We start from the raw sequence: 72,089 nt of genomic DNA on the forward strand, positions 1-72,089 counted from the left end.
ACAATGGCAGTATGAAGAAAGGGTCCACTCAGAAAAGATTCTCCATGGAGGAGTATATGGGAGTTATTTCATGCCCTATGCCTTTGAATATGCTGTTGTCCATGTTTGAAATGCCTTCCTGCTCCCATGATTTTCCCTTGGTGCATCTGGTCTTCTAGAATTGGTCCACACTGTAACTTGTAGCCCTCGGTAACCAGCACCCTGAACCTTAGGAATCCCGAGTTAGTCTCCCGTGGGAACGATACTTACATCTTTATCTTTCTGTTACATGTTTCATGAGCCACCTGGGAGACTACTAGGCTTGTTTCTCTGAACACTTTTCTAGAACCTTCTCCTATAATCTTTCCCTAAGCAGAGTTGCTAGATCAAAACAGAATGACCAAGTTCGCATTTCCAGGAGACAACAGTCTTTTGGGGCGTCACCAATACGGTATGCTTTGTATTTCATTTATTTTATTTATTGTAGCAATCTTACTCCTGAGAGGTTCTGGCCCAGGCTTCCCTTACCCTGTAATTAGTCATTCAAATCTGCAGGTTCATCTCCTCTACACTGGGTCTCCTCAACCTAGCCAAAGAGAAGGGGGTGCCCTTCAACTCATTCCCAGCAGCCCGAAAGAGCAGACGAAGGTCAGTTTGAAACCCATTCTGTGTGGCTGCTGCCTCGCCTACCTTTAGGATGTTTATTCAATAGAAAAGAGGGATGGGTGCCCCAATTCTACATGATAGCGCCTGTTCGTTTATTTTTAAAATGAATAAGGTCATCATTTGCTTTGCATTTAAGCGTGGTTTAATGAGTTGTATGACTACGACACTTAGCAATCCTGCTAAATTCATGTTTAATTTCAAAGATTGCTAATGCTGGATGCAGTGGCATTTACCTTTTGGAGAACTGCTAGTTCTTCCTATCCATATTCTTCTAGAGGAAGCGGGGACATCCAGCTGGCAAAGAAGGACTCTGCAAGACATATCCGGTCCCATCAGAATGTGCCCGTTGTCACAAACATCTTTCCCTTTATTTTCCTATGTAGCAAGTGTAGACTTAATACATGCACTACAGCTGGATTTGCAAACACCAATGAACTGTGGGCAGCCCAGTTTTCGGAGCATGCATTGCTCTTCCATCTATGGCTCAGGGAACATCAAGGAAAGGGGGTGGCGGATGGAAAGATTGCAAAAACCAGACTACCAGGAAGTCTGCTACAAGATTGCATCTCTCAGAAGTGGCTACCTTAACAAGACCTGAACAATGACGATATCAATAGACGTGCAGCACAGAAGGGGGAAATCTCATGAGGGTCTCATACCCAGACAAAGAACGACAGGCAGCAAATGACAGCTGGGAGAAGAATGAGCCTCTCCCAGAAATGAGCCCCCAATTGGTTATCCAGCGCAAAATGGTCAACCCTGAAACTGTGTACACACAAACATATAGACTCAGGAGGTTGTACTTATATTTGTGCATATATATGTAACAATGGCAATCAAAGGAAAAGAGATTATCAATTTGAGAATGGGGGAGATGAGAAGGGTTGAAGGGAGAGGACATGGGAGGAACTGGAGGGAGGAAAGGGAAGGGGAAGTGATGTAACAATATTTTAATCAAAATGAAATCCTTTAAATGTAAGTGTATGTAAAAGTAATGTATGAGAAATAAACTTAATATTTTCAGGTAGCTAGAAAGTTCTCGGTGTTGGTATTTGGTTCAGATGCAGCTGGCTCTAGTGTAGAGATTAATGTGTGCTGCTTTGGATGAGAAATGTCCCCCCATAGGGTCCTGTGTTTGAACACTTGGTTCTTAGCGGGTTCTGCTCCTGGGGAAGGTTATGGAACCTTTAAAAGGTGGAGCCTGCCTGAAGGAATTATGCCACTTGAAGCTGGCTTTGAAATTGTATAGCCTGCCTCACTTCCTGTCCTCTTTCTCTCTGCTTCCTGTGTGGGGATAAGGTATGATCACCCGTCTTTCTGCTGCCGCCACCAGGCTCTCTGCCTTTCATCACGTCTTCCCCTCTCCTGAAGCTACCAGCCAAAACAAACCCCTTTCTTCTCCAAAAGTGTGAAACTAGGAATAGCTTGATTTCCTTTAAGCCATTTCCACCCAAATGAATACGTTTTCCATTTGTATCTATTACTTGAGGGGAAAGCTGCAGCAAGGATGACGGCAGCACTGTTTCTCACCATTCCAGGAGACGCAAGAGATTGTGATCATTTCATGGTTGGGACAAATTGAAAAGGACCAGAAAGACTTTTCATTAATTAATGTATTATGTGTGTGTTTGTATACATATGGATTTACATATATCACATGTACACAGTGCCCAAGGAGGTCAGAGGGCAGCAGAACCATGGAAACTGGAGTTTCAAGTGACTGCGAGCTGACTGGCGCGTGTGCTGGAAAATGAGCCCAGAGCCTCTGTAAGAGCAGTCAGCAGCTTTATCTATTAGACTGTCTCTCCAGATCCCAAGGATTGGAGGCATTTTATATGAGGCTCCCTGACAACATTAATTATAATTAGCACAGAATATTTTTGAGTGAAAATGTTCTAGAAGATAGTAAATGTGAAGTCCATATAAAGTCTCCCCGATAATCATTTTCTATTTAGCAATACCTACTACCTGGCTTTAAATAGTACAAGAAACGTATAAGATGTTAGTGGGTAGAAAATGAAAATTACAAGAATGAATAAAAAGTTTTAAAAATTAATGCTTTATACCATGAACAAAGAGTTGTGCTGCTGTTAAAGAAATCATGACAAAAAACAACTTAAGAAATTCAGAGATGTGACAGGAAACACGGTGTAGTTCAGCTGCCCTAGCACAGCCCCTTGGTGTCACGGACCCAAGCAGTCTTCACAGGCAGAGTCATACAATGAACGGAACATTTCTAAGTAGTCTCCAAACTTACATCATTCACCACTACAAGAAATTTGCAATCATCAGGATCTCAAGACCTGGAAGTTGCTCCCGATATCCCCCAAACCACCCAAAAGTCCTGCTTCTTCAATCTTACAGTAAGATGTCCCAGCGTGCTTATGTCCTGGTTTTGTACTATGAATACTTCCATGAGGAATGGATACCAAATAAGAGAAATCCTGGACCAAAGGAACATCTTCATCACAACGCTGGCTATTTGTCACCGACCACCTGGCTGTGTGGACAGAGCCAGGCAGTCATTGCATTGTAGCATCTGTACTGAGAGACCATGGAGTGCCAGGCACTGGGTAAACCCTGGAGGAGCAAGAGGTTCAAACCCTTGGTGATCACTAGGAGAAACTCACAGTTCACAGTGAGCGATGGGAAGTTTTGCGTGCATCGAGTCCATCACCAAGTTTCACAGTTCAGAGAGGGTCTCAATTTGTAGCCCAGGATGGTCAGAATGAACTATGTAGCCCAGGCTGGACGTGAACTCAGGCACTCTTCCTACTTGAGTCTCCCAAGTGCTGGGGCTACAGGCAGAAGCCACCATGTCCAGCAAGTCCAATGACTCTTAAGATCCAGTGATTCTTAGCCCATCCCCGGTTTATGCTCCAGCCAGGCACACATCATCTAATACAATATCTGGCTGCCTTTCTCCTCAGTAACTCTCTTTCCCAGAGAACCTCCTCTGCACCTGACTCCGAAAGGTGTTTTTCTCCAGGAGAAAGCTGGCTACTTTCTGTTCCTCCTCACTTTCGGTTAGCCCAGATGGCTTCTAAGTTGGAAGGGAAGTGGGACATCACCACCAGGCCCCATTCTCTGAGGACAGTTTATTCCTAGTGTACCTAGATCGCAGACTCAGGCAACGGAGAGAAGGCTTGAGAAGAAACCCAACAGTCCACATACTCTGCTTCTAGGTCTCTGATGGGTTTTGTGAGCAGGTATCCTTGAAACTGTCCCCCAGACCTCTGCCTCTCATAATCCTGTCAGAAAGGATCACAGTTACTGAGCCATGTGTTTCTTGGCTGTCGGGGATGGCACATCCGTCAGGGGGTCCCATCTGATTGCCCAGCAAACGAACCTAACTAATGCACATAAATTAACACATTTAATCTGGAGAGGTGCCCAAACTCTCGTTGTTTTTTTTTTCTATCAAATACTTGATCATCCCCCAGGTTTTCATCAGCCTGTTTCCAACATGGACCCCTGAGCTCATTTTGAGTAGATAGTTCCAGTTTACCAAATGACCTTTACACTTGACCTCTGACACTGGGGGATCAGACAAAGTAGAGACTTTATTGCCATTAGGTGAGGTGAGGAAAATAGAGTTCAGAGTTTAATTGGGGGCCCAAGCTGCACAGCTCAATCTTGAAGGGCCAAAGATGGAGCCAAGATCTTCTGATTCAGTTTTCTTTGTATTGACCCTCTTATATCTGTCCAGCGCTGAGAGAGCAGTTCGAGAAGACTAACACTGAGGGGTCTGCTATGTTCCTCTTTGCATTTTGAATCTCCAATTCACAGTTCACTAGAAATGTCTGACAAATGACCCCCAAGTATCCGAGTCCCCTTCAGTGTGTGACGAGTCTGAGAAAAGCTCTACCCCAGTCATGACAGCGGTGTGCGTGTGCGTGTGCGTGTGCGTGTGCGTGCCTTCGTTCATGTCCAAAGCCTGTCATCCCACTACCAAAAACTCCTTGCCACACTCCACGCTGCTCTCTTCAATGGCAAAGCAGATAACTATACTAATTTATCCATTCCTCAGCAGTTGTTGATCCCGGAATAAGGGAATTGTTCTCTTGCCTGTAGTTTCACTACACCCTGGAATTGCTCTTCTGTTTCGGTCAGTCCCACCTCATAGCTGCCCTGGGCAATCCTGCTGATTCACCAGCAATAATTGGACAACACATCCATCAGAAGAGAGAAACAAGTCAGCAGGCTCTCCTGCTCACTCTGACGAAACACAGCCGACAAAGTCCAACCCCAGAGTCACCTGGGACTGGTAGATATTTCCAGCCTTAGGGACGGCTATCTTTTGAAATAGAGATTCAAGGCCCACGTTGGAATTTATAAAGAGGCATGAAACGGCTGAGCCAGCATGGTGTAACAGGCAGGCAATGGCGACAGGGCTACCATTCATTTCTCACTGCTCCACTGGCTGCCCCACCGGGGTCTGGGCTGGTCACCACCTCCCTAGTGTTCCTTGAACCTGTGTAGAACATTCTAGAAGATCCTATTTCCTAAACTGTGCCTCAGGCATCTGCTAGATGGTGCTTTTCTTTCATTTACTGCTCAGAAGTCTTTTCCTCTGCACGCTGTCAGCATCCCACCCTCTCCTCACCCCCACAAGTCCAGAGGCCTCCTTTCTTACTTGATAACTTTTCCATGGGACACATAACTGTAACATCATATAAAATTCAATTATTTATTGTTGGCAGTTATTGCTCAGCTGCTCTGCTATGGCATAGCTTTGTCGTTTTATGCAGGTGTTCATAGAGTATTTGCTGAATTGAGGGAATGGCAGGAAATCAGGCAATACCTATGGGGGGAGGGGTCAAGACTTAAGCCATCCTCTGAATAGATCCCATTCGTTAAGTATCTTCTGTATACAAAACACACTGACATCTAAGAGATCTCATTCACTCAGCCTCTCAATGAGGCAGAGATGCATCCTGTTAGCATAGGCAAGGAAATTAAACTAAATCATCCTAGATTCAGAAGTCAAACTTGGTTCTCTTTTCACCCAAAGCAGAGTCAGCCTACCCTTTACCAGAACTTCTTAACCCAGGAAGATGCTGCCCCATCACAGAAATTTTGTCCAACGTGAAAAGTGAGTTCCGGGCCATCATAGCGAGCATTCCTTTCTCCTTCGACTCAGGTGAACTTGAGAGCTTCTTCTTCCTTGAGAAGACGTCCTTGCTGCCTCGTGATTCTGGCGCCTGCAACCAGGCCTGTTGCTGAGGCTTCATGACAATTTGCATTTGTAATCATTCAAGAGTTTAATTGGTATCGTGGCCTCCATCAGGTGTGCTGAAAATGAAGCTGATGTCAGAGCTTCCTTAATTAGTCTGAAGGAAAGGAAGGTTTTTTACATTCTGAATCTGCCTCCACTGGTATAAAGGTGAAGGCCCTTGGGGCTCCAAGAAGAAGCCAACTTAAATTCTGGAATCTGTGATTAAAGACCTTTCTTTTACATTACCTGGGAAGGATTCATAAAATTAAAATATCACTGAAATGAGACTATGAAATTACCAGGTGGCAATTTCAACCACACTCCACAGCTTGACTGATGCATGATTTTCCCAGCATCACATTTGCCTATCGTGAGGGCGCCACGCAACAACGAGCTGTAAGTTTGTAAATCTGAGTGAACCACAGCCTAGTTTCAGACATGATCTTTAACCCCAGAACTCCCCATGCCTATTTGCAGTCACTTCGAGCTTCTGTCTTATTTTCACCCCCTTCCAAGTCCAAGCAGCCACCGATTTGCTTTCTCTGTCTTGACATTTGTCCTTTGGGGAATTTTATATAAGTCCAATAGCACCGTGTGTACCCATCTGGGCCTAGCTTCTTTCATTTAGCATGCCTTGTTTTCTAAGAGATTCACATACATCCACATACATTAAAACACAACAAATCTCTTGTATATTTAAGTATGTGAATGTATGTGAGAGAGCGCATTGGTAGGAATGTGAACATGTGAGTGTCTGTGTGGATAGATTCCATTTCACCTCAGTAGATGAAGATTTGAGTGTTCCTACTTTGGGGGCCATGATGAATCTAGCCACTATGGGAATTGGCCAACACATCTTTGTGGACTCCTATTTTCATTTCTATTTAGCAGATTCCTGAGAATGAAAACAATAATGCGTATTCTATATTTCAGTTAGAAGAAACTGCCAATCTATTATCCCAACGTGGCTTTTCCATTTCTCATTTACACCAGCAATCTGTGAGCGCTACTGCTAATTCATAAACGGCTCTGGTTGGTAGTGGTTTTGTACATAGAAAGGAAGAGTAAGTGTGAAGTACCCACATTACACTCGGTGCTGTTAAGAGAAGAAACGGTGGGAAATTAATTTAAGCAAATGAGGTTTAGCTAAGAGAAGGGATTTGTAGCAGACGAGTGTTCTCGAGGATATATTCAGTGTCCATTTGCTAGGAAATTAAATCAACCAATTAAGTAAAAACACGTTCAGGAGGGATCCTTCAATTTGGCGTATGGTTTGTTCATTCTCTCTGAGGCTGAAACAACAAAGACACTAGTTTCATTGCTTCTGTCCTGCTTTTTGTTATCTCTACATCTTTGCATCAGGGAAGGGGCAGATTTTATGGGCTTCCTCTGCTTTTAAACATTGTTTAGTAAAGCTGGGGAGAGCCTGCTCACATATGGGAAGCTACAGCTAATTCAGTTTGTCTGTGGTCTTCATTTTATTTGTATTTTGTTCTCTCTCTCTCTCTCTTCCTTCCTTCCTCCTCCTCCTCCTTCTTCTCTCTCTGTCTCTCTCTCTGTCTCTCTGTCTCTCTCTGTCTGTCTCTGTCTCTGTCTCTGTCTCTGTGTGTGTGTGTGTGTGTGTGTGTGTGTGCGTGTGTGTGTGTCCACATGCACCTTTAGGGTCCAGAAGAGGGCATCAAAGCCACTAGAGTTGTAGATACAGGCAGTTGTGAATCACCTGATGTGGGTTCTAGGAATTCAACTGAGGTCCTCTGGAAGAGCAGTGAGCGTTCATAACCACCAAACCAGCTCACCAGCCCCTGTCTATGAGCATCAGACAAATCTCACGACATATCTGCACCATCCAAAGAGCAGTGTGTTGCCAGGTCCAAGGCTGAGAACTTACTTTACAAATACATTTGAACTCTCTGCTGCATAGCTCAAGGGTACATTCATTTACTCAGGAGCACGATTGTGTTCTTTGAGATGCTAAGAGCAGAAAAACATGGGCTATGCCTTCAAGGAAGAAGAAAGTACTGTGGTCAAATGCTCTAAGTTCTACTATCAAGGTAAATGCATATCAGGAGGGCTGGAGAGATAGCTCCGCGGGTCAGAGCACTAACTGCCCTTGTAGAAGACCTGGGTTCAGTTCTCAGCACCCACATGGCTGTTCATCTGTAATTCCAGTGCTAAGACATCTAAAGCCTTCTACTGACTTCCACGGGCTCCTGCACATGTGGTGAACTTACATACAACCAGACACACATAGACAATAAGTAAATACTTTTGAAAGTAAATGTACTTTTGAAAGTAAATACAGGTAAGTATGGGGAGAGTGGACCCAACAATGGAACTAGGTTAGTAGAGTCATTGCAGATGAGGGTGTTCTGGAATGGCTGTGTAAAAGCCTGGAAGATATTTGCCAAGGACTCAGAAGCACTGTAAAGATGAGGCAGCCACTAGCTGGAGCTTTAGCGTGAGCCAAGATCTGGGTCTAAAATAGGCAAGCCCTCCAAGGCTGTAAAGGGATTCTGTGTGGCCATGGCATCCAGAAGAGTCAGGTGGTTGGAGTAGGGCAGACAAGCTAGCCAGGCCGTATTAGTCTTAGTGAAGAATTTAAGTTATCCTAAGCTTTCAAAGCATGAGCCTGAGCAGACATTTCATATCCAAGCCATAGCCATAGGCCTGGAATTGGGCAGGACTTGGCATTCAACAGCTATCCCAGGAGACTCTGGAGCACCCTCACTGCCCATGTCCATCTGGAAAATGCAAAGACTCGCAACTCAGAGGAGTCCACTGATTTCAGAGTGCCCACAGCAACCAGCAAAGCAAGGAAGGTCTAGAGAGAAGTAGACTGCAAAACACTGAGAGAGCTCCACCAAGGGACAGTGCTAAACTGCTCCTTTAACTGCTGTCTGAGCTAACTCTGAGAAAGGCCATGGCATATCAAAGGAAAACAAAACTGATGAACACGGGCAATTAAGTCCATCTGAAGTCCCCACCCATGTATGAGCTTTCAAATGTATAACCTTAATCACATGAAGTGAATCAGCATATCAGGTCAGTAACTTCATAGTGCTATGAATTAACCTGATTCGAAAATGTTAAGGCAGGGACAGTAAAATGACTCAGCGGGTAAAGGAATTTGCTACCAAGACTGATGACCTGAGTTCCATCTCCAGGACACACATGGTGGAAGGGAGAACTTCCACAAACTGTCTTCGGCCTCCATGTGTAGTGCTCGAATGTTCTCTCTCTCTCTCTCTCTCTCTCTCTCTCTCTCTCTCTCTCTCTATCTATCTCCCACACAGAGATGTAAAAGAATAGAAAGTCTTTTCCCATATCTACCTGTAAGAGAGATTGCATATTGTCCTTTTATGCCATAAAGTCCAGAAAGATACGAACTGTGTTTAATCAAGAAGTATTTTCTTTTGGTTTGCCTGTGGATAGATAATAAGTGCAAAATAAATGATATATGATTGTGAATCTGCAAATATGTTGATTTTTATTTGCATATCACTCTCTATGCTGAATATATAATTTGCATTATGTCAATTTAAGAGAGTGGGGACTGTGTTGTTTTGTTTTGCATAATGTTTTTAAATGTAAAAATACCAGAGTAATAAATTATGCATTTTAATTAAGCGTCCTGGAACATATTAGCATATTTCACTATTTCACTGCGTCGTAGCTCAGATAACTGTGTGTCAAATAATGCCTTTATTGAATATCTACAGTCATCACAAGACTGATAGATTATAACTAGTTGTACCCAATGAATTTTTATAGCCTAAATTAGTCAGGGTTCTCTAGAGGAACAGAACTTACAGAATGAATAGATAGATATAGATAGATAGATAGGTAGATAGATAGATAGATAGATAGATAGATAGATAGATAGATAGATAGATAGAGATAGATAGATAGACAGATAGGGGATTTATTAGAGTGACTTATAGGTTATAGGTTGTGGTCTATCTAGTCTAACAACGACTGTCTATAAACAGAAGGTCCAAGAATCCAATCGTTGTTCAATCCACAAGGCTGGATATCTCTGTTGGTCTTCATCATATTCCGGAATTCTGAAGAAGCAGGCTACTGCCAGTGAAGGAACGGAATTGCTGGCGAGAGTGAGAGCAAGCAGGCAGAGAGAAAGCTAACTTCTTTCCTCCATGTCCTTCCTATAAACTGCCAGCAGGAGGTGTGGGCAGAAGAAAGGTGGATTTCCCACCATAGAGATGGGGATTAGCAGTGGGTCTTCCCACTTCAAATGGTTTAATTAAGAAAAAAATCCCTCACAGGTGTGCCCAGTCATTTGGATTTTAGTTAATTCCAGATATAATCAAGTTGACAACCAGGAATGGCCATCATGCACCCTCTAGCCAGAGTTATAAACACTGACTAATGAAATTGCCTGTGTTTGCTGCATAATTATTTCACATAATTATGTGAAATACAAAGTGCTTTACATGGAAGATTCATTGGATGTTCCTCTTCCCGGTGCTCTTAAGTCACTGATGTTGCTATTGTGTCCACACTACAGAGGAGAAAATCAAGATTTAGAGGAGCTAAGTAGAAGGCATGGCCAAAGTCATGTGAAGAGTTAAAGACAAAAATTTTAACTTAGGCCAAGCTAGGTGGGTTTTTTTTTTTACATGATCCCATGTCGTTTCTCATCGTCCAGTCTTTATAAGCAAAGTAGCAAAGGAAGAAGATGATCTGGAGTCTGGAAATTCAATTTTACATTGGTTATGTTTAGGGCTAGCCAGCTGGGAATTTATCCCACCCTCTTTCAATGGTGTTATTGTCAATGTCTAACATACTGATGCCAGAAAGAAAAAGAGGAGGAGGAGGAGAAGGAAAAGGAAGAGGAGGAAGAGGAGAAAGAGAGAAGAAGAAGAAGAAGAAGAAGAAGAAGAAGAAGAAGAAGAAGAAGAAGAAGAAGAAGAAGAAGAAGAAGAAGAAGACCTGATAGGCAACTATATACAGGTTCCCTGGTGACCATACCCCTATTAACTACCAGTCTTAAAGGTGGAAAAAGGTGCTGTACACAGGTTAGCTGCTCAGTGCTGGCCCCAGGCTACCAATGTGTACCTGTCCCTACCTCGCAGGTCGAGTTTCTCATGGTTTTTGGACAGGCCCCAGAGATCTTGGGCCAGGGAGAAGGTACCCTCTTCTGGGGCAGAAAACTGTGACTAGAGAAAGGACGGTGCTTACCCATCAGCAGCAGAGTGCTGGAATGCATGTGCGTCGCCAAGCTATTTTTAATTAAAAAGTGATGACAGCTGAATATATTCCCTGAGTCTGCAGCTAATAACTTCCTGACCTAGACCTCACTCGTGAGACCCACTCCTGAAACCAGAACGCGTTAGCCCCGTGGGGCTTCTATTATTGGCTAGCCGTCTCAACAGATGCAGGTCTAACCAAATCCATGTCTAATATAAGCATGCAAGTGGGAAGATGAAAGGGAAAATTTATGTCCTAAATCACCATCGCAGACGGAGAAGTCAACACAGGCAGCTGTCTGGGAGAGAGAACACCAAAGGTCACTGTCATCGGGGTCCTAAAGGCACCAGCACTAACTTCCCAGCCATCATTTACAGCTAGACCTTTTATCTATTTATTTTTTACACTAAAAATATTTGTCTGACTCTCCCATATTCTCTCTCTCTCTCTCTCTCTCTGTCTTTCTCTCTGGTGTGTATGTGTGCGTGCGTGCATGTGTGTGCATGTGTGCGTGCGTGTTGGCTAAAGCATGGCTTTGGTTTTTTTGTTGAATTTTCTGACGTGAAATCGTCTCACTGAAACATGGTTTTCAGTATTATACACTCTTTTCTCCTATTCCAATATCACTTAACAAAGTGAAACCCATTTTAGAGCTAAGGAAACTGAGTCAAAGAGCTATAAAGAGCAGTTCTGAATTGAAAGCAAGGCATGGCTGATTCTAGGGGCTGAGATTTTACAGTCTACTGTCAAGTAGCTCTCTTCCTAGATGGCAACTCTCCTCCCTATGCATTTCAATGGCCACACTCATTGCTTCTAATGAGTCTATTGGTGTTTATGCTTCAGCCTAGAAGGCTGCATCTTTCTTCCTGGTCCACCCCATCAAGCTATCCAAGCTCTACTGTTAGTTCTAACCAAGGTAGAAGTTCCACCCACCTATCAGTCCTTTCTCCCCCCCCCCCCACTCTCCTCTCAAGCTCTCATGTATCCCAGTCTTAAACTTCTGATCTTCCTGCCTCTATGTCCTCAGATTACTAGTGTGACCCACCATGTCTGGTTTGCGTGGGGCTATGTATGGAACCCAGGACTTCTTCATGCTAGACAAGCACCCTCCCAACCTAGCTATATCCCTAGCCTCACAACTGCCCTGAACTTTTGCCTTGCCTCAGCTGACTCCCATTTTATTATTTGTTTGCCTTCTCTCCTCAAGTACGAAGTAGAATGTCTAGCTTTTGTAGATGCTCAGAATGTTTTCAATTAAATAGCAAGACTCTGCCCATACGTCTAGTGACTGAATGAAGCTGGGAGAATTCTAGAATTGGAAGGTTTAACAAGATTGTCTGTTGTGTGATTGTCTCAACTTCTTTCTCTCTCTTTCTTTATTTCTTCTTTCTTTCCTTTCTTCTTTCGCATAGGGTTTCATGTGTATAGACCAGGCTGATGTGGAACTCCTGATCCTCTAGCCTAAGCCCCCGAAGTGCTAGGATTACAGGCTTGCACTACAACATCCAGCAAGATTCAACATTTCTGAAAATGTAAAGCATGCACGCTAAGCCCTCAGCTGAGCATTTTACACATATGATGTTACTTAAAACTACACGACGATGTGACTTTCAGGGTCCAGACAGTTTTCAGAGGCCTAGGGAAGCTAAGAGTTTGCTTACATCCCCTCATTGGATGGCTTCAAGGCTAGGACTTAAATCTAGACCAGTCTGACTCCAGAATCCATGATGCTGTCACAGCACGCCCAAGCTCATTGTCCATCTCTTTTCTGTAGTGTCGGGATTGAAATTCAGGACTTCATACAAGTTCTGCACCAGGCAAGTTAAGTCCCAGCCTCTCATCACATCCACCCTGCTAAACGGATGAGAACGCAGGTCATCAAAACCCTGGTGAGTGGGTATCACAGTTACCTCAAAGGAAACCCCAGATGACCGCTTGCAAAAGGAATCTAGGCTCTCTTAACCCTGATATAAAAACAGAACAAAACAAAACAAAACTGGTCTTCATGTCTAGCTTTCTTCCTTTCTGTTTCCATTTCACGCCGTTCCCCTCTGCTTTGTAGTCAGGAAGATGGAAAACAGCTGGTACCGTTTCCTAGCAGATAATCCTTCTTGGACTGGAAAAAATGCCTATGACATCGTCTCAACTTCCTTCCCTCTGGCATCAGACATGGCTGCATGCCTCCTAGAGTGAAGGCTATCCCCTCTGATAGGCTCTTCCACCCAGACAGAATTACAGCTGTCAGCAGGCAGCACCGGTAAGCGCGCCAACAGGACTGGATAATCCATGAGCAGATGCTCCTGGACCAAGGATGCTTACTGAAATCAGGCACCGGAGCAAAGAAACCAAGAGTGTGGAGGAACAAATGATGCTGGAAATAATGTGCCCTCCAGTCACCTGCTATTCCCACTGCCCTCCAAATAGCCCCTGAGTCCTGCATAGAGGTTGGGGGGAAAAATGAGGCAAGAGGTCATGGCAGCTGCTAGTTGTAGGGAACCAGGGATTGGCAAGCAGCCTCCTTGTCCTGGCATCTGGGGAACAAGGGGGCTGCTGGGGGAAACATAAAAACACAGAGGCAGGGAGCCTTTCAAAGGAGATTGTTAAAGGCTTGGAGCCTGGTAGCTGTGAAAGATCTTGCCAAATGTTACAGGGAAAACAGGAAAGCTTTTGAGGCTCTGCATTCGGAGGTCACGGAACAATGGAAAAGGAAGCTTAGGAGGAAAATAACAAGCACTCGGAGCCTGCTCCAGCCCCGCAAAATCCTTCTGCCGTTCTTACAGAAAGCGGGAAAAAGAAAAAGAAAACCTCCAGGCAGTGGGCTCCGTCCCACACCACAGCCCCTTCCTCACGGCATGCTGGGCAGGAAGGGCAAGGATGTGGCCTGCTCCCTGGAGACCAGAACAGTACATTTCCAGAACAAAGCCTGTGCAGTTACCTGCAGATCAAAGTTCATTCTTAATAAGGGGACTGTTGGAGGGGGCTGAGAGCTCAATCAATGTTGCCCTGCATTCCATTAAAAAGGGATTACGGGCTGTCTGACCAGGTAGGCAGTATGCTGTGTGAACTGAAATTTGTCCTTTGGAGGGGGGTGTGGCAAGACAAAAGCCTGAGGAGACACAAGCAGCCACTGTTCACCGCAGCAGGGAGGTGGCACGCTGTCTGTGTTTGTGCGGGTGTGCAGGGCGTGTGCAATATTTTCTGCTGTTGCTAAGATGGTTTCCCCCTCCACTGGCCTCTCGCCCAATCAGAAGGTAGCTGTTCCTTATTGGTTGCCTGGCTTTATCGAATGACCATGACGAGCTGGAGTCAAGCCCGCCTCATTGGTTTATTCCGATGGCCCATTGTCAGGGGACAGCAAATCAGACACCTAATCAATATTTTGTGAAGTGGCACTAGACTCCTGATGAAATTTGCATTAAATTTCTCCCTGTCTGTGCCTTTGCTCTCAGATAAGCATCATATTAACTTCAGGGACAGAGAGAGAGGCAAGCGATCAAACCCTGTCATTCTGCAGCCATTTTGGATTTATTCCTGAGTCTAGGCAGACACTGTAGAATGCTGAATATGTAACAGAGGAGTTACTTACAAACAAGATGCAAAATCTTCTGAGCAGAAACATATTTAATCAGTTTAGAGTGGTGGTGATCTTCCTAGATTAAAGAAAAGAGAATCCTTCCTTCTCTCCTTCCTTCTGTCCCTCCCCTTGTTCATTCCTTTTGTCTAAAAATCTGAGCCAGGTTATGTAGTCACCCTGGATAGACACCACTGTGCCGGGTGAGAAATGTTTCCTTCCTGAGTGTTTCATAGCAAAGTGGTGCCGTGAGGGCCAGGTTTCAGCACATTTTAAGCTATCTACCCCTGAGCAAGTCCCTGGAATGAGACAGAACTTCAGCTCCCAAAATGGGTGTCTTCTCGTGAGAGAAGCAGATTCTGAGCCAAAATTTGGTCTAGTGACCAGTGTTCTCCAGGGTCCTACATAAATCCCAGCTAATACTTGGAGTAGGTAGAGTGCGCAGGAGTCTTGAGGGATAGATGGGAATGTGCCAATGCCCTGTGTTGCATAAAGAACACAGACGCAAGCGTGAAAAGTTTCTATGTGCCCTCCACCTATGACTGAGAAACTAAAATGTTTGCATCTCTGGCCTCAGTCCTCTATGCCTCCTGCCTGTTGTAAGCAGCAGAGTTTATATGCCAATCAAATTTCCTCTTCCTTCACCTGTGTGATCCCTCCATTTCCCCCACGCAAAAACTTCTGGAAATCTATGCCTTACTCTATGACATCATCAAACGTCTAACTCTCTTCTGTTTTCTAATCACTTCCAACATTATTAAAATACATTGCAAATTTTTCACAACACACACACACACACACACACAAACATACGCACACACCACAAAGTTAAAAGAATCCCCCACACCAGTACCACTATGTTGATTATTAAAGCAGAAAGCATTCTGGATTTGTCACTCTGAGTTTCTTGCTTTCCCTTTCTCAATCCAGCTTCTCCCCTGGAATCACCGGGGTAGCCCACAATCAAGCACCACAAAGGCCACTGTAGGGTCACCACAACACTTAGACCGAAGAGCAGCAAGTCTCTTGTATCCCAGCGTTATTTTTGCTCTCCCTGTGTCAGGTCTACACCATCTTTGAGCTTCTCTGCTCTGCAGCGCTTCTCCTACACCATACATCAAAACTCTGGGAAGAGCTGTGTTCTAGATTTATTATTCCAAAGATATGATAAACGAATGCACTGGCCAAAGCAGCTTAAAGGAGGAAGGCGTTTTATTTCATCTTACAGTTCTAGGTTTCAATCCATCAATTTAGGGGAAGTCATGGTAGAAACTCAAGCAACGAGTTATGTTCATCGACAGTCAGGAGTGGAGAGCAAAGAATGTACCCAAGGCATCCAGATGTCTTCCTTCCTATTGTTCAGTGTAGCTTATCCATGGACTGGTGCTGCCCACAGTGATTGCCTACCTGCCAAGCTGATCTAGATAACTCTTCAATTGAGATCTGTCTCCTCCTAGGTGGTTCTAGCTTGTGGCAAGCTGATATTTAAAGCCGACGACAAAGGTTGTCTACTCTTACCATGTCCACTCCTCATCTGATGCTCTTCTGAGCCCAGTCCAGTCTGCTCAGCAGCACACCTTGTGCCAAGGTTATCATCAGTGGACCTCCGCTTTGGCCCAGGACAAGCCCCAAACCCTGTTTTGTTTGTTATATTAGTAGCACTTGACAAATTTGGTCATCTCTTACTTTCTCTCCTCTACTCAGTGGCACCATTCTCCCCCTCTCTGTCTGTGTGCCCCTAGGCCTCCCTTGCTGGCCCCAACCTGTCATTGTCACCCTGACTTCTTCTGCCCAAGTGTTCTGCGACTCCATCTCAGGACCTTGTCTTCTTCTCCTCCTCTGCATGATCTAAGTCTCTTGACTTTGAAATCTAACTGTATGGCAATGGCCAATTTTTTAAAAAATATTTATTTATTTATTATGTATACAATATTCTGTCTGTGTGTATGCCTGCAGGCCAGAAGAGGGCACTAGACCCCATTACAGATGGCTGTGAGCCACCATGTGGTTGCTGGGAATTGAACTCAGGACCTTTGGAAGGCAATGCTCTTAACTTCTGAGCCATCTCTCCAGCCCATAATGGCCAAATTTCTCTTTCCTGCTCTAATATTGCCCAGGAGAGCTTCGCTGACATGGCCAACTCTCATCCTGCCTACACTCGGACAGCTAACACACATCCAAAACTTAACTGTGCATGAATGGGAAGCTCCTTACTCCCGTCTTCCTCACCTTAACAAGTACCAACTTCAGTCTTCCTGAGGCTGCGATCCAAATGCTTGACATTAGCCTTGACTCCAATATTTCCCTCACACCACACTGCAACCTACAAGCAAATATATTCAAAACCCAATCATTGTTTGCCACCTTCCACCCCAATTCAAAACACCTTTGCATTTCTTCATTGATAGCGTCGCAATGATCGGCAGGTGATCTCCATGCCTTCTTCCTGTCCCATCAACCATGTCTTCTTCACATGGCAGTCACACAGACTTCAGATATAGTCACTTCGTGATATTCTACTCATTTTTTCAAACAGCTTCCATATCATCAAGAAGGAAACCAAATCTGCTGTGTCTAGGCAATGGTGACACATGCTTCACTTTTTATTTGTTTTAGATTCAGATTTACAAAATGAAATACTACCACCAAATGGCTTTAGATTTACAAAATAAAATACTACCACCCAATCTTCCTTGCATACCACAGCATAACGTTGTCCCTTAGTAGATACACTGAGACCTCATTCCAGAAACCCCGAAGAAGGCACAACTCATGGAGGCTCAACTCCTTATATGAACTGGTATAGCATTTGTCTGATGACAGATTAATCTGGACCCTAACTAATAAGCTCACTCCATTTGTGTGCAGCTCTTGTACATTCCCCTCCATACACGGAATCATCTCTGTATCACACATGAGTCACAGTGGAATATGTGTGTTATACACACAGTAGCTGCTACACTGATTTACTTAGGAGACTGTGACCACAAGAAATCTATACGGTGTCAGTAGCGATTCATCTCCACCCCGACCTTTTATCCCATACTTGGCTGACCTCATAGGTTCTGCTTCTGGAGGAGCAGCAGCTGTATTTGTGAGACTGAATCCCCTGGAACTAGAGTTACAGACCATTGTAAACTGCCATATGGGTGTTGGGAACAAACCCCGTTCCTCTGTAAGAGCAGCAAGTGCTCTTAAGCACGGAGCCATCTCTTCAGCTGAAGTTTTAGATCCCAACAATAGTCCGAATGGTCTCCATGCTCAACTTTCATCATAGCAATCTGATAGTGAGCCATTAGATATCTATGACACTTTCATCCTGATCACAGCGACAAACACCAAAGAGCACACAGAAATGATAGGACAGTGCTATAGTCCTTCTGAGGGTGGCCATGAAAACCCAAAAGAGACTCAAGATCAATTCCGGGCTTCTTCTCTTCTCTCAACCAGTTTCTCCTGTGACCTTACCTGTAGCTTGCTTAGCTAGACAGACAGGGCCTCTTTACACTTGGAACGCCAGAAAAGGTGTCTTAGAATCCATAGCCAAAGTTTACAAAGCACTTTTCTCTTCTGCTATGCTTCAAAATGTCAGTCCCCTCATATCCTAATATCCTAGAAGATATAAACATATGGCACATTCTGGACATGCTTTCAGGCCCATAAGATGCTGAATCCAATTTGATAGTCATTTCCCACATCAGTTTGTGTTTGTGTGTGTGTCACATGCTTCTGTGTGATACACATTCATGTGCTTAGATGTAGCTGCCTATGTGCCATGACACGTGTGTAGAGGTCAGAGAAAAAGCTCAGCCGTCTGTCCTTGCCTTCTGCCTTGATTGAGGGATGGTCTCTCTGCTATTTTTTCCACCGTGCACACCAAGCTAGCTGGCAAACTTGCAGTGATTCTCCTGCCTCCACCTCCCATCTTCCTATCAGAGATTGGGGGTTAGAGATGTTTCTATAAGCATCAGTTTTTTTAAGTGGCTTCTTGGCATCTGAACTGAGTTTTCACACTTAGGCAGTGAATGATTCACCCACTGAGCCATCTCTCCAGCCCATCAACATTATTAATAGTGAATGCCAAACTTCAATAATAGATATACATGTAATATAAAATACCTAAACAAACTCAAACTGTGAGCACGTATTTTTTTTATTCTGAAGTAGTTCGATAATGAATAATTTTTGGTGCAAGGAAAAATCCCTCTATATTTCATAGTATCTTTGAGAATCATACTCATAATAACTAATCATACTTCATGTTTATTTTCAAAGACTGTGCTTTTTTGTCAGAAACAACCAGGCATCATCATTTTTCTTTGGTAGGAAGTGAGTTCTGTAAAGAAAACAATGGACCAATGAGAGTAGCCCCATCCAAAAAAATATGGAAATGATAGATGTTCCATGCCAGCTCATAATGCAGCAGCAAATTGCCAAATGAATCAAAAGAAGAGCAAAGCTATTAAGAAAATGTATAGTTTCACCTCCGTTGTCCAAAGGAAACAAACGAGTCATTCATGAGCTCTGCAATGGGGTCAGCGAATAAATGAATGAAGACATCTTCAGCCAGTCATTCAGCAAGTCTGCTGGCCGCTATTGGCTCACTGCTGTCAGTATGGAGAAGGCACACGCTTTGTGGAAGCTCCCCACTGCTTGTGCAGGTGTGTGCAAAGAGCCATTCAGCTGACCTTGCTCTCAGGCATTTCAGCCCTTGTGAACCTGTACACTGAGGGAACAGTCCCTCATGAGGCCATCAGCATTGCGAAGTGATAACACAGTGGCTGTTTGGGTGGGACAATAATGCAGTGACTGTCTAATAATGCAGTCCTCAGAAAGGATTGCATGATGCAGAAATATGCAATGATGACTAATGAAGCCAGGTGAACTTGGATGCGTTGCTAAGGTTGCAGGCTACTCAGAGAAAACACTTTGCAATATTAGATAAGCCTCATAGTTTCGTAAGTTAAGTATCCTCAGGTCATGAACAGGAAGTCACATCAATGTACTTTTCTTAAAATGAAAAGTATATTACATACATCTGGTTCCAATTACTGAAATTAATCTTGCAGTTGATTTTTCAGAAATCAAGTTTGGAATTTTTTTATTTTTGAGAAAATGTTGTTTTTATATGTGTGTCTGAGTGTGGATTTAAACGGTGAGTGTAGTGGCCACAGAAGCAAGAGAGGACATTAAATCTCCTAAAGGTGAAGTCACAGGCACTTGGAGCTACCACACATAGGTTCTGAGAACTGAACTGGGGTCCTCTGTAACAGCAATATGTGCCCCAGAGCCATCTCTCTGGCCCCAGGAAACACATTTCCTTAAGATGACTTAAAGCCTAGAGACATAATAACTATACACTTTCATGTTTCCATAATTTACAAACTTTCCTCTGTTTTTTGTATGTATGAGCTACAGTCACATGATTCCCAGGCATAACTTTGGAGTTACTCTTTTGGTAGGACCTTATCCTGGAGCATTCTGAGAGTCTTGAACATAAAAGGGATGCATGGAGAAATCACAAGTCTTATCCTTAGTAGGAACACTTCCCGTCTTATGAAGCTGTATGCCCCTCAGTAGAACTGCTTGAGGACAAGGGACACAGCTCAGCTTTCCAGTTCTCGAGTGGAAACAGAGACCAAAAGAAGACAAACTAGGTTGTGATCCAGAATCCTTAACAGTGGGTATCACCAAGTTGCATGGAGTTTCTTGATTTCCAAGAGAGCGTTTTCCCTCCTGCCAGACTTCTCTCAGCTCCAGAGCCCAGTGCTATCTCCCTAAAGCAAACGTTTCTGTCTATTTCAGGCCCCAGAGAAGGCCAAACTGGGTCTGAGCCACCCAGAGCCATTTGTCAGTGTTGCTCTCCCACTACGCAGTGCCAAGCTGGCATCTGGGCCTGGGCCCTAGCACTTATGCTCTCGTAATTAAAGAGCTGACGTATCCAAACAGCCATAACTTAAATGCTTCATGGTCAGGGAGTAGAGGCCAAATGTGGAAGAGAGTGTTGACTCATAAGGTTCGACGGAGCCAGGTTATAAATGTCCAGCCTTGTTTGTCTCTGGTGACAAGTACATAAATACTAAAATTGGTACAGATGGCTTCTTATAAAACTGAGCTCCAAGGAGTCTTCAACCTTAGGCAAAGTGAACAAAACCCACTCTATTCCACTCTGGCTAGATGGTAGTGTTTGCAGGCCAGTGAGCCGGAGTCAGTTTCAGACTTGAGTCTGGGCTTGCTTACTCAGTGGGGTGTGCCAGGGCCAGTGTGGTGAGAGAAACCCTTTGTGGTTCTTCATGGGACGCCATAAGAACCTTATTGGTGTTACAGAATATAGACGGCTCTCTGAACTCTCTTCTCGGAATGGCCACCCATCCCAAGGGGCCACACTCAGGCCACAGCTGTAAGCAAAAGCTGCAAGATTCCCTTTAGCTTCAGCTAAGACTCGCTGGTTTTCTCCACTGCACAGTCTGGTTGTGGTAATTGTCTTGGACTAACAAACTTTACTTCTCCCTGTAAAACAATGTGGAGTCTTACTGTTTAAAGTATAGCCAAGTGAATTTACAACTCCTGGGAATGCCTTTGACATACATAATCCCTCCCTGCATACAGTCGGACTCACTTAATGAGAACATGCATTTTGAGCAGATCCTCAGATGGTTCTGAAAGTACATTAAACTTGAAAAGCGCTGATCTAAACATTCAGATTGTTGTATGTGCATTTATCTATGGTTACGTCTATATGTACCACCCCAGTCTGAGATATGTAAATAGAGCAAGAACAGAGTCAAATGCAACAGAGCTCCCTTCAAGTGAGAATCTAAGTTTTTTTTTATTTTTTATTTATTTATTTATTAAGGATTTCTGCCTCCTCCCCGCAACCGCCTCCCATTTCCCTCCCCCAATCAAGTCACCCTCCCTCATCTGCTCTAAGAGCAATAAGGGTTCCCTGACCTGTGGGAAGCCCAAGGACCGCCCACCTCTATCCAGGTCTCCTAAGGTGAGCATCCAAACTGCCTAGGCTCCCCCAAAGCCAGTACGTGCAGTAGGATCAAAAACCCACTGCGATTGTTCTTGAGTTCTCAGTATTCCTCATTGTCCTCTATGTTCAGCTAGTCCGGATTTGTCCCATGCTTTTTCAGACCCAGGCCAGCTGGCCTTGGTGAGTTCCCCATAGAACATCCCCATTGTCTCAGTGAGTGGGTGCACCCCTCGCGGTCCTGAGTTCCTTGCACGTGCTCCGTCTCCTTCTGCTCCTGATTTGGACCTTGAGATTTCTGTCCCGTGCTCCTCTGTCTCTGTTTACCCTTGCAGGTTTATTCCCTCTTTTATTCCCTCTAGTATCTTTTGTGGCAGAATTTGGTTTTGATCATTAGTGGAGACCTCAAGGCAGAATGTAAACATTTTGGACTATGATAACTGCTAGTCACTATGTTGGTCATGTAGGAACTCCTCCTTCACTTGGATATGTGAATGGTCACCAAGTCCCTCTGGGATTACTTCCTGAATTTTCTAATACTAGTTCATATTCTTGTCATCTACAGCATGAACACTGAAATGTTCTTTCGTCTTTATTAATAGACATTCTGTGTGTCATTTTGCTCCTGTCCAATCCATCGTTCAAGCTGTCTTCAGGAAGAGCATTCTGAAAAGCAAATCAGATCTTAATGCCATGCTTCTTCAGCCATTAATATTCTACAACTTCAGTCCTTTAAGGATACTCTGCAAGCTTTTAACTCACGGCACACTTTCCTACCTGATGAATCTAATTTCCTCCAATTTCCTACTTTTTCCCCGGCCCCTTAACACATATCCCATGCCTCCCCTTTAATTTGGGTCTCCGCTATAATGAATAATCATTTTTAACCTTTCCTCTCTCTGACAACTTTTGTTTTCTAAGATCATGTGACTCTACCACTTTAGTGAAACTTTCCTTTGTCATCATTTTCTACCACAGAGATAGAGTGAGCATCTTTAATGTCTAACAGCACCTCATCTTTGCTCTGTTTTTGCTTTTCACACACATGAACATAGTGTCTTGAACATACCTCTATCCATGTTACAGGAACCCTGGTATCTTGTATCTTGAAAATCAAGAGCTGCCATTGTTAACATGCAGATAAATACTGATTGAATTATATCTCTAAATAAATGTAATTACCATGCAAAATAGCTACCACATTACCCCTGGAAACTGAAAAATATAAATAGAACCTCGGATGTAGTGAATAGCTTCAAAAGATTAATCTTTGAGCTTTGAGTCAGGTATATTGTTTGGTACATACCTATCATCTAAGCACTTGGAGGGGTCTAAGGCAGATGGGCTACCATAAATTTGAGACCACTCTAAAGATAGTGAGTTTCAAGTTAGTCTAAGCAATAATGTGAGATCTTGTCTTAGAACAAAATTCTTTTAATTTCTTGAATGATGGATATTCAGGAGTAATAACAATTGGAGTGTGTGTGTGTGTGTGTGTGTGTGTGTGTGTGTGTATGCACTCGCGCTGTGCATGTATGTGTGTGTGTAGTAAGAGTACATGTGCACATGTATGAACATGTATCTAGAGGCCAGAGATTTATGTCAGATATATTCCTCAATCACGCTCTACTTGGGGTATATGGAAACTAGGTCTCCTACTGAACCTAGAGCTCACTGATTAGCTAGACTGGATAGCCAGAGAGTCCCAGGGATCCTTCATCTCTGCTTTCCCAGGGCTAGGATCTTAGGTGCACACCATCACTTTCAGCTTGTGTATGATAGGGATCTGAGCTCAGATCTTCATGACTTCTGCAGCAAGAACTTGACTAAGTCAACTTCATAGCCTCAGAACAATGATTAGTTGTAGAAGCTTCCTGTATGAGCTATTCTTCTATCCTAAAAGGGAGATGTTCTCCTACCATTTGTCAAGTATCTTGTCACTGGTGACATAAATGAACATCAATGCTAGCATCAGCAATACAACAAATTGTATTTTCTAGGGGCTTTAAATCTGAAACCATAAATACCAGTCCCACAAATGCATTTCTTGAACTTTTGTCATTTGAGATTTGATAGTGTTATCATAAGAGACTAAAGACAACAATGGGAGGAAAAAGGTCCAGAAACAGAGTCTTGATCTCAAATTTTTATCACCACACTTAGGTAACCAAATGCTCTGCTGCAAATTCAATTCACTGGGTCTCCTAAATCCCTTGGGGCTTTAGACAGAAAGAATTCAAGAGCTTCCAACAGTTACATTACTCCTGAGATAAGAAAATCCATGGCAGAGGGAAATTCCTGGAGACATAGGATGTTCTAAAGGAAAGTGAAACTTTCTATCCTATGGGTAGGGGTTTAAGCTCAATGGCTCCAGGAAGTTCCTGAAACTGACCAGGTTCATTAGGTCCCTCCCTACCCAAGCATATGCAAGCACTAAGAACCCCTGAGAGTCACTCTCAGGGAAGCTGTGCTGCTTGGAAGAGGCTCCGATCAACGGAGACATCTGGAAAGGACACTACAATCTGCTGAGATGCCGCAGGTTAGTGACTGTGCTCTGGGTCTCCAGCTTTCATGAGCAATCACCCACAGTGGGGTGGACTTTTGGTGGCTCAGCTGCTGTTGAGACCCTTGTGCTCTATAAGTAAACCCCACCCAGATTCCTGTAAATTTCCCCCATGAAGTCATTGTTTCACTAACTGACCCTGGTGATATCTGAATCTTAGTCTCTCCTTGGTTTCCTGTCTCTTGTATATGCATTTACACAGGCACAGTGGCACACAATAAAGCCCAGCTTTCTCCTTAGAAATCAAGCTACATTCACATTCTGTGTCCCATCTCCACTCATCATTTGTGAGGTCTAAAATCCACCTAAAACTCATTTGTATTGGAAATAATAATTGTGGCTTTGTTTTACAAAAACACAGCTTTATCGTATAGCAGGTGACATTTGGGAAAATGGACACATACTTCCAGTCTTAAACATTGCAATTACTCTCGTAGGTACTGGATGTGGTTCATAGATGAGGGAAAACAGCAGCACAGAAAGCTTCTGCAGGTTGTCCTGCTTTCTGTCATTGAAACTATTGGCTCCAAAATCCATACTTGGATGTATTGGTGGCCTTGTCCTTCAGATGTTACACCCCTAGCTTTTTTTTCTTTTTTTTTATTAAATTTATTTATTTATTAAAGATTTCTGTCTCTTCCCCCCCACCGCCTCCCATTTCCCTCCCCCTCCCCCAATCAAGTCCCCCTCCCTCCTCAGCCCAAAGAGCAATCAGGGTTCCCTGCCCTGTGGGAAGTCCAAGGAACCCCCACCTCCATCCAGGTCTAGTAAGGTGAGTATCCAAACTGCCTAGGCTCCTACAAAGCCAGTACGTGCAGTAGGATCAGAAACCCATTGCCATTGTTCTTGAATTCTCAGTAGTCCTCATTGTCCGCTATGTTCAGCGAGTCCGGTTTTACAACCTAGATGCCCTTCAATGGAAGAATGGATGAAGAAAGTATGGAATATATACATATTAGAGTACTACTCAGCAGTAAAAAAACAAGGGCTTCTTGAATTTTGCATGCAAATGGATGGAAATAGAAAACACTATCCTGAGTAAGGTAAGCCAGACCCAAAAAGAGGAGCATGGGATGTACTCACTCATATTTGGTTTCTAGCCATAAACATAGGACATTGAGCCTATAATTAGTGACCCCAGAGAAGCTAAATAAGGAGAACCCAAAGAAAAACATATAGTCATCCTCCTGAATATTAACCTTCATCAGGCAATGAAAGGAGACAGAGACAGAGACCCACGTTGGAGCACCGGACAGAAATCTCAAGGTCCAAATCAAGAGCAGAAGGAGAGAGAGCATGAGCAAGGAACTCAGGACCGCAAGGGGTGCACCCACACAATGAGACAATGGGGATGTTCTATTGGGAACTCACCAAGGCCAGCTGGCCTGGGTCTGAAAAAGTCTGGGATAAAACCCCTAGCTTTTGAAAGCTAGTTCTGAACCCCTGAACCCCGTTTCCCCTGTCCCTCGTCTTGTGCTGCTTGCTTGTTTAGCCATATACTCATCTGACCACGTTCCCTTTGCAGATTAACCTTCTATTTGTAGCCCTAATCTAAATGGGAAAGAGAAAAGTAACCGTAAGACCATTTACTCTGTTCTCGTTGGGTATGGATATTTAATTAATGCTGATATAAAGAATTACACTAGAGGATGTATAAAACACCTTGTGGTGACAACCACTCATAACATATAAATGTGAATTAAAGTCTGAAGACCAGGAGTGATTTTAAATGATTGATTATTGGCTCCTCCTAGATATGCAGGCTCCTAAATACTCTGTGAAATATGATACAAGCTGCCCATTAATAAACCGAAGCAACTCTACAGAGCAAGAACCATCATTGCTGCATTACCTAGGAGAAGGAATTCCTGGAAACACCAGATTTTCTTTTCTTTTCTCTCACCAACAGCTTACTCTCAAGATTCACCAGGGTCAGTTATTAACCCTCTAAACGTCAGTGTTGGCTCTGAGTTTACTGATCACAGGAGATCATTCCCTGGAAAGATGGTTCAGCAACTAAGAGCACTTCCTGCTTGCAGAAAGACTGAAGCTCAGTTTCCAGCTCCAGGGGATTTCACAGCCTCTTCCAGCCTCCTCAGGAACACACAGACACACACACACACGCATACACACAGAAGGGGAGAGAATAAATATACTAAAAATAACTATCCTTTTAAAGAAAAAAGAATCTGTTTAGCATAGATTGCATTCTCTTGTCAGTTCTGTTATCAGACAGGACAGAAGACTTGGAGAAATGAGAACAGTCGCCATCTAGCTCTGTCACAGACTGGATCCACATACACGAAGATTCTGAGAAGGGAGTGCATAGCACTGTCTTCTGGGAAACTCGAGAAATGGAGACTGGATGGCAGTGCCCTCAACTCTGACCCGAGAATCCCCAAATCCAGAACCTTTGAACTGACAAAGCTGAATCTAATTCGGAAATGCTGCTAAATCTGATCTGTAAAATGGGGGTAAAATAAAAGCTCTCACTAGGGAGCAGGGAAGCAGGAGAGGGTGAAATAACAGTAAGGATGTCTGAAACATCACAGGAAATTATACTAGTAATTGTTCATCTTAAAACCCCTGCAATACATATAAATCAGTGAATGACATACATGTATGTTTTAAGTGAATTTTTCTCATCTGAGCTGACAATGATCTCTCCGCTAGTCAAAGACCACCTAACATAAACCCTGCCACCAGCCACGAGAAGCCCTCTTTTGAGTTGTTGATCAGGGTTACCCAAGAGAGCCTCAAAACATCACAGGCTGTTGTTGCCCTTGGCTGTCCTCAGTGGTGAAAGCTAATCCCCTGTTGTTGAGTACACCATAAAATTCAGACAGAGGACACAGAAGTCCCTGGGTAGAGACTGACATGAACCCCTTCTCCAGAGGTCTAGCTTTCTTGGTACCAAGATGGTGCCATGCAAGCTCCAAAGGAGGGAGGCAACCAACACTTCTACCCAGCTATGATGCCTATGAACCATAGTAACCACCAACAGGGCATGATAACCCCAAGGATGCAGCAGCAGCCAGCCAGCAAGCATGCCTTGGTAGTGAGAAATGGCTCTTTAATTGGACTTAAAAGCCACTCCACAAGAGGAAATCATGCCTGATACTGGAAATGTAGCCAACTGTCCATGGCTAGTAAAACCGGATTTTAGAAGAAAACCTATAACTACCACTTTATTAAACCGGCATAATTCTAACTACATCATAAACATTCATCCTTAAATTCACAACTAAGTGTAGTCCTCAGTCCCCACCAAAGAGACTTTTCTTTACAACAGAAACCATTATAGAAAATCACAACCAATCAAAAGACAGAAATGTGGAGCTCAGTCCCAGTGGTCACATCTACAAAACAACTTCAGCCCCTAAGGCTCAGGGAACATTGCCAAAGAGAAGGGCAAAAGACTCTAAGAGCCAGAGGATCAGATAGTTTTCTGTGAGAGTGTGTCTCCTAGGAATACCAGGAACTATAGGCTTACAGTCTCTTCAACATGGCTGCCTAGACAGGAGTTGAAGGACAAAGGCAGACCTGCCAAAGCAACTAGGGAGTGCTGGAAATGAGCGAAATAGTCTTCCCCAGCAAGAACACACCAAGTGGTTATCTGCTATGAAATGGTCATCCCTGAAAACATACATACAAATAACAAGATACAGACAAAGCAGGTTGTACTTAGGAATATATACATCTGTACACATGCAGAGATGCATATAATAATTAATGAAAAAAGAAGCCATGAATCTGAAAGAGATCTGCTGTTGTCCTTCTTCAGCGCCTGTTTTAGGCAGCCATGTTGAAGAGACTTTAATCGTATAGTTCCTGGTATTCCAGGAGACACACTCTCACAGAAAACTCTCCGATCCTCTGGCTCTTACAGTCTTTTGCCTTTCTCTTTGGCAATGTTCCCTGAGCCTTAGGAGCTGAAGTTGTTTTGTCCAAGGCCTCCCTTGCTCCAGAGTGGGTTGGGACCAGATTGATTAGGTTCCTTGGTGGGATTCTTTCTCAAAATGTAAAGAAAATGAACAAAGAAGTGGATGTGTAGTTTAGTGGTAGCGCAGTTACCTGTAGCTCAGTGTAGCACAGTTGCCTGGGCCTGGGTTCAAATTTGCAATAACAGCAAAGGAGGAAGAAGAAGGAGAAGATGAAGATGAAGAAGGAGGAGGAGGAGGAGAGGAGGAGGAAAAGGAGGAGAAGAAGAATTGATCTCTAGACTGCTTAAAATCAACCTAGGTAAATTTTCATTGAGCTGCTTTCTTTCTTCCCCTTGTCTGCCAAATTCTATGTCATTGTTGGGGACTGCGTGTGCCTGATGTCAGAGCATTGTCTCAGGCAGAGCTGTGGTCTCCCAGAAGCAATTTCTGTGTCATTGTTGGGGACTGTGTGTGCCTAGCTTCAGAGCATTGTCTCCGGCAGAGCTGTGGTCTCACAGCAGCAAGGCCTGCACAGAGCGGCAGGTGCTGAGGGTCTTTCTTAACCAAGACAGGTCATTAAGAGACATGAAAAGATGTCTTCTGGAGGGTTAATTAAGGAAGTTAATTTGAGGCCCCATCACAGGCCCATTAACCTTTCTCTGTTCCTAAAATATCTTCTATGGTGTGAGAAAGAAACAAGGATGGGAGAAGGAGCCGTGTAATTAAACCCACTTAACCTTAAATGGCAAAGTGTCAGGGGACAGGGGTGAGGGGGTGAAGTTTCTAACCTGTATTTACAACCTTAGAACCCCAAACCCATCAGCCTCACTTGGTTCTGCTCCACTCAGCTGCACTGTGTTCTGGGGTTGGACAGTGTGTCTAGTTAGATGACTTCACACGTCTAACCTGAACCATGAGGAGCTGGTTCTATCTGGAAAGGCATTCACGGGTGTTCACACGGGTGCTTGTAAGGGAGAGTTTTGTGTATGAGGGCATATATGTTCATACTACACACACACACACACACACAGAGAGAGAGAGAGAGAGAGAGAGAGAGAGAGAGAGAGAGAGAGAGAGAGAGAGAGAGAGAGAGAATCTTAGATGTCAGTCCTCACCTTCCGCCTTGTTTGTTGCAGGGTTGTTGTTGCCCAACTCTGAATATGCCAGGCTAGCTAGCTTTGGCACTCTCCACCTCTCCACATTCTCCTGCCCCCCCCCCCCCGTGTTGTAATAAGGCTGGGATTGCAGGCACCCTACCACGACTTACACATGTGTTCTGGGTCCTCAGACTCAAGTCCCCACACTTCTGCAGCAAGCACTTAGCCCACTGGGCCACGTCCCCAGCAAGCCAGACACCTGTGGTTTTACTTACTAACTCTGGAAGTCCTATCTATTGTCTAACTAGTAAAAAATCACTGTAAAATACAACTTGGAACCCTTAATTCATTCTTTTATATACAAGGAACCAAGGTCCAGGGATTTCTTTTTCTTTCTTTCTTTTTTTTTTTTTCTGAAAGGGAAGCAACCGCTTAGGAGTCTCAAAAGTAGTTGGAGACATCACTGAGTCAAGAATCCGGCCAGGTTTGCACCACACCCTCATTGTCCGGGTTATTTCCCTGGTAAATATGTGGCATTTTGTGGGCCAATGAGATGACTCATCGGGCACAGGCATGTGTCATCAGGGTTGATGACCTGAGTATTTTTCCCCGGGACCCACATGGCAGAAAGAACCAACTCCTGAAAGTTGTCCTCTGACTGCTAAATGTGGCACAACACTAAATGTTACACACACACACACACACACATAATAAATAGTGATAAATTCTTTAAATATAAAATATTTCCTGTGTTTTGCTGTCTTTAGGCTTTCTAAATATCTTCTCAGAAACCTGTCATTTCCTGAGCACTACTCTGTCTGAGCCCCTATTCCAAATGTTGTGCATAAATAAGAAGAAATCCTTGTCCTGACCTTTCCTATAGCATCTCTAATCTCACCTTAATTGGTTTTAAACATGCTAAAGAAAAATATAAATTAATTTTCTCTGCATACTGGCAAAGGACCAAACAGTCATTTTTTTTCTTTTTTCTTTCTTTTTCTTTTTCTTTTTTTTTTTTAGATGTGATTCAATTTCTGGGACCCACATAGTAAAAGAGAGAACTAACTCCCATAAGTTGTCTTTTGATTTATATCTGATACACACACACATGTATACATATACACATACACAGAAGTATACATACATACACTTAGACACACCGTGACATGCATGCACACACATCTAAAATTTAATTAGTTAATTAATTAAAGTACATTCACTGGAAAGTATTTAGGCCCTTGCATTACCCCCATCTGTGTTCATAATCCGTGCTGCTACCCCACACAACGAATCACAGATCAGTACAGCCATCGGCAGTGTAAGATCCAGCTGTGAAAGACGGTTCAGCCTTTCCATCTGAGTTCATCTAGACTAGGCCTCATGCCCACAGTTACCATCAATGCTTTCATTGCTTCTAAGCATTACACTTAACATGGCTAAGATTTATATGCGACAGTTGACAGGCAAAGCTCAGACTTTTCCATCAGATTCCCACTCTAGAATTGTGTGTGTGTGTTTGTGTGTGTATGAAATGATGCTTCTGTGTGTATTTATTTTGAAGTAATTCTTCAATATAACTATAGTATCTAGCCTCACTATGAAGATGAAACACCAGAATAAAGGCAACTCCTAAGATACGAGGATGGGGGAGTACCCAATGGCCAATATTTGGAGAGTCTGTTATTTAAATGGATCTTATTTTTTATTATTATTTTTGGCTGTCTGTACTTTATTCCACCTTCTACTTCTCCCTTCTTTCCCATGTCCTTTATCCCAGGTCTATGACTGCTATGGCTACCTTTAATGAGTGTGATACTGAGAATTGTGACCAATGTCACCGTTTAAGTTTCAATGTACATAAATACCATGGGCTAAAGCCAGGGCTCACAACAGCTTGTAGATAATGGAGAGAGGGGAGGGAGGGAGGAAAAGAGGGAGGGAGGGAGGGAGGGAGGGAAGAAAGGAAGGAAAGATGGAAGGAAGGAAGGAAGGAAGGAAGGAAGGAAGGAAGGAAGGAAGGCAGGCAGATAAAACTGGAATCCAGAATACTTCATTCCCAACAAATTCTGTTGTTCAACCTGGGAAAATCATCCAATTTGTCTGACCCCAAATCATCTCAGTTTATATCTCCCCTACAATGCCACGGTCCTGAGATGCTACTCTTGAATCCAAGGACATTCAACTTTTCAAAACTGGTGAGTCACTTGTTTGAATGAATGGAAATTATGAAAATCTATTAAGATGATACCCAAGATCTAAGGCATATTAAGGGCTAAACAAAACTCAACAACAACAACAAAAGAACTCATTCATTTTATTTTGAACCGCTAGAATTGAAAGATAATGACATTTTTTTCCAGAAGTAATGATGCAAAAAATCTAGTCCTCTGTCTAGTTAAATTGATACTGCTTTGTTGATGTTCAGACACGAAATAATTTTATAGAATAAATGCCAAAGGAAATGTAACAGGCCTGAGGACGTCAGGACAGGCCCAGAGGGCAGGGGAAGCCACAGTCAAAGCCTACTATGACCATAGCACCCTAATACCTCTGACAAGGAGCCCACCTAACCTAGAACACACAGCAACCGTGTGGCCAAACAAGAGATGGAAGCAGAATGTCTTTTCTCCTGACTTGTCTGGTTCACAGCATCAGGTGGGGCTCTTGAGTTCCCTCTCCTGATCTAACGTGATTAGGCCTCAAGTCTCCACGTGGGGAATGATGCTTCCTCCCCCATCCTTCAACAGCAATGATTAAGTTCCATCCGAAATGGCTGACAGAAAAGCCCTGTCGTGGCTTCAGTCTACATTGTTGAAGCATCAGAATGATACGGTGCCTTTGTTATCTTGTGGAATGCATGTCCCTGGGGTACTCCTTTGAGTTCAACTAAAATGACAGTTTAATTCTCAGTAAATGAGTTCTAATTAAAATGCTGGGGGAAAGACTGTCATAATTGAATAATGAGAATAATGCAGCATGCATTTGTTTAAAAGTTCCTGTAAGCTGAATTTAGGGATCAAAAAAAAAAATGGTCTCTAGGAGCTCACAGGCAAAAGCCAGCTCTCTGAAAAAGCCTTTAATACCCAGCATGCGTGCATGCTCAGCTAAGTCTGCATCCTGAGCCGGAATTGTTCTGAAACTAGCCTGAGAGTCTCATTCTCACCTCCTCGTCACTGCTTGCATGATGCTTGTGAACGCATCCTTCATCCCTAGATTTGGGGGATATATGATTGGAGTCGAACATGCGGTAGTGAAATCCATTTCTGACTGAGTCTTGAACAGGGTAGCTGGGAGGGTCTCTGTGGGCTCACATTTCGAGAATGCAAGAGTCTCTGCCATAACAATGCGTTTAGAATACAGAGTCAGACAATGCCGAGATTAGAAGTCTCTGAGGGAAGTCATGTGACTGTGTGGAAAGAGTTCGGAAGCCCTGCTACTTATTCTAAGACCGGGTGTAAATAATCCACCCCATATTCTCATGACTTCATTAGATTTGTTTGGAGGATAAAATTCGACAAGACACTTCACTTCAAAGGGAAACATATTAGACAAATGAAGCAAACTGCAGCTTAGAACAATGGGCTGACTCTGAGTGGCACAAACCTTGGCTTTACTTCCTAATGCCCACAATGGTGGCCACACATTTTAAACTAGGTAGGCCTGTAGTGGGCAAATCGACAGTAGTGGGAAATCTATATTATCCTAAAATGTAAAAATGTAACCATCACCCCAGAAGGCTCAGTTAACTATCACCCCAGAAGGCCCAGTTAACCATCACCCCAGAGGGCCCAGTTAACCATCACCCCAGAGGGCCCAGTTAACCATCACCCCAGAGGGCCCAGTTTCTACGCAGGGACTCATCCTCAGCTGCTGGCTAATTGGATTGACTTTCATGCTTCTAGCTCTCTGCGTTTCCTTTATGTCTTCCATCCCGGTAATAGTTCATTTCAAAGACTTCACAACTGTATTGAATTCAACCCATTCAGCAAGTTTCAGTCTTGTCCTTACAGATCTATGGGAAAAAAATAAATTCTACAACCGCCTTCTCCGCCTAACAACTTTTACAGTGAGTAAATTCTGTGCGATCTGAATTCGTTGATTGTGGAAAAAAAATGTCCCTCAGGGCCACCCATTGGGAGGCCTCCCATACACTCCCTAATCCAACTCAGTTTAGAGCCCTGACAGCTCCAGCAGAGACGCTTAGACACCCCCTTATGAATATGCAAAGACAATCTTTCACTTACAAAAGAAACTGATATAGCCATTATGGCCTGTGGTTAATCAAACCTCCATTCACTTCCCTCTGCTTTGAGAACCTTCATCAAGAAAATGTGTTGCTAAGCAAACTTAGCACTAAGGACCTGGTTCCCTTACAGAATGATTGCCTAGGGGCCAGCTTGCTTAGAAGTAAAGATCCAAGCTGGGGTTCTTTTTGTTGGTAGTGGTGGTGCTTTTTTGTTTTTTTTGGGAGGGGGGGCGGTTGGTTGTTGTTGTTTTGTTTTGTTTTTGCTTCTTATTTGATTTCCTATGAAATCTAAGCTCAACTTTCAGTTGAAGGATGATTGGAAAGTTGTTCACACGTTGCCCATTTAAATAAGTTGGAGTTTACACACCACACACACACACACACACACACACACACACACACACACACACTAGATCCTACTTGCTTCGGCAACTGCTTCTTGGAAAACATCCAAGCTTGGGCCAAGGAAATGCGTAATAGAGCCGCTGACTTCCCAAGCATCTGGTGAATTCACAACCTTCACTGAGCCTCACATAATGTGTCATCAATATTCATTCTTTATAGACATCTATCTTAGTCATTGCCACCTCCCCCAGGAAACACGATCAAGGACCAGGAGAAAACACGAAGCACATTATATTGCAAATATTTATTGAGAAATACGGGACGAGAAAAGGCCCTCCTAGCTTTGCAACTCATTTCCAATGGGACCTTATGGATTCCGTGATTCCCAAAGAGGGAAAGACCATCCTGTGGCACCACAGTGAGGCCTTTAGCCTATGCACACAAACACAGTGTTCTCATAAAGTACCTAGACCATCAGATCCCATCTAGTTTAATCAAACTATCTCCTTGCAGGTTTTAGGTACCACTTTCCTCCAGGGAGTAGGAGGTCAGTGACTTCCATCTCCAGTTCCCATCAACAACTTCTTGTTTTGCTCAGGAAGATCTTAAAGAGATGGGAAGCACCCAGGCATTTGGAGACCAGACTTTGGCATAAATAATTAAATACATTAACCTCTGAGCTGCCAGATTTAGTTCTGGAGAAACACTATTCTAAGTGAAAGATGTATATCTTCCCGGCTACAGCACACACAGCTCTCGGTCAGTGATGTCCACGTAATGTTGCCTTACTTCTCTTCGGCTCTTCTCATGTAACTCACTTGATCAGAGGGTGGTGGCTCTTAGATTCTGTACTTTCTCTTTACCTGTTAATCACAGGGACATTTATATTTACTGTGTCTCCCATTTCCCTCAATTTTTGTATTTGTGCATTTGAGCACACATTTTAGCTTTCGGGTGACACTAACCCCTCCCAGGCTTTAATTCTTAAAGCACTAATGGCTTAGTTGAAAACATGCCTGTCTCAGGCAAGCCAACGAACGCCTCATCTAAGCCATATACTGTGCCATCCTTGTCCTGCTTACAGTCACCCCAGGGACGAGAGCCAGGGACCTGGAGACCATCCTCTTAGCCCAAAGGACTCCAGGATTATCCAAGCAAACCAATCCTAAGCTGTTATTGTACCCTGTCTTGCTTTTTCTACACCCTGGTTTAGACCTTCCTTACCCCTGTGTACCTCCTAACCAAGGTGGATGTTCCCCCATGGGGTCCTATGTGGCATGGTGCACTTGTACGAATTACAGATGATACGGACTATCTTTCCATGATGTTGATCTCTCCCTGTAATTATCCAGTCATCTCCAAGACATCTCTCTGGGACAGATCAAACCTGTGTCTGCCCTGCATTCATTTTGTATAGCTTTGATATTATCTGAGATAGGATCCGAAATTGCAACAATGAAATTGCCTCTGAGACCCTCAGGGCCCTCTCAGCTCTAAACTTTGTGTGGGTAGGGACTGGGCAGAATTTGCTTCTGTATTCCTAATGCAGCACGGAGCCTGGAAGGTTCTAGTAATCTCTTCTGGTTGCGGGGGCAGGGGGTGGGGGGAATGATTGAATATTCCTAAAGCAGTGTTTCCATTAATGTGATGGTAGCTATAGGCCAGTCAGGGGTCCTCGGAATTCGGTCCAGCATCATCTTAGGCCTTGTCCAGATAGGCTTACAGAAGACCTGTCCCTCTGGGGGAAGGTTCTGGAAACTGCAGTAAGTTCCAGGTTGTTGTTGGAGAGCCTGTGCCTTGCTTTTGTTTCAAAAGCACTGTTCTCTGGTGGACTTCTAGTCAACAAATGGCACAGGAGGTCTCTGAGCTGTGAGGAAATTGTACCCCAAGTGTTTTATATTCATACTGATTAGGAACCTACAGCTTTTGTTTCCCCCCAAACCTGTACACAATGCCGGAATCTAACTGATTGGTACTCAGTTCTCTCTGTCAAGTGGCTGAGATAAATTTCTCCTTGAGCTGTTTTGCCATTGACATGTATGATGGTCAGTTTGAATTGTCCACTTGACACAGTCTAGAGAAGAATGTCAAGCATTGTCTGGATCAGGTGGGCCTGTAGTCATGTCTATGGGGGAGTTTCTCAATTGTTTTAACTGCTATGGAAAGACACAGCCTGAAAGGGTGTGGCCCTAGTCCCTCATTTAGGAGGCGTGGACTGTGTGAGTATAAAAAGCTGTCTGAGCACTGAGCATACATGCATTTCTTTTTCTCTATTCTTGGATGTGTCTGTGAAGTGACTACCTCTTTCAAGCCCCATCCCGTACCTATAGCTTCTGCACAGTGATGGACTGTAGCCTAGAACCATGAGCTACAAATCAATACTTTCTTTCTTGTGTTGTCTTTCTCCTTTGGTTTTGGTTTTGGTTTTGTTGGGGTTTGCTATTATAGCAACATCGCTAGAACTAGGACTATGTAGATAAGATTTTCTATATAGGAGATAAGTGAAATCTTTGAATCGAATAGAATATGTGTGCATTTGTGTATTCTCATGAGTGCCCATGTTTAAATCCCTTCTTTATGCTGCCCACTCCCTGGTGTGCAGCTAGTCAAGTATGACTCCTCAGTGTGGGTTATGTGCACTCCTTCCATCAAGCCTGGTGTTTTCTGCCCTTGTCTTCTTCTCGGAACACGTGTCTGTGACCTCCACCTGCTCTGTATGCGCAGTACAGAAAGAGTTGATTGGAAGCGCTTGTGGATTTTCATATCCACCCAGGAAAATACACTCTAATGAATATTCAGGACTAGGTTCCTGAAAGATATGCTCCTTGGGGCACCAGGAAGTAGCTTTATGAATGAGCCCTTCTCTAATAACAGCTGATATGAGCCAAGGTCTTATCCAAAAACTTTCAGTGGAGTTTCCATCTAATTTTTTCCCCCTAGAGCTGACATCTCTGGCACTTCTGACAACATTGTCCCTACAGTGTGTTTGACAGGACTAACAACCCTCTAGGGAAGTGAGTGATGGCAGGTTCCTTTTTTCTTTCCCTTTCATCTCCCCCACTGTTTTTCCTAAAAGCGTCAGAAAAATTTCAAGATAGATACTTCTGTGCAGGTGGTAAGACAGTCCATGAATAAATAATTAAGTTTAACTTTATTTCTCTGAACCCCCAAATCCAGAGAGTTAGCTGAGAACTCCTGACAAATTCCATGCAACTCTAGCTTCTTTGGGGCTATCTCTAGGTTGCTGGGAAAAGTGGTCTTCTTGAAGAGATGGTAGACCCTCGGTTTGTGCTAATTATATCTCGCCTCTACCTTATGGCTTGAATTCTGCCTACTTTGGTTTCCATGATCTCAATAGATGATCACCATTGTCAAGAACCTGATCCCTTCTGTGAGCCCCCTGATCTGACATACATACTCATGGGCTAAAGGACTTAGTCCCTAGCTGGTGGTAATGTTGAGAGGTGATTCTGTCATGAAGGCACTAACTCCATCAAAGAATTAATCCATTGATGAGTTCACAGCTGAATGAGTTATTAGGAGATTGGAAGCTTGCCCTTAAAGGGTGTGTCTTGCCCTTTTGTTCTTTCTATGAACTCTCGGCTTCCTGGCTGTCAGTGGGTAAATCGCTTTCCTCTATTGTGTCTTTCTCTGCTCTTGTTCTGCCTCACCAAAACTCAGAAACGACAGAGTCAGCCAACTACAGACCAAAGTCTCTGAATTAGGAATCCAAATGTGTCTTTTTTTCTGTCCATCAATTGTTTCGGGTATATTGTCACAGCAACAAAGGCTAACCATCATGCATCTGTCTTGCTTCAAAATTTGCCAGACTCAAGACTCAAGAACTAGAAGGATTTTCCCATCTAGAATTAACATGCTTTCATGGAATGCCAGCAACTTCACTATTCTTTGGATGTTATGTCCTGATGTGAATAGTATTTCATTTAATATATATTGTTTCAATTGCTGTCATGAAATTATGTATCTCAAAGAAAAATAGAAATAAAAACTCTCACTAGTAGATCTGATTCTGGGTCAAACAACAAGGTGACTGAGACAGCATCCAAACCCAGACAGTCTGCTTTCCTAAGGAATGCAGCGACTGCCACTTTTCTGGTTGTGGCAGGGCAAAGGCCAGCCATCAATGCTATGATCCTAGTTGTTCCTTTATTGCTGCTCCTGACACTTCTAGGAAATAAGAGTCCAGCAGGCTGTCAGCTAAGCCCAGCGAGACAAGGCAACCGCATATTTGACCTTGGCTGTGTTAACCTTAGACAGACTTCGCCCTAAAAATGAAGGTGAGTTCTCTCTCCAGCTCCCCAGAAAAATTGCCAATTAGATAAGAGAAATCAAATTAAATCTAGCTGATGTCTGCAACTCAGCTAACCCTGGGGCCACAGCAATTGCCAGCAGGTGGTTCTCAGCAACACTTTGTGGTAGTCATGCCATGTTGCTGTGATGTGAGAAGCCCAAGTCTACCAGCTCCCAGTGTCTGACAAACCAGATTGCTGTTGGGTTATATTCAAACAGACAGCTCCATTTGAGTGTTCCAGGAAAAGCCTTCTCAAGCAATCAGGTATGGTCAGAAAAAAAATTCCCCAGACTAGCTAAAAACTGGTGTATACCCACTTCTGAAAGAAAGTCGGAGTGAGGAGCTTTGCATGTTTGCACATTCACCATTCATTCATTTGACAGACATCCGGCAATTATTTATGAAGCCATAATCTGTGTCATTGCCTGTGCTTGGGGGCTGAGTGTGCACTGCCCTGCCTAACACACAGCCTCTAGGCAGGCAGTCAATAGTGGCCATGCTAGAAAGTTCTTATGTGTCAACTCAAACCTTTCCTGGAATGCCATTCTTATTAAAAATTCGAGACTTCCAACAGTAAATTATTTGTTAATGTTAACCAAAAACACCAAAATGACAGATTGAATGAAGTCTTGGGATCTACCAAAGCAAAGAATAACATAAAGTCGCCTAAAGTCTCAACTGTGTTTCTCACTCAGCATCGCTTCGTATTTTCGTAGGAAGGAGTCTGTCAAAAGCACAAGGCAGTATTCCACTTGGGTAAGAACCCACTATGTGGCTAAGAAATATCTCAAAAAAATGTTATAATCATCCCTGAAAATTAAGGAATTGAAAATCAAAAGAATTTTGAGATTTCCTCTTACCCTTCCCACCCGGAGTGGAAAGGGAACACTCATTCGCTACTGTGAGGTTGAAAACTCATCCAGTCACTCTGGAAATCAGTGTAGAGAATTCTTAAAATGCTAAAAGTGAATCTATCCTATGCACCAGCATACCAGGCCTCGGCATATGTCCAAAGGACTCAGCATCCCACTCCAAAGAAGCTTGCGATGTTCATTGCTGCTCTAGTCACATCCATCTATGCACAAAAGCTAGAAAATCAAACCTACAAGATCAACCAACTAAAGGTTAGTTAAAATGTGGTAGATATACACTATGGAATACTATCCAGCTGTAAAAAAATGGAATTTTCAAGTAAATGGATAAACTAAAAAAGATATTATTGAATGAGGTAACCCAGACTCAAATAACAAACCACAATTTCTTTCTCATCTGACTCTCCTAGTTTCAAATCCTCAGATATGCATATTTAACATGGAGTCACTGTATATAGCAGCATATGAGTGATTTGAAGGGAGGGATGGAAAAATGAAGGGTTTTTTTTTTATTAGGTGAGGTAGGAGATAAAGACAGAACGAAGGTAAAATAAAAAAGTCATAAGAAATAATATTATTGTCTATTTACCTAAAATTACATATATCACAGATAAGTATATATTGTTGAAATGTTATTTTTCCATCTGGGCTGACAATGCTCCACACTCCAAGAGCCAAGAACTACCCAATAAAAACCCCAACGTCAGTCAAGGGAAGCCTCCTTTTGAGTTGTTGATCAATTGTTGTTGTCTAAGAGACTCTCAAAATATCATAGGCTATTGCTGTTATTCTTGGTTACCTCACAGAGGTTGAAGGTAAGTCCATATAGTCCATATATATTAAGACATAACACCCAGAGATGCTGACCTGAATATCTCCTTCCTTTAGACCAGCTTTCATGGTACTGGAAGGAGGAGAAGCAGCAAGTACTAACCAGCTATGCTATCTCTGAACAACTCAATCACCAGACACAAGATCCCTAAGGTTGAAACAGTGACACACACACCTTTGTGATAACCAACAGCTCTCAAATTGGACTCGGGCTGACTCAACAAGAGGGAAATCATGTCTGGTACTGGAAACCTAGCCAACTATCAGGGGCTGGTAAAGCCTTGGATCTTGGAGGAGAATCTATAACCACCATTTTACTAAAGCAGCCTAATTCTCAGCTGCATTATAAACATGTGTCCTTCTACCCACAGATGAGTGTATGTCTCACTCCTCATCTTCCCTTTGCAATAGACAGAGGGCATTACAGAAAGCCACAGTGGGTCAAAATGCAGAGAACAAATGACTGTGTGCCGCCCGTCCTCAACTAGTGACATCTAGAACACTACTCAAGCATCTGCAGTTCAGGAATCATAGTGAAAGACACAGAAAGACTGCAAAATCCTGAGAAGCAGGGCATTTCCTGTGGAAGTGATTGCCTAGAAATGTCAAAGAAGCTATACCCGTGAAGTCTCATCAACATGTGAGTTTTCAAACTGTACCTTGTTTCCCAGTAGCATATGAATCTAGAATGGCAGTTGTCAGCTGGCTCAGGTTTATGTTAGGTCCATGATCCTCATAGCATTCCTATGAGGAAAGAGGTAACTAACCATGCTACTACTTTATTTCCTTGTTCTTGTCATTGGTTTGGTTTTGTTGTTGTTATTGTTTGTTTGGTTGGTTTGGTATTTTGCTTTGTTTTGTTTTGGTGTCAGATGGGCCTTAGGAGCTCAGGCTGACCTCAAGCTCACTATATAGTTGAGGCTAGCCCTGATATCCTAATCCTCCTACCTCAGCCTTCCAAACTCTGGGCTTATACATAACATCAGGAGGCCTGGCTGGCTTGGTTTTGTCTTTGGTCATCTGCCATGGCATTTTGTTCCGTCAGTCAATGAACAATTGTCAGTCTCCTCCCTGTTTAAAATATTGCACTATACTGTTAACTTGTATAATCCAAAATGGTAGCCCCTAGCTATGCATATTAAAATTAATTGAAATGAAATAAAATTTAAAATTCAATGGCTCCATTGCAATAGCCACATGTAACTACTCACTATATTCATTGAAGAGGGCTACCTTAATGTAGCATGGTTTGGGTTTTAAAATGTTCATATTTGTAAAAACAAAACTCTATGGTCAGCAATGTGCATCATCTTCATTCTTGAGCGATGGTGTCACTGCAAGTTGCCAAAGGATGAAAGTATGTTTCTAACATCCTCAGGACTTTCTACCCTTTACCCCAGAGTCACTCTCCTACTTCCTTATCCTCAGCAAGTGTGCTGCCAAGTCTTTTCATACTGGATACAGGCCAAGAAAGATGTGAGTGGATGAGGGTGTCTGTTTACATTGGTCCAGAGGATGCTCAGTGCGGCTACTGATCCGAGTCCACATGAGTTTCCATACAGTTTCCCTCCTCCTGTTAGGCACTTTTATCCTAGCTTTAGTGAAGCCCATCCAGCTGTGCTGCTGGCACCAGCTAGTCAGGTGATCCTCTTTCCTGTCTCACAGTAATGGCCAAGAAGGCCACTTCTGTAACTTACAACCTTCACCAAGGTCCCACTGCTGCTTTCCAGTTTCTGTGTTTATTGTGGACAGCTGAAAAGCTTCCTGTCTTGCCCTTCTTTGTCTCTGCTTCCATTTGATTAGAAAAGAGAGCCAAGGTTAGAGCCTTCTTTCCTAAAGGCAATGAAGCCTTCAGTTTTCTCTGATGCGCTGTCCTCTCTCACCTTTCACTATTCCCAACTGGATGTCAGACTCCATGACAACAGAATGCCTCTTGAAGGACATCCAGCACACCTTCCCAAGGAATGCTTATGTCTTTCTCTGTGTAGAAAATAAAGTATTGAAGAGCAATTGTCTTTGATCCTTCAGAGGGCTTTGGTTGGTTGGTTGGTTGGTTGGTTGGTTGGTTGGTTGGTTGGTTGGTTGGTTTGTCTGACAGTTTAATTTCTTTCTAAGCCAAAAGCAGGGAATCAAAATGTAGAGGAAGCTTGTCTATATCCCAGACCAAAGAAAGAGAGAAAAAATAATAAAGAATCTAAATTTGATCTAAAAGGGTGCAAAAGTCAAATTCTAAAGACAACTAGGAAATCACTGTTACTTCTGAAAGAGAAAAGAGAAGGGATAAACGTAAAAAGGGGAACTGTACAGGGGAGCAGAGGGAGTTCAGAGAAGCAATGGGGAGGGGGGACACTCTAAGTTCATGTGAATGCTGATCCTTAACCTAAAAGGAAAGTAGATGCCATAAAAGAATGAAAACAAAGTTAAAGATCTTCCCCAACACAAACGAGTGAACAACGACATAGCTGTGATTAGACATGGCATTTCATTTTCAAGAAGTCTTAACAGGTGGGTTTGTCTTTCTTTGCACTGTCAGTGCTGGCTGAAACCCTGGCAACACACTCTAAAGTAAAGAGGACATGAGAAGTGATTGGGTTCCCATCAGAGAAAACAAGGACAGATGACCCAAGCTTCCAAACAGACCTTGGATCCTGGAGGCCCTTAACTGCCCAGCCTCTCCCCAGTAGAGGGGCCAAAAATCATCAAAGACAAGGTTTTGCTGAATCCATCCCTTAGTGTATGTGGGCCAAAAAACTTACATGGAGCCAATAGCCTGGGGAGTACTCTTGCTAGTTAACAATCTTATGTAACTAGTCCCATTCGATCTTCTGAGGACACTGACAAGGCATTGGATGCAATTTGCCATGCCTTCTTGATGCTGAGATTTGACCCTATTCCCACATTGATTTTATTGCATTCTCTTTGGGCCATCTGATCACTGAGATTCCACCACGTTTCCAAGTGTGTTAGGTGGGTCTTAGGAGACCCGTGATGGTGGCTGTCATCAAACTATGAGTGCTGTGCACTTTTGGGAACCAAAAGAACTCACGCCTTATCCTCAATATGAAGAAGAGATTTTAGCAGAACACTAACAAGATTTAATGATCCTTGAGAAATTTAGCTTTGGCCATGATGTGAAAAATGGCAAATAAAGATGCCAAGCAGAAAGTCAGGAGATCAGCTAGTAGAAAAGTTCGTCCCTAATACCCACAAAGTAGATTGGATGAAAGTTAGTGATTGGGTGGGTATCATTACAGCAAGAGAGAATGGAGGGACTGGAGATATGTTTTGATGGCAGAGTTGGTTAAAATTTGCATTTTTGTGAATGGACACAGATTCCCCCTTGTCTATCTCAGGATTAGGACAATTTAAAGTACAGTGCCCAAAGAGGATTGTAGTAAGTCATAAGTAGGAACTTCATGTTAATTTGAAACTAATTAATACCTACATAAATACTCATATAGATGTTGGGTATTTTCAAAGAGGAGATCCTTTAGATTATAAGTAATATCCCATCGTCTAGATTAATTTAAATGAAGTTAATTTTAACAATACTTCTTGCTAGAATCTAGTAATCTTTTTACATTAATCACTGTTATGTTGTCAATAGCAGATCAATTGAAAGATAACACACTGCCTCAATGCTGTGCCCTTTTAAAAATCAAAATAAGAACCAATGCAATCAATGAATTTCTATCAATGAGAAATAGATTTGTTTATTCTGTAGCATAAGAATCCATGTGTCAGGATTTGATGCACTTTTGGAAAGCATTTTCTACATCCTTGTGGAAGCATGTACCTACAAAATGCTGTGAAAATGCCTGAGTAGTAGTCGGTTGGGGAGAGAATTGTGAATGAGGCCAAACTTCATTACTTAGCTTGTTCCGCCTTCACTTTTTTTAGCTGCCTAATGCCTTTGCAATTTATTTTTTCTTATATTGAAATTAATTAACTTTGATATTTAAAAACCCATACATGTACACAATGTATAGGTTCTTTGTTCTTTTCCCCTCATATTCGCTGTCCCTCTCATCCCTGTCAAGCCCTGCCTCATCCCTGCTTGTCCTTTTCCCAGGCTTATGACTTGGGGTTTATGTTTGTAACACACTTAGGTTACCTGGGGCCATCTGCGTGACCACTGGCCTGGGAATGTCCCTGGAGCCTGGAGGGGACATCAGAGGACACAGAGATGAAGGTGATGATTTCCCTGATCCCTCCCTGGATATATTAGTAGCAAATAGTTGGGTGTTGTTAGTTTTCCGTAGGATTCTGGCATAGAATTAAGCATCTAAAAATGCTTTGACAGTCTAGTAAAGTTGGGTCTGGAAGATACCTTGAGTGTCTCTTATGAATATATTTTATTTAATCGGATTATGTATTGCACATTGTACAAATGAACGTTTGCATATACATGTGTGTGGAAGCCAGACGACAACTGTGGGATGTCATTCTTCAAGTGCCACCCCTGAATAAGGCACAGCCACGGTAGAAGTTGCTTCTGATATAACAGTACAATTTCTCCTCCAAGCTTTGTGCACAGAAAAGTCAATCTCACTGCCTGTGAGTAACTTCTGCTTAAATTGTCCTCTGATCTATCCTTCTCTCTGAGACCCTGATTTCATTTTAAGCCATAAACTCACCCCACAGGCTTTAAGGCACATTATACAAATTTAGGAACATTAAAAGATAGTCAGAATGTCCAAGGATAGCAAACTTTATAGTGTTCCACCAAACAGATACATTCCCTGTGTTCTCTAAAGACAACCCAATAAGGTCTGCGGGCACTGCCTGATGACCCAGAGCCTTAGGACTGGATCAAGTTCCGCCAGATACAACAGCAAGTATGTAAACAGATGCATCATCAGCCTTGAAATATGAAGATGACCACTTGGAAGCATCATCACATGAGATCCCCAAAGAATGCTGAATGGGAACAAACTGTGCAGTCACAGTGTGTGAGTGGTATTTCTTAAACCCAAGGGCCTGGACCCATTTGGACAGTTATTCTGTAATGTGTCTTCTTTAGCAGGAAGCCACCATGTCGTCAGTACTCTCCATCCCGTGTGGTCCTTTCCAGTTCTAACACTGTTGTTTTGTCACCTTGGACCACGAGTTATGAAAAGATATACCAAAAAATCCAAGAAATCAGCATCATCCTCACAACACAATGGAACAGGAATTCTCAGATTTGTAGTTTGAGATCGATAGAGCAGTCATAATATAAGCAGAGGTTCTTGCTATAAACTGTAGATTTCAAATCATTTCTGAAATTTTTTTCTGAACAATAGCTGCCGTTTTGGAGTTTTACTAAAGTAACTTTGATAATCCTCCTAATGTTAGGGATTATAAACATCTTGGGCCCAGATAAAGCGAACACAATGGCAGGTGTGCTTCTCACGCGTTTCCGTACCTCAGAGACCATCGGGGGCTAAGCGTGCTTAAGCTTTTGATCTTTTGCTGCATTTGCTTCAAGACAGAGTTAAAATGCGTCACTGCCTGAATTCCAAAAGCGAGACTGAAAAGTTCCCAAAGTAACTTCAAATGTGGGTGCTACTCAGTCCCGCGTCAGAAGCAGTGCTTTTTTAGAGAAATGACTCTTGCCACTAGGCTTGGTCCTTCAAAGGCTTGCAGGAAGGCTTCTTGCTCAAGTTGGTGGGCAGACAAGGCTTTGGCTAGAATCACTCAGCGGAGCAGAGTAATCTGAACTAGAAGCTTCTTTGTAAAGGCCTCAACTCTCTGAGAAAAAAAAAAACAAAAAAAAAAAGACCAGAAAACTCTGCGATAAGCCATAATATGTCTTGTATGTAGCATGCCCATGCCCTACTTAGGAGCAAGGGCAGCAAATCTAAAGTCCCTTCGTCCCTGTCTACATGGAACAACAGAGGTTTGATACTTTTGAGACATGTACCCAGCACATTGATTACTTTCCTATATTCTTCTTACATTACTCTTTGGATACAGTGATGATTTGGGGTGCCTTTTGCATTCTTTACTTCCTGAGTTTTCACATGACTATGATTTGAAACATATTGGAAACACGCTCCAAAAAGACTGGGCAGGGTTGGGGAAGACTTTGGAGTCCTGGGTAGTGAACATCTCTATTTGTAAAGAAGGGGAAATGCTAAGCACATAGTGGTATCCGCATCCATTAACTACATAACATCGAAAAAGTTTTCTCCGTGACTCGGTTAACACACCTGAAGAATGGGTATAACCACACCTACACAGCCCACCTCACCTCACTGAGGAATTAACGAAGTACAATAATCCTTCGTTGCAATTCTAAGCTGCAGTTCATGCACATACCTAGCCGATCAGTTAAGAATTTGAATACTGTAGAGGTCTGGTGAGGCTCAGTGGGTAAGAATGACTTCTACAGGAAAAAAAAAGACTTGAATTTGACTGTCCGGCACCCAAATTAAAAGCAATTCATCGTTTTGTAACCCCAGTGCTGTGAGGAGGAAGACAGGAGGGTTTGCTGGCTGCCAGACTAGCTCTAGGTTCAGCGATCCCCTGTCTTAAAGGAAGAGAGAGTAATAGGGCTCTGGATCCCCCTGTAGCTACTGAGCACACACTTTAAAAATTGAGTATCATTAGCAAAAGGAATAGGTTAAAATCTCTTACACGATTCTGAAAATAGCATGCATTTATTATCTTTCAGAGCCAGGAAAATAAAAACTTCATTCCCAAGGAGGGTCTGTTTGGTAATTGAGCAAACAATAGCCATGCTTGCTAGCTGCTGGCTTTGGCTTCGCTCCGGCATCGATACCTTAGGCTGTCCCAGGAACTTTGTGAAGAAGTCACTGTTACAGAGATGATCACGGAAGACTGAACCTAGAAAGGTGCAGATTTTGACCCATAGTTGCTGGTGCCACTACACAGCTGAGTTAGCAATCAAATCTGGTAGAAAAACCATGACCTGTCTGTCATCCTTTCCCCTTCTAGAGCAGCTAATTCATCAACCAGCACCTTTGTCCTTATCATCTTGCCCCGAGTCAATGCCCACCTCCAGGTTAGGACTTAACTTTTGTTCTCCCACTGTCTCCTTGGCTTTGGTATGTTCTTTGACCCTACATGGCTCGCCAATAATATTGCATTTGGCTCATGATCTTGTAATAGCACTGCACTTCCTACCAGTCAGACTCCATTGTTGCCTTGATTGGATCATCATGTCTTCCATGTGACCTCTTGCTTGTTTCTCCTATGAGGCGCTCTCTCTCTCTCTCTCTCTCTCTCTCTCTCTCTCTCTCTCTCTCTCTCTCTCTCTCTCTCTCTCCCCTCTCTCCCTCTCTCCCTCTCTCTCTCCTCTCTGTCTAAGATAACTTTAACAATGATTTTACTTGTCCCACTCCAATGCTGGCTTTCCCACTTCTATTACTGTCTCGAGATGAATGTCCCACACAGATGATGTGTTCTTTGTTCTTTAGCATCAAGAGACCCTCCAGGAACCTGCCTAGATTTGTAAAACAGACAAAGAAACAATCCATTGTATTAGACTAAGGGAGATACTGGGCCTCAGAGACACAGTGGAGTGGCAGCTACTGGAGTCTGGGAGATCTCAGGAAGATGGTCTGGCAAGTTTTCTTAGGCTTCAGGATTGTCTAACGATAAACACGAATCAGTGAAATCACTGAGTATGTTAGTTCTCTAGGCGCCTAAGGTGTGTCACCCCAGGTCTGCCCACCACTCTGAGCAGATGCTGCAATGCCTCCAGCCTGTTGAAAGAAACAGCGTGGCAGAGGTACATTAATTTGCTCAAAGTACCTAAGGATATGAGAGAAATGAAATTCAAGCCCAGAAGGACTGGCTTTAAGAGACCATACTTTTAACTAGTATACCATCTCTCGTCTGGGGTAAGTGAGTTACTGGAGGGAGTCTGGGCTGGGGAGGGGATAGGTTGTTGGGAGAGGGCACCTGGTTTCCAGGAAGGTCACAAGAAGAATTCGAGTGTGGAAATCAAGTTCTCGCAGTTGTAGATGAGTCTGCTGACCCATGTGACCGGTTAGCTATTGCCCTACTAGGAAGTAGGGTAGTGACTAAGCACTGCCCCTGGAGGTAGGCTGGGGGATTACAAAGAGGCCTTTGCTATTCGAGGTTCAGAAATCATAATTTACTGGTCCTGTAGATCATTAGAGTTTAGTTCACATAGCATCCCCCAGTGGGCTCTGGGTCTTGGGAAACCTTCTCTTCCTAAAAGAGAGCAGGACAAAGTAGCACATCCCTTTGCTTTTCAAAACTCTTTTCTTTTACAGCCAGATCTCTAAAGGATACCACTGAGCCCTCCTAGCCTCTCATCCCAGGGCCAGGAGAATCTCAGGATGACCTTAAGCAGGGTCTGAAGTGAATGCCTCATGCTGAAATACTAGGTCAAGTCTTGGCTCTGTTTAAATCATAGTAGGGGAGAAGAAAGACATCTTTGGTAATGGGGCCTCTCCAAATATCTGAGACGGCCCAGAGTCTGGAGTCAGAATGGAGATGCTGGTTCCGTCACCTGTGACTGCGGTAACAAGAGACGGACTCCTCTGCACCTGAGTCAGTGCAGGTCTCATGCGTAAAGTGACACAGCGGGGTCTACACATGAAGCCACTGAGGCTTAAACACAGACCAGACTGGCTCAGATAACACCTAGTAGATTTGAGCTTAATAAGAAAAGAAAGGGTCTGGCTTGGTTTGTATCTTGGAAAATCTGAATGACTTAGAAACGAGTAAAGAAATCTCAACTTTTTTTTTTTTCTGGGGAAGAAAAGAAATCCAAATGCCTAAAACTAAATAATTATATTTTAAATCCCTCCCCCTCCCCACCACACACACACCTTTGGGCAGAATAGACCGTCCATTTGTAGCTGAAAGTTACACCAACAGCTAGGAAAGTGTTAAATAAATCTGGGAAGGCCAAGCAAAAAAAGAGAGGCACGAGCTGTCTTCTCGTTGCCATGACAACAAGGCATGTTACCTGGACAAAGAGTTTGGTAATCTTTTAAAAAGAATAGCCAGAGATCTTTCCATCTAGTTCCCCAGGAAAGATGCATACTTGTCTGCAGACTGTTCTCAGTGGAGGAGATCTGAGAGGAACGAGGATGACCTAGGGGGTAGAGATGGTCTTGACTGGGTGCTTTAAGGGAGAGGCAAATATCCGCAGAAAACACAGGATCTCACTGCTCAATGTCTCTGATGCTGCATCTATGGCCGAAGAGAAAGGTCACTGATTGAAAAGCTTCCTCACACGTGAAGACCCCCAACTGCTACAGATTAAGCCTACCAGAGACAAATCCTAAACTAACAACTCTTCGGTTTTGATTAACGGCAGTAAGACTAAGCGCCCGACTTGAAAATGCATCAGGGTGACATTTCCTCAAAGTCACTTCCCTAAATAAAGGAACTGAGCATTGCATTGAAGTTTAGAAAATGTGTCCTTTGCTCCATCTCTGGGTTATCGCACTGAGAGGGTGGTCCCTCTTCCAATCTATACTCTATACTTCCCACAGCAATCCTGCAAACCTCTCGTTTTTCTGTTTATTGACAGTGTCTTCAGAGCAAAAACATAGACACTACTTGTAATAGTATTCCCTCTAACTGAATATTTTCCAAACATGAGACCTTTAGCACAAGTGGCCTTGAAAGAAAGCGGTCACTGTGTTCTGCTCTGAACTCCTCCTCACTCTAAAACGGTCTCCTTCCTCCTGTTCAGTAACATCTCTTGGCTTGAGAACAAGCACTGGAGAACAAAGGAGAGAGAGAGAGAGAGAGAGAGAGAGAGAGAGAGAGAGAGAGAGAGAGAGAGAGAGAAAGGGGGAGAGAGAGACAGAGGAAATCTATTTTCCAGATCAAAGTAATCCGTCATCCATTGCCATGGCTGCAGACGTCTTTTTCTGTTGTCCTTTTCATTGACCAGACAAGATGTTTCTCAGCTCCCTGCTTCTTTTTTCCCCTCTGAATTTGTTTTCTCATTGAGAAAAGTGGTCATTAAAGTATTAGTTTAGGTTGATTGACTCTTCAGCAATAGGAGAGGCTCTGAGGTTTTATTATGTTTGACATGGTCTCAGAGACAGTGGCTGGATTGTTATACAATGTGGAAAACATACCTTAAGGCGGTAGGCCTCTTCCTGGGGACCTACCCAAGCTGTGAGGTCGATGACTTCACACCAAGCCTATCAGGATTCTCCTGGGTGCTTTCAGGGCCTGGGTGTCTGGCTTTGTCCTTGGCTGCTGCACTGGAGTCAGATCCCTGCCTTGGTCATGGAGCCAGCCCCCTCCAATAGACCTACATTCCTCCCAAATGGCTGAAGCTGCCCAGCATTCTCTTCCATTTATATCAATCAGTGGCGCATTCAGTAGGAAAAGCGGGGAGGGAGAAGGGAGCGCTTTGATGTTTCCGAGGGACAGAAATCACTTGGATGTTCTTCCAGAGCCACTCGGCAGCAGGTAGAGGGTAGGACAGCTGGTGGGGAGGTTGGCAGCTGGGATGTGCCTGATCAACCGTAGCGGGGAACTGCTCTGCCCTTACGAACTGAAAAGTTTGCTCCTATAGTCCAGTGGGGAGGATAAGAATAAGGAAGAAAGATCAGAGGGCCAGGCACACACCACCTGGGACAAAGGCCTCAAGACGTAGCAAACACCTTGCCAGAAGGTTTCATTATGTTTCAAGTCCAATTGACTGAAGTCTTTATGTCTAATCCAACACAAATGCATGACTTCCAATACCCGGGCAATGTTGCAAAGGGTGGCTAGCTGCATGTGCGCAGATGTTAAGTCTCTCTTTGCCCATCTGTTAAAATACATTTAGCAACAGGCTTACTTTAAAGATTCGTAATACCACAGAGATGCTGTTTGCTAATACGCACTCTGTGCCAGGCACTGTGCTTAGCATTTATACGCGTCATCTAACTGCGGGCACACACACAACCACCCCTTGCAATAGGTGCTCCTGCAAGGAAGGCCTCTATCCCTGACAAAGTGGAAATGCACCAGGAGTTGGATTGTGTTATTCAGACTCAGACCAGTCTACTGCTACGTACGGTCAGGATTCAAGTGCAATCAGCTCAATAGTGCCTGTCCTATTAGGTAGTACTTGGGAACGAAATAAAATAATGGATTAATGTATTGACTCTGGGAGCAGACATACAGCAACACGGCCAGTCATTAATTTTGCAGTGTTAACATTATTATGACACTCCTTCTATTGCTTTGTCCAAATGAATCAGAGTCTGTGACAGTGTCTCTAAAGGGGAAGGACTTCAGGAAAGCAAACACATCAAATGTGGAGATTGGCCAGAGCCGATGCACAGAAAAAAAAATAGTATTTTTTTTTGATTTTTCGAGACAGGGTTTCTCTGTGGTTTTGGAGTCTGTCCTGGAACTAGCTCTTGTAGACCAGGCTGGTCTCGAACTCACAGAGATCCGCCTGCCTCTGCCTCCCGAGTGCTGGAAAAATAGTATTTTTTTTATCTATACGTTCCATAAACTAAACACACTGAACAAGATTTGCTGGAGGAAACGGTGAAGGGGAAAGGAATGAGAAGTCGGGGGCCGAGAAAGAGCTGCTCATTTCTAGAGGTTGCCTAGCCTTGCCTAGGCAAAAGGGGGGTCTGGGTGGAGGCAGAGATAGATGAATGTCTTGGAGTTAGACAAAGAGTAGGGAGAGGTACAGATGATAGTGAAACCCAGTAAATCACGCCTGGGCTGGGGGCGGGGATCCTTAGCAGTTAATGTGCTGTGTTCTTGCAGAGGATGGAGTTTGGCTCTAAGAACCCACCTTAGGTGGCTCACAGTCTCCTACAATTTTAGCTGCAGGGCATCTGACAGCCTGTTCTGGACTCATGGGGTATCCACATTCACATGTGTGCACATACACACACACATATAGCTAAAAGAAATAAAAATCAATTGTTTAGATTTATCTATTTCCGTGCATGTGCTCACATAGGTTTTTTTTTGGGGGGGGGGGTTATCACATGCATGCAGATCCTCTGTCACTGGAGTTACAGACAGTTTGAAGGCACCATAGGAACAGAATCCATGCCTTTTGCAGGGAACAGTAAATGCTCTTGACCAACAAACCATCTCTCCAGCCCCACACACATAATTTTAAAGGAAAAAGCATTTAAAAGAGAACTGAAGAACACCCTTTCCAATGCTCACATCTGTTCATACTAGAAGATGCATGCACACAACACTAAATCTCTTGTTACCCAGAATCCCTTGTTATCTAGAGCTGCCGCCAACTGCAGATTCCTCAGGAGTCCCCCAAATCATTATAAGGCCTCATTCCCTTTTTATTAAATGAGTATTTACTTAGGACTTCCTGTGTGTCTGGTACTTGGGGGTACAAAAACTATAGGAAGAGTTAACAAGGGCCCCTCCCTGCCCTAAGTCGGCTATAGGACCTAATTTGGGGGAGTTTTATAAAGAGTGCTCTAAAAGGGATAGCTAGCCCATGAGGACCATCTCTGACATGATCAAGTATGAGGAACAGGATGGTGGCTAGCTCAGAGGTTGCTTCTCCCTATTTTTTTTTTAATGGAAGCTGTCATGAAACCAAATGAAGCCTGTCCCATTCATCACTTTTGTTGTCAGTTGAAGAATCATCTGTATCAAATTGGCCTGTGGACATGGGGGCATTTTTTTTATTGCTAATTGGTGAAGAAGATGCTGGTCTACTGTAGGTGGCATTGCCCCTGGGCAGGTGGGTCTGGATCGTGTAACAAAGGTAGCTGACCCCGAGTGACAGCAGTTCACCTAGTGGTGTTCTTTCACAGCCTCTGCTTCAGTTCCTGCCTCTGGGTTCCTGTTTGGAATCTTGCCTTGGCTTCCCTAGGTGATGAACTGTAACCTGTAAACTAAAATAGCCCCTGCCTCCCCAAGCTGCTTTTAGCTGTGCTGTTCAGCCCACCAGCAGAAAGCAATCTAGAAGAAGGATATTTTCTGCAACTGAAGGAGAGGTGGAGAGCAGGCTGCTGCTGCTCCGGCGGAAACTGTCTGGGCAAGGGGGAAGACTCTCAGACTGAAGAGGGCAGGGAGATGGGAGCCAACAGAGGCCTTCACATGGTGGAAGATGGGATAGTGTTGGATGGTCCTTACCTTCTCAACCAGGAGCGCTCATCTGGGGAGCATTTTAGGAAAGGAGAGGAGATGTTGCGAGAAATTATGAACCATCACTATAGAAAATGTCACTTTCTTTTCTTGTCTTCCTGGAATCCCCCAACTAAACATCAAAACCTGAAATCAAGCACTCCTACTATAGCTGTAGAAGACTAGGCAGAACTGGGGGGCTGCCCCTGTATCTAATTCCATCTCTGCTACCTTTGTAAACATCTTGTATTGTGATCTCTCTCTCTCTCTCTCTTCCTCCCTCCTTCCCTCCCTCCCTCTCTGAGATTCTTGATGTCTTTGCTATTTTCTCTAACCACTACCCTGGCATAAAATCATGTGTAGTAAGTGTTTGCTGATTGAATCAATAACGTTTTCCATACACCACACCTAAAGGAATTGCAACTTAGATCCAGAAAAGTGAGGGAACGAACATGTAGAACTGACATTCAAAATGTCTAGGACCATTTTAGATCAAAGCAGTCTGCTCTGGGGCAATTACCTTGACCTCTTTGCAGCTAATAAACCAAGCTCTGAAAAACAGGGACCACAATTCACAGAGCCATGAGCTTCATTAGTGAATGTCAGTAAAGGGCTTTTTAAGTGGCAAAGCAGATAATTATGGAAAATGTCTCTGACAAAGACATGTCTCGGGGACAATGAAAGGCCTTCCTTCCAAAAGTTAAACTATGTTTTACCCCAACGCAAGGTGCTGCAGAGGATCCAGTGCACCTCTCAAAAGAGCCTGTCCCCAAAGGGTCCCAAGAGGACGTGTTCACCAAGTTCACAAAACACTTAGAAACAGTCAGCAGGCACAGTGAAGTAGATGCGTCCTCCCTGCTCAAGGTCACCGTGCTCCTCACTCAACTTGCAGCTTCCCTATTGTTTGCCTTGCCTACTAGTTTGCGCCTTTCCAGATCATCAACGGAGCACTCAAATGCACTTGACCTTTAGAAAGACACTTGTGCTCCCAGGAAGGACGTGATCATTTATCACTGCCACTTACCAAGTGGTAGCTACATAAATAGATACCTCAGCAAGCTGGAAAGCAGCTGCTAGCCCATTTGCACTGACGTGATACAGTTTAGTCCAGACGAGACACAAAGACAGTACGACACTGAACAATCAAACGGTAAATACACGGGAGTCAAAACACGCATGACTGGTATGTTTCATACTTACCTGCATAGCATTCCAAATACAAAGGTATAGTTTATTCTACATTGCTTGGCTAATGTTGAAATTTGGGTATAGAAAAATTAAAAGAGATAGTAATTCCAGAACATTTGTGCTTAATTTATGCTATTATAATTCACACACACACACACACACACACACACACACACACACACACACACACACACACCTGTCTCTCAAACTGGATTTGGTGAGGATAGATTCATTATTAGTTTGCTCCCCAATGACCACACTCCGAGCTCAGCAATAACTATGAGAATAATGAGCAAAGCTTGCCAGGGTTGTTTTAATTGTCATGGTTAATCAAAAGGCCAGCACAGGAAAGCATAAGAGGAAGAAGTAAAATTAAAAGTTAAATAAAAGAAAGAACATAAAATTAAAAAGAAAACAAATCAGAAAATCGGCATTGCTTTATCTAGCGTGTCAATCTCTTCCATGCAAGGAATCAACGCTCAGTCTAACGTGGCATTTCAAGCTTGGGCGGGGCAGGGGGGCTTCACTCCCCTACCTATAGAATATTAAAGACACTGATAAGTCTCGGAAACTTCAGGCTGCTTTCTTATCACCGGAGCAGCTCACAGCCTGTCATTACTCATCAACATTAAATGTGGAAAATTGGCTGCAGCTATAATTAAAACTCTGGTTAGTACCCACATTAGCTAGCTGATCTTTACATCAGCCACTCAAAGCTCTTTTGAAACTTATAATTACTTGAGACAGAGATAAAATGGCAAGATTTTCTTATTATTGCTATAACTGAAAGGACCCCCCACAGAGCCTGACTATCATATAGAAAAGTCCTTCAACTGATGGGAAATGGGGGCTCAGTGACTTTTTAACTTGACTTATAAATGGGAATTGTGATTCTATGATCTTTGGGGAAAACAGAAAGATCATTCCATACCGTGGACGTCACTAAAAAGTCTCATTCCTGGTGGAGAAGCTACCGGCTCAGGACAGGAAAGGAATTGCTAAAGCAGTGGCCAGTTTTCTTCTCACTGTTCAGACACTGCCCTGAGGTTGTCTTAATGGTTAGACACCTTCATCCTGGCTCATCCTTCACAAACACCTGTCGCTAGTGGGCTCTTACCTTGTGTCCTTTGTAGGGGAAGAACCAGCAAGGTAAGTAGCTATGGGCCCCACATGCATAAGAAATTTCAGATTACCTATTCTAATAAACAATCAACGCAGAGGGGAAAAACTTGTTTTTTTTTTTTTAAAGGACTTAGGTGGGTGATCTAGTTCAGCTGGGACAGGCACTTGCTGTCAAGCCTGAAGAGCCAAGTTCAATCCCCAGAACCCACATAGCAAAAGGAAAGAACTGACTCCCATTGAGCTGTCTTCTGTAGCTCAAGTGTGCATGTAGCATACAGGCATGTCCATGCATGCACGCATATGCCTCACACACACAAATATTTTAAAACAAATAACAAAATAAAAAGAATCATTTATTTAACAAATATTGCATCACTGTAACAAACATAATTGGGAAGTCTGAGAAAACACTGTCTACTTAGCAACTAGGGACTTCAAATTTGCCTCTAATAGGTCAATTCACTTAATCCATTGTGGAACAGGGAATCGAACCGAGGACCTTACATACATCAGGCAAATGCTTGGCCACTTCTTTATATCCTTAGCCCAGTGGATCAATTTAAAAATTCAAGCATTAGGGGCTGGAGTGATGGCTCAGAGGTTAAGAGCATTGCCTGCTCTTCCAAAGGTCCTGAGTTCAATTCCCAGCAACCACATGGTGGCTCACGACCATCTGTAATGAGGTCTGGTGCCCTCTTCTGGCCTTCAGGCATACACACAGAATATTGTATACATAATAAATAAATAAATAAATAAATAAATAAATAAATAAATAAATAAATAATCCCAGCATTATACCTGGAAATACTTAAGTGAGGAAGAAGAAAAATAATGCAAGAAGGATCAGGAGCAGAGCTCGGAGACCCGTGTTGCAGACAAGATTAGCTCCTGTCACCCTGAACCAAACAAGGCGTGAGAAGGGCCATCATCTGGAGATGATGGTGCACACCTGCAATCCTGACATTTGGGAGGCTGAGGCAGGAAGATTCCTGAACGTTCAAAGCCAACTTAGACTACATAGTAAGGTCCACACCAGCCAACCCAACTTTGAAATTAATAGAGTCCCAATTTCAAAATAAATAAATAAATATTTTAAAAAGGACGGAAGAAAGGTGATCATTGCAAGAAGTAACGAGGACTCCCAGTATCTATATTTAAAGTTTAAGACCCATAAAAAAATTACAGCTTGTATGGCATCATTTCAGCGATTGACACATAGATCTCTAGAAACTAAGGGTCTAGACATCAAATAAACAATTACCAGAGTCAGATGAAAGAAGAAAAGTCACAAGCAGAACCAAGATAAAGCTCTGCAGGCCACATCAAACTATGCTCGTTTTTTCATTAAAAAGCATTGGCAGATACATCTGTCAATTTTATTTGTAAAATAAATTTTATTTGTAAAAATGTATACACATATACAATAATTCATAGATAAGGAATTTTGATCCAGTTATCTGAGTAACTGCCTGTTTCTTCAGCCCGTTTTCTCTGCTTTAAGGTTCATGCTTTGGTGAATCACTCCTCTGTGGAATTCACCTTGCAGACTAGACTCCGAGTGTTAGAGGAGGGTGTCTTCCTTTTATCCAGCTCAGTGTCTGTCTTGCTCCTTGGGGCTGAGTAGCAGCCCATGCTCACTGAAATCACTACATTTTAACTTCTGTTTCTCCTCAGAATGGGCTAGTTAAGTGCTTCATGTAAATGTCTGCTGAGAAATTCTTCAGGTGTTCTCACTAGGCTCTCTATATAAATATTAATAACTGTTATCAATGAAAATATTGATTACCATTGTAATCACAAGTAACAATTGCTAAGTAAGAACTTATCAATCTATACAAATATAGAGAGCAAAGATGTACTTTCTGATTTAGGTTGAAGTTCTCATAGCTTTGCAGAACGTGTTTACGAATACCGTTTTGATTTATTTGTTTATCAAATAAGCACATTAAATTATCATAACTCTACCCATCACCCTGCCACCAACAAATGCCTTTTGGTAAACTGGTAATTAGTCATTCCTAATGCAAATGTAGAGATCCCCACAAGGCCTGGCAGGGATAATACAGCACCCATCAGTATTGAAAAGGCATAGCGCTCAACCTGTATCAGCTCAAACCAAAGAAAGATTCAGAAGGTCAGAGCACAGATCTTCTTAGCCCATGTAGAAAGGGAAGCAATCTCAGGGGTTTTCGGTGCCCCCTCGAGTAATGCTTGCACAGTGTTCAGGGCTTCCTCTCATCCTGGCGTTTCCCCATTTAACATTCCTGGTAAGGCTGAAATGGCAGGTGACTTGTTCACAGGAGGTGGGTCACATTGACAGTGAGAGCAACTGATGGGGGATGCAAAGGAACTGATAATAAAGTTCATGGGAGATCTCATCAAAGTCGCTAACTCATGACAAGTAGAGAGTAACTGGAAAACGTGGGCTTAAGCTAGGAACCAGAAAGGGCATCCATAGTACCTAATCAATCCTCTCCAGTCGTCCCCTGGAGATGCCTACCCCTGCAAAAATGTAACAAGTATGCTTCTTTAAAATGACTGTGCAACTATTCTCCTTCATCCATCTAGAGTACAGCTGCCTTTAAATGTGTTCTCAAATGCACCCCCAACATGGCCTAGCACAGAGCCATTGGTCTTCACAGTTCTCAGCTTAGCCATGCACCGTGGCACACACCTTTAGATAGTTTTCACACCCCTCCCATGCTGAATCCTTCATGTGATGTGAGTGTGCCATAAGTGTGTTCTATCTCCGGGGTCAGCAGATAAGAACACGCTCATGAGACCCCTCTTCTAATACAGAGTTAGCAACTGGGAGCTCCTACCCAGCCAGGGACTACATTTTCAGCTCCATTCACTCTAGACATGACTGCAACAGGATATCAGTCAACTACCTGGGACCATCAACTAATAAATCATGGTTTTAGAAGATCTAGCAGAGCCGTAAATGTTAGGCAACAGAAAGTGAGTAGAGGGAGCGTCTCACTTTTAAGCTGTTACAGTGTGTCCTACGCCCGTGCTGTTACACTCTGATACAGTTTAGATCTTAAGCATCCTGGGAAGACCCATGTGTTAAGGGGTTTGGTCCTCAGGGCGGGGCTATGGGAGGAGTAGAACCTATAGAACAGAGGCTGAGTGGGATATCATTAGGCCATGGGGCACATGACATTGAAAGGACTAGCTGGACCCCAAACTCTTCCTTCTCTCTCTCTGCTTCCTGGACACTAGAAGGACAGTTTTCCTTCTCCATAGACTCCTCATGACTTCTGTCCTGTGCCTCCACCAGTGACCTAAGGCAAATGAGTTTGCCCTGAACATGGGCAGGGCCATTTAAAAGTGTGCATCCAATTAACCTCTTCCTTTTATCTACTGCTGTTGGAATCTGCCTAACAGCCCCCCTTTTGCCTGCTCCGAGTTATATGGGTATCCAGGCTAGTGGGTGGTTAAGACTTGGTTGAGCCCTGTGATGAAAGGAACCAGGCTCTCCCAAATCAGTACATTGAAGAAAGGCATTCTGTGGCAGAGCAACGCATGGGACAGACCTGACAGGATATTACAAATGGTTATTATTACTTCTGTTTAAAAAATCTTTAGATACTTTGAGATCTTTTGGCACTGGAGTATATACTAACTAATACATGAATCTGGCAAAGTGACATACAGGGACATTTTAAGGACAACGAACCCACAAGCAGGATGTTCACCAACTTGCCTAGAGAAGAGATTGAATACCTTTACTTTCCCAGAAAGGATTAAATGGGGACAGCAACCCATGAAATTATCTGTAGCAATAGTGATTATACAGATTGGTGTGGCAATGCTGTTTGAATCTTAGAGTAGTTCCCTTCAAATTTATAGGCCCACATTTGAATTTTGATACTGTGAGCGAATGTTGAGGTTGTCATAGAAACAAGTTAAAGCCACACAGTGCATGTGATGTGTGGGACGACTTAGCACTAGGAGGGGCAGCAATACAGCAACATGAAGATATCACACAGGGAAAACGACTCAGGGTCATGACGTGACCGTCAGCCATTTGTCTTTGCCCTTGTAGGAATCTCATCCACTGGTTAGTTAACAATTTTATAGTATGGCCAGTTCTGAAGAGAAATGAATTTCAGAATTTAGATGAGAGTATTGTGGAGTCCTTGCCCTAGCCATACTAATCCTGCTTCCACAGAAGAGAAATACACAATCACAGAGGAAGAGAAACAGACAGAGGGACTGATTTGGGGCCCACAGAATTAAAAGTGGGGGACTGGAGAGATGGCTCTCTGTGTAAAGAGTGTGCTGTGCCACCTGCGTTCAGAACCCTAGCAGCCACATCAAAATCTTGACATGGTACTGTGTGCCTATTGTTCCATCACATGAGGGTCAGAGACAGGAAAGTTTCCTGGAACTCACTAGCCTGTTAGCCTGTGAGTCAGTCCGCGAGCACCAGGCTCAGAGAGAGCATGTTTCAAAGAAACAGGTGGAAAACAATAGAAAAAGACACTGACTTTGACCTTCAGCCCCTCTCTGTGCACTCATGGGAGCGCATACCAAAATCAAATAAAGTAAAACGTGACGGAGCGATGAACAGATGAACAATATGCACAAAGTAAACATTGATGTTGATGTGGGTTTGAGAGCACACTTCTCGCCCCCACTCTGGTTGGCTTTGCAATGCAGACTTTACCCGGCCCTTCTCCCTGGGCCAGACTCCTAACTGTTGCTCATTCAAGTCATTGTGTTCTTTTGTGGAACACTAGAAATTCTAAGGAGGACTCTCCTACCTTTGCCAAGGATGTTATTCTTCTCTCCAAGGAGCCTTAGGACCTCCAAGCTTCTGTGGTCGTCTGCCCTTGTCTGGAGACAACACAATGGCAGGTGGCCGGAATGATCTGGTGGCATCCAAAAGGAGACAGGTAGCCATCTGGAGGAGAAGGATTTGGCCATGAGAATAGTTTAAGAAGGCTAATTTTCAAAGATGTTCTTTGAATGAGTAAAATAAGGGGATTTTTTTTTAAAGCCTTCAGATTCCCTGTCTTATATAATCTGTCAAGGCAGTTCTGGGGAAGTTTCAACTCTTAGGAGACATGAAAATAAAATCTTGCAAACCTTCACATCCCTTCTCTTAGTCTAATGTCCTTTCTTCTCCCTCAAGTCCTTCTCTCATTTCTGTTTATATGCACACATTAAACAATTTCCTCTCAGCTCCTCTTTGCTTCATTCAGAAAGTGCATTGATCGACTTTCCCGGAAAAGATGCTGTAGAGTGTTTCCACCGCTGAGACGGTGGGAGCCTTGAGAGACTAAAAGCGGCTGAGCCGGAGTGATGCTCTTAATATACGGAGAAATAGCTGCCTGGGATGGAGACTCTGGACCCCACCCGCAATGATCTCAATCATTTTAAGACAGAACAAAGAGGCATCTGCAGACATCAGAAGATACTGAATCAGTCACCGTGCCAGACAGTCTCAGGCGGCCCTTTGACAGCTCCGGTGAAACCAGGTCAAAGGCATCTGGCTGGCTCAGTAGACAGAGGAAATCAATAATGCTAAGGAGTGGTGTCTGGAGCAGGAAACAATCCTAGCAAGCAGACAAAATGGTCTCTCTGCTCAGGATTCCTGATAAAAGCCCTAACAACCGCCATCTTGCCATGAGTGCTGTGATATCCATCCATGAGGAGAGAAAATAGAGAACAGAGGTGGGGACAGCAATGGCAGGTGCCAAGGAAGATGATGTAGAAGTCCAAACAGGTGAGTGCCTATCAGGCCAATTCAAGAAAGAAAAAAAAAACTCCGTCAGGCTTTATCAGAGGACAAAGCACTTACTACTCAAAGTGCGAAGCTCTGAGTTCAGATCCTCAGAACCCATGTAAAGCAGGGCACAGTGTCGTCATGTGTCCATGACCTGCTGCTTATATAGGAAAATGAAAAGCAGAGACAGGTTCACCCAAAGCTCCAGGACAGCTAACCTGGTACACAAGGTGGCAAACAGTGAGAGAGCCTGTCTCAACCAAGGAAGAAGACAGTGACCTCTACCTAAGGATGTCCCCTGACCTCCACCAGTGTGTCATGGCATATCTATAACACACTTGCACATACTAATGTACACAGATCACACACACACAAGCACACACAGAGAGGGAAATAGGAATAAAAAGAAGAGAAGAGGGATAAAAGAAATGAGGAAGAGGAAGAGGAAGGAGGAGGAGGAGGAGAAAGGGGAGGGAGAGGCAGAGGACACCGTAGGTCTTCAAAATCACTGGAGATAAACTATAGCTTAACCTCAAAGGAGATTTTTTAAAGTAGATAAAAGTAAATTAATACTAGAAGAAACAAAAAGCTAGTTTAATTTAAAATATAGTTATTATATATCTATGGCATGAGCCAGATATACCTTACTTAAAAGGAAACTGAGGCTTAGAAAAGTTGAGCCACTTTCCCACCCTCATAAGGTCATACATGATGACACCAAGACCGAAGATCGGCATCCACCTCAAAAGCCAGAGAAGCATACTCCTCCTAGGCTTGTTTCTATAGTGCTCCAGGCTGTGGGGACCACTGACGTTCTTCAGCATGTCTAAATCCATAAGAATAAGAGCAGAAGTCTTCAAAAGCAACTGAGCTGTCGAGGAATAGGGTGGAAGCATCAAAAAAGGATGGTAGAGATATTCAGATGGTAGAGATTTGAGCTTTGTCAGATGGTCTTCCTCGATTGGCTAATCTACTGCTTCAGGAAAAGAAGGTTGTTAAATTAAAGCAATAAACCAGCGGATCATTGTTGATTGCCTTGGCAGGCTACTTAGTCTAGGGTTAGTAGCCCGCCTGGCAGTTCAGTTATTCCAGGGTCACGGAGAGGCACTACCTGGAAGATAATGGGCTAAGAAAGAGGAAGAAGGCTATGCAAAGTTTGTCAAAGCCTCCGTTTATTAGGGACGAGATACAACCTTTTATAGGGTAAGGAGTTGGGGGGATGGGCACAGGGTTCTGGGCTCTTGCCGCGTGGTTCACGTTGGTCACATGGTCCTCGTTGGTCACGTAGGCAGCAGGTTATCTTCGGTCAAGTCACAGTAGGCCTGGAAGTTGACACACCTAGTTCTCTAGATAGTTTAGAATGCGGGGTGGGTTCCGCTAACAGATAGCTCTCATTAACAGCCAGTTTGGGTGTGGGGTAGGCTCTGTCAATAGAACCATTCTTAACACAATTAGGGGTGTGGGGTTCTCTGCAGACTCCCCAGGGTGATGGTTCCTGTAATGATTTTAGGAGGAAATTGGCTCCTGACAGATCATAGTAGGAATCACTCCCCCGTACTATATAGAAACACAAATGATACAGAAGGCACACAGTTACTCGCCAATGCACAAACTCCACTGAGGATCCTGCTTGCAGTGTTCCTCGCAAGCAGGTGAAAAGGCGTGAGCCTGCACGCACCTCTTGATCCACTTATATATGTTTTCCTAATGGTAGCAACAGAAAAAAATTATAAATGGCTAATATTTGTCTTATTTTATCCATGTCTGAAAGTTAATGGTGCACTTTATGAAAGAAGCTAAGACCGACACAGAGCAAGCTCACAACTAAGCTATGCTTGGCTCCCGTTAGCCAGCAGAGCTACATCAGTTCTTCAGGCTCTCCCATCTGGCTATGCATGGGTTCGAGGCTATGCTCATGGAACTTTGAAAGTCAGTTGTCTTCTGCACTCTGCTTTAGTTGTCTTCAGTGACTTAGGCCCTGATTGTACCTCTGGTTTGACATTGTCAACTTCAGAAGTCACAGCTTAATACAGTATAAGGGGTTAAGAGTAAACTGTGCTGAAATAAAAGTATATTCTAGAACAATGCTTCTCAGCCTCACTAATGCTGCAACCATTTAATACAGTTCCTCATGTTGTGATGACCCCCCCAACCATAAAATTATTTTTGTTGCTACTCCATAACTATGATTTTGCTACTGTTATGAATTGTAATGTAAATATCTGTATTTTCCGATGGTCTTAGGTGACCCTGTGAAAGGATGGTTTTACCCCCATGGGTGTTGCAACCCACAGGTTGGGAATTGCTGCTGTGATAGTTAATGTTTTGCCTACCCTCTTAAGCTAATTTGTCTCTCGTCTGTGCCTTTCAATTAAAGTTAGACTAGGGAAATGCTTTTTTGAATACATGAAGCTTGAGCTGACGAGTTCCGTAGTTTTAGAGAAAGAGTTATGATTTAAGATTTCCATAATTAATGAAAAATTTTATACCAAAGGTAGATGGATAATTAAGGAGGGGTCCGAGACGAGATATTACGCGTCACCTGATTCTTCCATCTTTGGAGAAAGTACATGAAGGAGACAGAGAACGGACCTACAAGTCTTCCAAGATGAGACAGAATCCCATCTTGGCCTCTAGGGAAAGTTAAGGAAGTCATTTTTACTTCACTGAACCTCCTTCTACTCTCTCCCTCCTTTCTTTCCTTCACACCCCCTCTCTTTACCCAGCTTCTCTTTTTCTTTTTGTAATGCGAGCCTGTTAAACTAAAGGCCTCAGGTATGCTAGGTGCTCTACCACTGAGCTACATCCCCAGCTCTTTGTGGCTTTAAAATAAAGATGATGCTACCATCCTTAAAATGCTGTGGGGACCATGTGAGTTGATGTTCACTATAGTAAGCATTACTCTTGGTACACCTACATTCTCAGTGAGGCTAACTTTCTTCCTCAGCCCCTCCGATAGCACTCTATAGATGCTGTATTTATGTGTGAATGGGATGGAGGAAGAATTTTCACTGTGCCGAGCAGCCAAGGGAACTCTATCAAGAAAAGAAGGGAACATCAATTCTCCACAGTCTTATTTCCTGCACCTTTAATTATCTGAAATAAGGGGCAATTTACAGCTCAGCTGTTTATAACCTTGGATACTCTGGCATCCATGGCTGGCATGGTGTCATCTCAGACAAAGAATGTCTAAGAGCTGTTAGACCCGATGATGGCTTTATTGCTGTGTATTGTATTGTATAACAGATCTCCATATTCTGTTCATTAGAGTTGCTCACAACTGCCCAGGTCCGGCAGTCAGCCTCCGCTTTCATACTGTCCTACTTTCCCAGAATGCCTGCATCTCCAGGGCCATTACAGCCTCCTGACTCCCTCACACTTATCCCATTATGCTATTATCTTGTACCCAGCACTGCCTGTTTATGTTTTCTACTTTATGCTACAATATGACGGGACCAGACCTTAATCTCTCCGTTGGGGTCAGCCTACTCATTGTTTGTGCCATTTACCGGGGAAAGGGAGGTGTGGAGATCTGTGCGTGTGCACAGTGTCAGAGAAGGCACAGTGCAGACCTTTTCAGTGACAACCGAGCCACCTCGTGAGAGGCTGCTGGCAGAGGAGAAGGTAAAGCAAACTCAGCTAAAACAGCAAAAACTCAGTCTTTCCAGTCTCCTTTAGAGCCGGAGTCAGACGCACTCGAGACTGAGATGGGAAATCATCAATGAGCAGAGATATTAATACTATGTTCTTTAAAAAAGTAATGTCCTAATAACACACATCTTGAACCCAAGGGCCAAGGAGGAAAAGGCAGGAAGATTCTCAGAGCTCCCTGACCACCTAGTGAATCCAAGTAGATGAGCTCTGGGTTTAATGAAAGAAGCTGTTTCAAAATATGGTAGAGAGTAATAGAAGATACCTGATAGGGGTCTGCATGTGCAACTTGCAATCACATGTGTATGTGCACACACACACATCCGTACACACACACACACGAGCATCTTTGTAGTATAACATATTAAAAAAAAATACCTTTACAGAACTGTCTGCTTGTACTCAGACTGAATCGGATCGAAGTCAAGGGCATTTAGATTTAACTCCTGGCTTGTCATGCATTTTGATTTGCAAGCCCTGTGTCTCTGACCCTAGAGCTATTCCACCAGATCACTCAGTGACTTCAAGTCCCCCTCACTCACCACTGAAAATGAACTAATCCTCCTGTTTTACACAGGTTTAGGGAGGAGAAACAAAATGCACAAAAGCTTGTAGCATCATAGCTGATCCAGATCCAGGGCAACCAGCATCGCACGTCCCGCTTCTTTCTTCAAGACCCAACTTGGCCATCGACCTAGCAACCACAGTGATTTACTTAAGTGCATGGTAAAGTCTGTGGCCTGTCTTTAGAAGTAAAATGGAGCTTCCACGGGGCTGGATTCGGGCTGTCTTTGTTCAGGAACCTAAGGTCAGTAAATATTAGTAGATTTAGGAGAAAGTGGAATTTGAAGCCGGTACCACACTTCGTGCATTCAAAGTAAGCTCATTGTTATTTTAATTAAAAATTCTAAGCTACAGATACCAATTACTATTAATAATGGTCTATGTCTGAGTACAAAGAATGGTAGTGGGGCATGAAGAGAAAGAGAAAGGATGATGAGAAAGAGGATAAACTCTAAGATACCCCATGCCAAACAGCAACCTCCTACCACCTAGATTAAACAAAATGTTCACAGAGAACAAATCAACATGACTGCCAACAGTTCTGAAAGATAATGAAGAAAAAAAGATGTGCTTTGTGGAAAGAGAGAAAGACCATCCCCTTTCGCAGCTAGGCTGAGATGCTTCAGAGTCCTCAGACATGTTCAGATGACCCTTGTCACCATGTCACTCAAGTGACGAAACAGATGGGAGGTCGGTGTGTGTCTCTTCTGAATTGGTGAGCTGGCCTAAATGAGACCCTTTGTTTCCTGAGCACCTATTACCTGTCCATAGCCCAGCAGCAGCCTCGAAACTAATTCAGATCAGCTTAGGCCCAGTGTGATCAAGTCTGAGCCACGCATGATAAAGTTTGAATCAGATGCCTGTTTAGAAGGATGCGACAAGCAAGCCGCCTTAAAAGGAAGGAAAAGGGCATTGGCCTCCATTCTGGGAGGGACAGTGTCTTGACCTCTCCTCAAAGGAAGTCTTATGTGCAGACCCAGGTGCTGTGGAGGGGGGGCTGGAGGGGCAAGGGGAGATAAAAGGCTGTCTGGAGGCCCTCTGACCCCAGCCCTCCCACGGGAAATGAGGGAGGAGGCTGCTGGCTGGCAGACAAGCAGGTGTACCCTTAAGAAGCCATGGAGATTAGCTGGGGCTTATCCAAACCTCTGCAGGAGGCAAATCTCTCCTGGCTCCCCCAGGAGACTTGAGCACTCACTCTTCTGGCATCAAATAAACCAGATGCAGAATGGACGTCAACTTGGCCTTTTGTGAATCCAGAGACCCCCCCGAGAAGGCATCTGGACAGCATCACACTCCCCGGGACCCCAAGGAGAGCGAGCATTTGGAGAGATGTCAAGGGAAAGGGAAAGAGGGAGAAAGAAAAAGCCGAAAGGCAGGGTCACAGTCAGATGAAGCCTCATCCATATGTGTCTGGATCCTGGTCTCAAGAGCAATTGTTTGCTGCCCGGATCAGATCAAATGCAGTGTTTGGAAAAAAAAAAATGGTTTCTACTGAGAGTAAGTGGCACCTGCTCAAAGGATAAGGACTCCTCTTTGTGTGTTTAGCGCTAAAAGAAGGAAGCAAATAAGCCATTTCAGCATCGAGAAGAAAGGAAAACAGGTCCCCATCCACAGAAAACATATCAGCCTGACATAATGTTCAAGCCCACTGACACGCAGGAAAGAGTATGAGCCTTAGACTCAGCAGAAAAACACCAGCTCTGCTGTGTGCAGTATCAGCTGTGTGGCTCTGAGTGAATTACCTAGCCTCCATCCTAACAAACACGCTCCATAGAACCGTCTGAACATTGATAGTGGCTATAAGCACCCACTGCAGTAGGAAGAAAAGTCCCTCCTCATTTTCTTCTCTCCTAGGAAAGAGGGAAAATATAGCAAGACATGTTCAACCTGGTACATAAAAACACATGTAAAACAATACATGGACCATTGTCCTTTCCCTGATGACATACTCAGTCTGGCCATGTGATTGTTACCTTAATAATGGCTTAGCTATCATCTCAGAAAGCCCCAGGGACTGCCATGGAAGAAGAAATCCAGGCCACAGTTTACTGAAAGATGATAACTCTAGTTGCCTTTCAAATACGATTGACAGTCACCGTGGAGACACATAGGTTGTAGAGTTGAGCATGAGCTAACACATGGTCTTGGCTAACAGTATAACTGCTAGTAAAGCTTCCATCACTAGGACATAAGCAGCTGTTAGGGTAAAGAATGAGCTATTTTGGCTCACAACGTCCCTAGTGACAGTTCTGGTTGTTTGGCCTGTTGCTTCAGAGGACACCATGGCAGAGCCCTGTGGCAGAAAATTCTTATTCGCATCAACCTGACCAAAAGGCAAAGAGATGGCCACAGTCTCAATGTCTCCTCCAAAGACATGTCCCCAATGGCCTAACTTCCTTCCACGCGACCCTACCTCCTAACGGCTCCACCTCCTCCCAATAGGACCACAGGCCGCCAGCCAGGCTGTCAGCACACAGGCCTTTGGAGGATGCTCGAGACAGAAGCTGCAACAGTAGTGAGTTCTCTCGTTTTCAACTGTCTGTGGCACTCACATTTCCATGTACAAGACAATTTGCTCAGGAGTGGCTGACAGTTCAACATCCTCCACTCAATTGTAACATCAACTGTTGCTGTCTTCTGCTTCCAACCCGCGCCAGCCCTTATAGAGAAAACCAGACTGGTAACTCAACACTGAAGCATAGACTTAGCTCCACATAGCTCGCCGTCATTCCTGGGTAGGGAGGTTCCTTTGAGAAGCCAAATCGTGTTGAGCCTTAGCTTTGTTCTTCCCAGAGGTGGTTCAGTGCTTATTCCTCTTACACTTGATCTATCACCAGCACCTAAGTTTCTGTGCTTTCAGAACTAGAAGGAAGAGCACACTCAACTCTTCCCCTCTCACTCTAGATAGAAAATAGACGGAAGGGGCTGGAGAGATGGCTCAGTGGTAGAGCATTGCCTGCTCTTCCAAAGGTCCTGAGTTCAATTCCCGGCAACCACATGGTGGCTCACAACCATCTGTAATGAGGTCTGGTGCCCTCTTCTGGCCTGCAGACATATACACAGACAGAATATTGTATGCATAATAAATATATAAATATTTTTTTTAAAAAAAGAAAAGAAAATGGAGGGAAGTTAAAGAAAATGAAGAACTTCTCCAAGGTCATGAGACTGGCAAGGCCAACACCCCACTCCATGTTTCCCTTCCCTAGGGGTCCAGGCAGGTTGTTAGGCACGTGTGCAGATGAAAGAAGCCATCTGCCTGCATGGGCATTATCATCATCACAGAACTGAGTGCACAGGTCCTCTGATGAGAGGCAGGTGCAGCAATAGTAGAGGGATCATCACAAGTGCCCAAGCATCCCCTTAAGCATCCCTAGGGGAAGTAAATAGTGCACAAAAAATATCTTTTTAATTCTGAGATTTCTTTGGGGTCTGCAAAGCTAGTTAAATTTTGTGAAACTACTTTAATTATTATAAAGATGGGAAATTATCATTTGACTTATCCTCACAATAGCTTGTAAAGGAGGTCTACTCTGCTATAATTTGGTGAATGCATGTTTCAAGTGCCAGATACATGCTCAGTGCTAGAACTGCAATGTGTATCCACAGCCTCCAAGCTCAAGAAGTTCATTGTCTGGGCCTGGGAGGGAAGGTGAAAACAGGCATGACAAAGGGTAGATGGAAGACCTAAAACCATCAAACTTTTAGACAAGGGGAAACTTGCTGGCAATGCATTTGGAATGGTGTTTTATGTGTAACTCCCAATGCACAGACAACCAAGGAAACACTGAATAAACTACATCAAAACGTTTCTGTATGCAGCAGGATAAGAGTAACAAAATAGAAAAGACAACTTGCTGGATGGGAGACTAGACAATGGATCTGTTAAGAGACCTGACATACAGAAGGGATTGACATGTTCATCTCTAAATAAACAAGGCAATTCCAAGATGGACACAGGACTTGACCAGACAGTTCTCTGGAGATAACAAAAGATCGACACACACCTAAAATGACATTTAGCATCACGGAACATTAATGAAATATAAAGCATCCAAGTGTGAGGGTGAAAGCCTGCAATGCCAGCTACTTGGAAGGGCTAAGGAGGGAGAATCACAAGCTTACGACTGTCTGGGTTACTTAGTGAGACTTTCTCAAAAGAAAAACCAACAAAGAAGGCTGAGTCTAGTTCTCAATAGTAGAGTGCTTGCTTAGCATGTGTGAGACCTTAAATTCAATCATCACCAGTACTGGGAGAAAGAAAGGAGAGAAAAGGGGAGAGGGAGGGAGGGAAGGAAGAAGGAAGAGAGATAGAGAGGAAGGAAGGAAGGAAGGAAGGAAGGAAGGAAGGAAGGAAGGAAGGAAGGAAGGAAGGAAGAAAGATCAAATATACAATGTGATTTCACTTTACCCCATCAGGGTATCTACATTAAAAACAAAGTAAAAGAGCAAATAAGATGTGATGATGAAATTATCAAAAAAAGTGGAATCTCTAGTAAGTGTGAAATAGAGCAGTTATTATGTAAATCAGGGGTGGAACCTCCACAAATTAAAAATACAGGGACTGTTTGTTCTCTCAATTCCACTTCTGGATATTTATCCAAAAGAAGTGAAACAATGAAGTCATGAAGTAACTGAGCACCCATATTCACAGCAGAATTATTCTCAGCCAACAAAAGAAGTGGAAGAAACAGGTCCAGGGGCAGGTGAGTGGAGATTTGAGACATGATATATAAACAAAATGAAATATTGTTCAGTCCTAAAAAGCGAAAAGAAAAACTGTGGCATGTCTTATGGTATGGTTCGAACGGAAGGACATTATGCTGAGAGACAATAAACCAGTCAACAGGTAAGTGATCCACTTCGATGAGGTATGTAAGCCAGTTCAGACACATAGGGAGAGGGAGTAGAAGGGTGGCTGTCCAAGTCTGGGAAAAGAGATCGGAGAGAAGAATTATTGTTTAATAGCCACGGTCAGATTTGCCGATGAGAAAGGCTCAGTGGATGGCTAGTGAGGATGGTAGCTCAATGACCGGATGCATTTAACACGGCTAAACTTTTTATCCCCAAATGGCCAAGATGGTAACTTTTGTATTAATAAACACACACATTAGAATTGTCATCATCGTAGCCTCAAATGAAGACAAAATAGGTCTCCAGAGACCAGCCAACACTCTAAGAACTCACACCAGAGACACAGGAAAACCCTCCCAGAAAAGATATCTCAAGTCGATATGGATCTAGAGATATATCCATATATCTCCATATCTCAGGGATTAAGGTGTTCACTCATAACCAAATCCTTAATTGCCACATAAAAGACAAGTGCATCGCAGGCGTCTGTAACCCCAGCAGGGCTGGAGCAGGCAGAGCAGGTAGACACTCCCCACAGAAGATGCCTTAGTACTAATGTAGCTGGATTAATGAGCTCCAGGCTGAGTGAAGACACACTGTTTCAAGGAACAAGGCAGAGAGTATGGCCTCTATCCAGGCACAAACATATAAACACGCACACGACACACACATACACACACAAGCACACCAATGTGAAATTATGCTATAATATGGGTAATAGGAAGCCATCCTGAAGAATGATGACTGAGCTCCTGCGAGTCTTCCCTAAAGACCAAGGTTCTGTCTAGAGCTTGAGAACCCAATACTGCTAAATTCCTTCACTTAAAGAAGACACTTTAAGTGCCCTTTCAAATAGAATAGAAGCATTGAGACAGATAAGCATGTCATCTATCATTGAGTTTTGCTTCCAGTTGCTGAGAGGGTATGCTTCCTGTCTCCTGGAAGAACCACGAGGAACAGGTCAACACGGAAGCTGTTCGGTTTTGAAAGCAAATGTTAACTTCTGGAAAAAAACACTTACCAATCTCTTTGCACCTAAGAACTACTGTGAGTCTCAGCTGTTCAGCAATAGGCAGATCTCCTGAAGAGCCATAGTCTCAGAAAGATGAGGCAAGTCCGAGGTGGGATTCACTAAGAGTGAACAGAAGAAAGCCGAGTCACCTGGAGTAGGGTTACGATGACTTCAACAAGATCCCAGCATTCACATATGCCATCTTATACATCGGTGCCCTTAACAAGCTATTCCTTGTCCCCAGTATTTAGCTAACTCCCTTGTAAATCTTCCTTATGCCAAGTGTTGTGCTGGGCTTCCGGGAGCCAGATGCAGCCCCTGTGTAAGTGTAAGAAAGTGTTAATGAAAACTTTTCAAGACCACAACATAGGCTACATTTGGGGTTGGTGTGCCTGTATGCATGGAAGCATACATTTCTCTCAGGACACTATTGTTAGGTGAGACAGTGAAAATTGACAGAAAGGAAAAGACAATCAAGTCCCACCCCCTACTGTACGCACTTCGCTTTGCTGAGAAGGCTGTTGGCAACCCATTATCCCTGACACCTGGTCTCTGGACTTGGTTGCAGCCCAAAGCTGAGGTTGAGATCACAGGCTCCCATTCCTGTTCATGCTGTGATCCTCCCGGAGCAGCATTTCCCATCCCCTGGCTTCAGAGGCCACAACCCTTCCTTTGATCAGGAAGGCAAGGCGCCAGGCAGTGTAAATGGCAAAGGCAGTCAACGCCAGCCTCCCAACTGCAAGGTTGGCTGTATTGTCTTTACAAATGAGAAATGACATATCACAATGATTACACGGCTCCGACAGACCTCACGGCCTGCCATGCTGGTTCAGTCTAAATCACAGACTGATTCAGACACCCAAACAAATTAACACATGTTTCCCGGTGATGCAGAATTGTGTCTGGGTGTATGTGTGTGTTCATACCACTATACAACCGCATCACCAATTAAATATTTATCAGACTTCCATTGACCTATGAAAGTCGTCATCCACCAGCCCTCAGAGCATCATGGCTGGCTGGTTTTAAAAGCTAGTCTGCAGCCTTGGTCAGCGGAACACATTAAACCTTCCCTGTGAAAAGCTCTTG

The sequence above is a fragment of the Microtus pennsylvanicus genome, chromosome 3 (genome assembly GCF_037038515.1).
Source record: "Microtus pennsylvanicus isolate mMicPen1 chromosome 3, mMicPen1.hap1, whole genome shotgun sequence".
Classification (NCBI taxonomy): domain Eukaryota; kingdom Metazoa; phylum Chordata; class Mammalia; order Rodentia; family Cricetidae; genus Microtus; species Microtus pennsylvanicus.